This window comes from Petromyzon marinus, chromosome 75, assembly GCF_048934315.1.
Source record: "Petromyzon marinus isolate PM22_M1 ecotype Great Lakes invasive population chromosome 75, UKy_Petmar_22M1.pri1.0, whole genome shotgun sequence".
Lineage (NCBI taxonomy): Eukaryota > Metazoa > Chordata > Hyperoartia > Petromyzontiformes > Petromyzontidae > Petromyzon > Petromyzon marinus.
The window spans coordinates 2,793,741-2,865,829 of NC_133741.1; the positions used below are offsets into that span (position 1 = coordinate 2,793,741).

The following is a 72,089-nucleotide window of genomic DNA, read 5'->3' on the forward strand; positions in this document are numbered from 1 at the left end:
AACCCATAGACTCACACAGTGACTCATAGACTCACACAGAGACCCATAGACTCACACAGAGACTCAGGCTCACACAGCTAAACCCATAGACTCACACAGAGACCCATAGACTCACACAGAGACTGACAGACTCGCACAGATAAACCCATAGACTCACACAGTGACTCATAGACTCACACAAAGACCCATAGACTCACACAGTGACTCATAGACTCACACAGAGACTTATAGACTCACACAGTGACTCATAGATTCGCACAGAGACTCATAGGCTCACACAGAGACCCATAGACTCACACAGAGACACATAGACTCGCACATATAAATCCATAGACTCACACCGTGATTCATAGACTCACACAGAGACCCATAGACTCGCACAGATAAACCCATAGACTCACACAGATATACCCATAGACTCACACAGTGACTCATAGACTCACACAGATAAACCCATATACTCACACAGAGACTCATAGACTCGCACAGATAATCCCATAGACTCACACAGTGACACATAGACTCACACAGATAAACCCATATACTCACACAGAGATCCATAGACTCACACCGTGACTCATAGACTCACACAGAGACTCATAGACTCGCACAGATAAATCGATAGACTCACACAGTGACACATAGACTCACACAGTGACTCATAGACTCACACATAGACTCATAAACTCACACAGATAAACCCATAGACTCACACAGATAAACCCATAGACTCACACAGTGACTCATAGACTCACACGGAGACCCATAGACTCACACAGAGACCCATAGACTCACACAGAGCCTCATAAACTCACACAGATAAACCCATAAACTCACACAGTGACTCATAGACTCGCACCGATAAACCCATAGACTCACACAGTGACTCATAGACTCGCACAGATAAACCCATAGACTCACACAGTGACTCATAGACTCGCACAGATAAACCCATAGACTCACAGAGTGATTCATAGACTCACACAGAGACTCATAGACTCGCAGCGATAAACCCATAGACTTACACAGTGACCCATATACTCACACAGATACCCGTAGACTCACACAGATACTCGTAGACTCACACAGAGACTCATAGACTCACACAGTGAACCACAAACTCACACAGATACCTATAGACTCACACAGAGACCCATAGACTCACACAGAGACTCATAGACTCACACAGAGACTCATAGACTCGCACAGATAAACCCATACTCACACAGTGACTCATAGACTCACACAGAGACCCATAGACTCACACAGTGACTCATAGACTCACACAGAGACTCATAGACTCACACAGAGACTCATAGACTCACACAGTGACTCATAGACTCGCACAGAGACTCATAGACTCACACAGAGACCCATAGACTCACACAGAGACTCATAGGCTCACACAGAGACCCATAGACTCGCACAGATAAACCCATAGACTCATCACAGTGACTCATAGACTCACAGAGACCTATAGACTCACACAGTGACTCATAGACTCACACAGAGACTCATAGACTCGCACAGATACTCCCATAGACTCGCACAGTGACTCATAGACTCACACAGAGACTCATAGACTCGCACAGATAAATCCATAGACTCACACAGATAAACCCATAGACTCACACAGTGACTCATAGACTCACACGGAGACTCATAGACTCACACAGAGACCCATAGACTCACACAGAGCCTCATAAACTCACACAGATAAACCCATAAACTCACACAGTGACTCATAGACTCACACAGATAAACCCATAGACTCACACAGTGACTCATAGACTCGCACCGATAAACCCATAGACTCACACAGTGACTCATAGACTCGCACAGATAAACCCATAGACTCACACAGTGACTCATAGACTCGCACAGATAATCCCATAGACTCACAGAGTGACTCATAGACTCGCACTGATAAACCCATAGACTCACACAGTGACTCATAGACTCGCACCGATAAACCCATAGACTCACACAGTGACTCATAGACTCGCACAGATAAACCCATAGACTCACACAGTGACTCATAGACTCGCACAGATAAACCCATAGACTCACAGAGTGATTCATAGACTCACACAGAGACTCATAGACTCGCAGCGATAAACCCATAGACTTACACAGTGACTCATAAACTCACACAGTGACCCATAGACTCACACAGAGACCCATAGACTCACACAGATACCCGTAGACTCACACAGATACTCGTAGACTCACACAGAGACTCATAGACTCACACAGTGAACCACAAACTCACACAGATACCCATAGACTCACACAGAGACCCATAGACTCAAACAGAGACTCATAGACTCACACAGAGACTCATAGACTCGCACAGATAAGCCCATACTCACACAGTGACTCATAGACTCACACAGAGACCCATAGACTCACACAGTGACTCATAGACTCACACAGAGACTCATATACTCGCACAGATAAACCCATAGACTCACACAGTGACTCATAGACTCGCACACATAAACCCATAGACTCACACAGTGACTCATAGACTCGCACAGATAAACCCATAGACTCACACAGAGACTCATAGGCTCACACAGAGACTCATAGGCTCACACAGAGACCAATAGACTCACACAGAGACTCATAGAATCACACAGAGACTCATTGACTCACACAGAGACCCATAGACTTAGACAGTGACTCATAGACTCACAAAGAGACCCATAGACTCACACAGAGACTCATAGACTCACACAGAGACTCATTGACTCACACAGAGACCCATAAACTCACACAGTGACTCATAGACTCACATAGAGACTCATATATTCGCACAGATAAACCCATAGACTCACACAGTGACTCATAGACTCACACAGAGACCCATAGACTCACACAGAGACTCAGGCTCACACAGCTAAACCCATAGACTCACACAGAGACCCATAGACTCACACAGAGACTGACAGACTCGCACAGATAAACCCATAGACTCACACAGTGACTCATAGACTCACACAAAGACCCATAGACTCACACAGTGACTCATAGACTCACACAGAGACTTATAGACTCACACAGTGACTCATAGATTCGCACAGAGACTCATAGGCTCACACAGAGACCCATAGACTCACACAGAGACTCATAGACTCGCACATATAAATCCATAGACTCACACCGTGATTCATAGACTCACACAGAGACCCATAGACTCGCACAGATAAACCCATAGACTCACACAGATATACCCATAGACTCACACAGTGACTCATAGACTCACACAGATAAACCCATATACTCACACAGAGACTCATAGACTCGCACAGATAAACCCATAGACTCACACAGTGACACATAGACTCACACAGATAAACCCATATACTCACACAGAGATCCATAGACTCACAACGTGACTCATAGACTCACACAGAGACTCATAGACTCGCACAGATAAATCGATAGACTCACACAGTGACACATAGACTCACACAGTGACTCATAGACTCACACATAGACTCATAAACTCACACAGATAAACCCATAGACTCACACAGATAAACCCATAGACTCACACAGTGACTCATAGACTCACACGGAGACCCATAGACTCACACAGAGACCCATAGACTCACACAGAGCCTCATAAACTCACACAGATAAACCCATAAACTCACACAGTGACTCATAGACTCACACAGATAAACCCATAGACTCACACAGTGACTCATAGACTCGCACCGATAAACCCATAGACTCACACAGTGACTCATAGACTCGCACAGATAAACCCATAGACTCACACAGTGACTCATAGACTCGCACAGATAATCCCATAGACTCACAGAGTGACTCATAGACTCGCACTGATAAACCCATAGACTCACACAGTGACTCATAGACTCGCACCGATAAACCCATAGACTCACACAGTGACTCATAGACTCGCACAGATAAACCCATAGACTCACACAGTGACTCATAGACTCGCACAGATAAACCCATAGACTCACAGAGTGATTCATAGACTCACACAGAGACTCATAGACTCGCAGCGATAAACCCATAGACTTACACAGTGACTCATAAACTCACACAGTGACCCATAGACTCACACAGAGACCCATATACTCACACAGATACCCGTAGACTCACACAGATACTCGTAGACTCACACAGAGACTCATAGACTCACACAGTGAACCACAAACTCACACAGATACCCATAGACTCACACAGAGACCCATAGACTCACACAGAGACTCATAGACTCACACAGAGACTCATAGACTCGCACAGATAAACCCATACTCACACAGTGACTCATAGACTCACACAGAGACCCATAGACTCACACAGTGACTCATAGACTCACACAGAGACTCATATACTCGCACAGATAAACCCATAGACTCACACAGTGACTCATAGACTCGCACAGATAAACCCATAGACTCACACAGTGACTCATAGACTCGCACAGATAAACCCATAGACTCACACAGAGACTCATAGGCTCACACAGAGACCAATAGACTCACACAGAGACTCATAGAATCACACAGAGACTCATTGACTCACACAGAGACCCATAGACTTAGACAGTGACTCATAGACTCACAAAGAGACCCATAGACTCACACAGAGGCTCATAGACTCACACAGAGACTCATTGACTCACATAGAGACTCATATATTCGCACAGATAAACCCATAGACTCACACAGTGACTCATAGACTCACACAGAGACCCATAGACTCACACAGAGACTCAGGCTCACACAGCTAAACCCATAGACTCACACAGAGACCCATAGACTCACACAGAGACTGACAGACTCGCACAGATAAACCCATAGACTCACACAGTGACTCATAGACTCACACAAATACCCATAGACTCACACAGTGACTCATAGACTCACACAGAGACTTATAGACTCACACAGTGACTCATAGATTCGCACAGAGACTCATAGGCTCACACAGAGACCCATAGACTCACACAGAGCCTCATAGACTCGCACATATAAACCCATAGACTCACACCGTGATTCATAGACTCACACAGAGACCCATAGACTCGCACAGATAAACCCATAGACTCACACAGAGACTCAGACTCACACAGATATACCCATAGACTCACACAGTGACTCATAGACTCACACAGATAAACCCATATACTCACACAGAGACTCATAGACTCGCACAGATAAACCCATAGACTCACACAGTGACACATAGACTCACACAGATAAACCCATATACTCACACAGAGATCCATAGACTCACACCGTGACTCATAGACTCACACAGAGACTCATAGACTCGCACAGATAAATCGATAGACTTACACAGTGACACATAGACTCACACAGTGACTCGTAGACTCACACATAGACTCATAAACTCACACAGATAAACCCATAGACTCACAGATAAACCCATAGACTCACACAGTGACTCATAGACTCACACAGAGACTCATAGACTCACACAGATAAACCCATAGACTCACACAGTGACTCATAGACTCACACAGAGACCCATAGACTCGCACAGATAAACCCATAGACTCACACAGAGACTCAGACTCACACAGATAAACCCATAGACTCACACAGTGACTCATAGACTCACACAGATAAACCCATAGACTCACACAGTGACACATAGACTCACACGATAAACCCATATACTCACACAGAGACCCATAGACTCACACCGTGACTCATAGACTCACACAGAGACTCATAGACTCGCAGCGATAAACCCATAGACTTACACAGTGACTCATAAACTCACACAGTGACCCATAGACTCACACAGAGACCCATATACTCACACAGATACCCGTAGACTCACACAGATACTCGTAGACTCACACAGAGACTCATAGACTCACACAGTGAACCACAAACTCACACAGATACCCATAGACTCACACAGAGACCCATAGACTCACACAGAGACTCATAGACTCACACAGAGACTCATAGACTCGCACAGATAAACCCATACTCACACAGTGACTCATAGACTCACACAGAGACCCATAGACTCACACAGTGACTCATAGACTCACACAGAGACTCATATACTCGCACAGATAAACCCATAGACTCACACAGTGACTCATAGACTCGCACAGATAAACCCATAGACTCACACAGTGACTCATAGACTCGCACAGATAAACCCATAGACTCACACAGAGACTCATAGGCTCACACAGAGACCAATAGACTCACACAGAGACTCATAGAATCACACAGAGACTCATTGACTCACACAGAGACCCATAGACTTAGACAGTGACTCATAGACTCACAAAGAGACCCATAGACTCACACAGAGACTCATAGACTCACACAGAGACTCATTGACTCACACAGAGACCCATAAACTCACACAGTGACTCATAGACTCACATAGAGACTCATATATTCGCACAGATAAACCCATAGACTCACACAGTGACTCATAGACTCACACAGAGACCCATAGACTCACACAGAGACTCAGGCTCACACAGCTAAACCCATAGACTCACACAGAGACCCATAGACTCACACAGAGACTGACAGACTCGCACAGATAAACCCATAGACTCACACAGTGACACATAGACTCACACAGATAAACCCATATACTCACACAGAGATCCATAGACTCACACCGTGACTCATAGACTCACACAGAGACTCATAGACTCGCACAGATAAATCGATAGACTCACACAGTGACACATAGACTCACACAGTGACTCGTAGACTCACACATAGACTCATAAACTCACACAGATAAACCCATAGACTCACAGATAAACCCATAGACTCACACAGTGACTCATAGACTCACACAGAGACTCATAGACTCACACAGATAAACCCATAGACTCACACAGTGACTCATAGACTCACACAGAGACCCATAGACTCGCACAGATAAACCCATAGACTCACACAGAGACTCAGACTCACACAGATAAACCCATAGACTCACACAGTGACTCATAGACTCACACAGATAAACCCATAGACTCACACAGTGACACATAGACTCACACGATAAACCCATATACTCACACAGAGACCCATAGACTCACACCGTGACTCATAGACTCACACAGAGACTCATAGACTCGCACAGATAAATCGATAGACTCACACAGTGACTCATAGACTCACACAGTGACTCATAGACTCACACATAGACTCATAAACTCACACAGATAAACCCATAGACTCACACAGATAAACCCATAGACTCACACAGTGACTCATAGACTCACACAGAGACTCATAGACTCACACAGATAAACCCATATATTCACACAGTGACTCATAGACTCACACAGAGACTCATAGACTCGCACAGATAAACCCATAGACTCACACAGTGACACATAGACTCACACAGATAAACCCATATATTCACACAGAGACTCATAGACTCACACAGATGAACCCATATACTCACACAGAGACTCATAGACTCACACAGATAAACCCATAGACTCACACAGAGACTCATAGACTCACACAGATAAACCCATATACTCACACAGAGACTCATAGACTCACACAGATAAACCCATATACTCACACAGAGACTCATAGACTCACACAGATAAATCCATATATTCACACAGAGACTCATAGACTCACACAGATAAACCCATATATTCACACAGAGACTCATAGACTCACACAGATAAACCCATAGACTCACACAGAGACCCATAGACTCACACAGATAAACCCATATACTCACACAGAGTCTCATAGACTCACACAGATAAACCCATATATTCACACAGAGACTCATAGACTCACACAGATAAACCCATAGACTCACACAGTGACTCATAGACCCAGGCCAGGGCCAGTGTCCGGTCCGTCGTAGCTAAGGGGTATTTCCCTGTGTGTTGGTCTTAATAAATGTGTTGCCTCGAAGAAGTGCTTCTGCTAGTCACTTCAACTCACTATACTTGTGTACTAATACTGTAGAAATACTTAAGTGAGGGAACGTACAAATATTTACCTGAGGTAACGTACCAATACAGGTTGCTTCAAAAAAATGTTAACACTTCGGAGAATTTGCAAAAATCTCACGAGAAATGTGCCTCCAGGCTCTGGAGACCACCTCGAGAAGTTTCCAGGCCACGTGTTGACAATGGTAGCCAACAAGTGGAGACTCCTTAACTTTTTTACTCTTTTAACATGCATTCATCACGTTACGGTGTATCGTCCGTTCTTTTTCCACATTAAAAAAAAAACCGATCGTCCCATGTAAGTGTCAACATTTTTTTGACACGCCCTGTACTTACGTGAAGGGGAGGTTCCCATGCGAGAATGACGTCACGAGAGATGGCGGACGAAAATGTGGTGACGTCACAGAAGGATGCGTGGTGATCGGAGCGCTTCTTGGCGGGAATTCGTGGCGCTCCCTTGACTTCGGCTGGCGGACTCTTTGCATTTGCATTGCCTCTTTACTTCTCGCCTTTTGGCATTCTCTGGTCCTAACACTGGTGCAAAGACAATGCAATATACAGATAGTCCCCGAGCTACGATGGTTCGACTTTACGATATTTCGATCTTACGATGGCGATAGCGATAACGACAAAATTGAAATAAAATATTTTACATTTCGCGCATCAGGCACACGCAGCAGCGTACGAGGTACGATACCGTGCGTTGGGACGCTCCCGGTATGTACGCGTCTCCCGCCCTGTGTGGTGATGCCTCACTGTCACCAGCGGTCGACGGAGTTAAGTTGTCTCGGTGTTATCGCGTGTACTGTACCTTGTTTTTTACTTTACATTTGACTGTGCAATACAGTATTGTAATTAATAAATACATACGGTATATAGTTGTATACAGTACGGTACTGCAAATCGCTCTGTTTTTCTAAATGATCACCATTCTTTAAGACTCCTGGGTAGGCTAGGGCATCTTCGACTTACGATATTTTTAACTTACGATGGGGTCGTCGTAACGCATTTGCCACAAGTATGTGTAGTTAATGCAAACTTTATGCCTTGCAAAAGGTTTATGTTTGAACATCTTAACGCAACTGTTTTATTGCCAGAAAGGGTAAGACCTACTCTTGCTGTTTCATTGCCTGTTAGCTATTGGCCCTATTATGGTCACACCACACTGTGGTACAATATTGATGGGTTGAGTTTCTTTATTTTCCATAGCCCTGCTCACTCAACCGATTGCCCACCCACTCTGGCTGTTGCCCCGCTCTCTCCACTCCAACCCGTTCGCCGCATATCTTTGGCCATAGGCATTAGGAGGCTTAACCAAGGGGAACAGTGACCACTACCTGAACTTGCGAAACCGGGATGGATGTATCTGGTCACGCTCACTTTCACAATTCTGCAACTTCCTCTAATGAAGGATGCATAGTCGCTCTACATTTATTGTGTGTGTGCCGTGTACAGGCAGAGGTAGTGTAGTGGTTAGTGCGCTGTGCTACGAACCCGGGGATCCAAGTTTGATTCTCGCTCACGGCCTTCCCTAGGTCGACTCAGCCTCAAATGAGTACCTGATGCGGTGTGTAAACGTCGCAACTGGGGAGATAAAGTCAGCACAGCATGGTGCTTGCCACCCACCCCTTCATGTGCCATGCCGGCCTTCATAGGTGCTCGCTAACAGCACATGTCCCAACAGTCTTAAGGCTATATGGGGGATATTTGTATTTGTACAGGCAGACCTCGCCGGACTGCAGGGGTTTTTAGTCCTGGAAAATGCTACGTTGGACCTTACTAGTGTAGTGGGTTCACGGGACACGGAGATGGTGGATTAGAGGCAGCACTGTTTATTCAAGCTTAACAAGGGTTACACTGGAAGGGGTAACGGCCCCTTCACCCGTATACACGCTGGGACACCCCCTAGGCTGTCTAGCCTAACTCCTGTGCTCCCAGTTCCTCCGCTACAGGCGCTAGAGGAGGCTACCTGACCTGGCCCTAGTCATGGCACAGGTCACGGCACCCCACCAACCAGACCGACCCTTAAAAGGGCTCCGGCTCTGAGGCTCTGGGGCCGCACCACCGGCTTACCCTGCCGGCCCTCAAAAGGACAGCGGTCAGGGAGGTCCCAGGGTCTATCTAGCCGGCCTTCCTTATTCACTGGTTCTTCATTCTTGGCCCCAACACACTCCCCCAAGCTAACTGGCTCCCCGCCTTTTATACCCATACACCACTGAGGGGTGGGGCTGTAGCGGACGTGGTTGTAGCCACCATGGTGTGACTGTGTGTTCCCTTCCCGCAACACCCCTACACTAGTAAAATTGGGTAGCGTTTTTTCGTCCGAAATTATCATCCCCTCTACTCTTTGTTTAACTAATTCTATAAGATTTCCGCCCTTGTTATTGTACTAAAGTATTTTGAGTCGATCTCCATTTCTTGTGTGTGTGCCCCTTGTGATGGGATTTTGCAGGATGAACCTTGAGATTTATAAGGGTACCAGTTGACCAATAGGGTCGGAATTGACTTAAAGTTTTCGTGACTTTCCCGAAAGACCCAGGAATAATAAGGTCGGAACTGGTCTGTAATAAGGTAGGTACTGATAAGGGGTTGACAGGTATGAACACTCTAGATTTGAAGTTTTCGTGACTGCAGGGATCCATACTCTTTGGTTCTTTCGGTAAAGTCACGTAGGTATGGTGATTTAATTTAATTTATTATACCTACGTGACTTTACTGAAAGAACCAAAGAGTAGGTATGAACACCTCTCTGTGTTCCTCCCTTGCCCCCCCAAGCCGCCAGTTGCCAGAACATGTACAGTGAGGGAAAAAAGTATTTGATCCCCTGCTGATTTTGTACGTTTGCCCACTGACAAAGAAATGATCAGTCTATAATTTTAATGGTAGGTTTATTTGAACAGTGAGAGACAGAATAACAACAAAAACTCCAGAAAAAACGCATGTCAAATTTTTTATTAATTGATTGGCATTTTAATGAGGGAAATAAGTATTTGACCCCTCTGCAAAACATGACTCAGTACTTGGTGGCAAAACCCTTGTTGGCAATCACAGAGGTCAGACATTTCTTGTAGTTGTCCACCAGGTTTGCACACATCTCAGGAGGGATTTTGTCCCACTCTTTGCAGATTTTCTCCTAGTCATTAAGGTTTCGAGGCTGACGTTTGGCAACTTGAACCTTCAGCTCCCTGCACAGATTTTCTATGGGATTAAGGTCTGGAGACTGGCTAGGCCACTCCAGGACCTTAATGTGCTTCTTCTTGAGCCACTCCTTTGTTGCCTTGGCTGTGTGTTTTGGGTCATTGTCATGCTGGAATACCCATCCAAGACCCAGTTTCAATGCCCTGGCTGCGGGAAGGAGGTTCTCACCCAAGATTTGACGGTACATGGCTCCGTCCATCGTCCCTTTGATGCGGTGAAGTTGTACTGTCCCCTTAGCAGAAAAGCACCCCCAAAGCATAATGTTTCCACCTCCATGTTTGATAGTGGGGATGGTGTTCTTGGGGTCATAGGCAGAATTCCTCCTCCTCCTCCTCCTCCAAACACGGCGAGTTGAGTTGATCCCAAAGAGCTTCAATTTGGTCTCATCTGACCACAACACTTTCACCCAGTTGTCCTCTGAATCATTCAGATGTTCATTGGCAAACTTCAGACGGGCATGTATATGTGCTTTCTTGAGCAGGGGGACCTTGCAGGTGCTGCAGGATTTCAGTCCTTCACGGCGTAGTGTGTTACCAATTGTTTTCTTGGTGACTATGGTCCCAGCTGCCTTGAGATCATTGACAAGGTCCTCCCGTGTAGTTCTGGGCTGATTCCTCACCGTTCTCATGATCATTGCAACTCCACGAGGTGAGATCTTGCATGGAGCCCCAGGCCGAGAGAGATTGACAGTTCTTTTGTGTTTCTTCCATTTGCGAATAATTGCACCAACTGTTGTCACCAAGCTGCTTGGCAATGGTCTTGTAGCCCATTCCAGCCTTGTGTAGGTCTACAATCTTGTCCCTGAAATCCTTGGAGAGCTCTTTGGTCTTGGCCATGGTGGAGATTTTGGAATCTGATTGATTGATTGCTTCTGTGGACAGGTGTCTTTTATACAGGTAACAAGCTGAGATTAGGAGCACTCCCTTTAAGAGTGTGCTCCTAATCCCAGCTCGTTACCTGTGTAGAGGTGTGACGGGAGGGGGGGCACGCGGTTGTAGGGCAGTGGTTACAACCACGTCCGCTACGGACCACCCTGGGGGGCTGTGGGGGGTGCTGGGATCCCTGCCAAGCCCCACCCCTGAGCAAGGAACTGTATAAAAGGTCGGACCCGGGGTGCTGGAGGAGAGTTCGACTCAGGCAAGATGAAGAGCCAATGAAGAGAGAAGACCGACTAGCTAGGCCCTGGAGCTCCCTTGATCCGCTGTCCTTTTGAGGGCCGGGCAAGGCAAGCCAGGGTGCGACACCAGAGCCGCGAGGGCCGATGTCCTTCTGAGGGCCGGACTCGTGTGGCTGGTGATCGGGACCTGCGCCGAAGCTGGGCCAGGTCAGAGAGTTCGGGAGATAGGGCCAGGTGTGAGGGAACCAGGGAGCTAGCATGGGTAAGCCCGGGGATCGTTCCCTCTGTAGATACGGGTGAAGAGGCCATTACCTCCTCAAGTATTAGATTCAATACTGTAAGAGAAGTGGTTTAATAAATACGTGTTGCCTCTAAAGAACAGTCCCCGACGTCAATAAGGCCACTACACCTGTATAAAAGACACCTGGGAGCCAGAAATCTTTCTGATTGAGAGGGGGTCAAATACTTAATTCCCTCACTAAAATGCAAATCAATTTATAACATTTTTGATATTCGTTTTTCTGGATTTTTGTTGTTATTCTGTCTCTCACTGTTCAAATAAACCTACCATTAAAATGATAGACTGATCATTTCTTTGTAAGTGGGCAAACGTACAAAATCACCAGGGGATCAAATACTTTTTTTCCCTCACTGTACAAGAGTTGCGGCAAGCTCGCAGCGCTTGCCAACCCTTGCTGACACAGCCCGACCCCACCGTTAGAGGTATGCCAAACCCTCACGAGCTGTTGGCAGTGCGGCTCAGTACCGGTTGATGAAAATCTTTAGACGGCGTCGACACTGCTTAAAAAATAACTCGCCATTTATATTTTTGCCGTGGACAAAGGAAATCTGGAGAGTGGGAAAACTCACTACTCCGAGGGCGCGGGCCATCATTGAACTTCTTCACAGACCTAGTTTCTGTGAAAAGGTCACGAGTGTGTGTGGGTGTTATAGAGATGGCACGTTCTAGTGCGTAATACATGACTGTGCTCACTAATACCAGAATCGCCTACCTTAATAACCACTGTTCTGTCAGGAGTGTCTGAGATGGCTAGGTATCGTGTATGTAAAGCGACTTACCATCTGGACAGGGATAAGTATTTTGGGGAGGGTATTGAAATGTAGGTCCCCCATTAGCTGATAATTCGGCTATGCTGCCTATGGAGGTTTGTTTGAAGCTTCAAGGGTTTCTACATTTGTAACATGATGGGTTGCATATTTAGGAGGTCGATGAAGTGTAGACAAAACTATCCGTGCAGTGTTAGTTGGTCGAACTAAAATCGATATCTGCTCGATTGGTCCACAATCCACCGGATCCAATAGTCTTCTTTCGAATGATTCATTAAAATAAATTATTATTCCCGACCCCCTTTGGTATTCCCGACCCGCTTGGTATTTCTATCCCACGTGTTGGTGACTCTTGCAGGACGTAGAACGTAGTCTCTTCACGATGAACAACAGCAGCCGGTCCCGCTCGGGGACCCGGCTTATATGCTCCGTGGCAGGGCTGGCTCCACCCTTAGCCACGACCGCCTCTAAAATTGTAACCAGGAACATTAAATTCGGAGTCTCCAATGTGTTTGTTAGGCCAATGTTTCGCAGACGCCGAATACTACCACTGGATTTCCTGATAGAAATGGCTTATGACCTCTATTGTCTTGAGCAAACTACAAATACTCAATTGGCCAAAATGTAATCCTTTACAGCAAATTTGCCATGTGTGTAAAGGAGGAAAGCATGGATATCTACGCATCTACTTAATCATCTATTTTTTAAATTGACTCAGCTCTGTTTTACATTCGTAAATACATCACATCAGTCGTTTGTCCAATGTACAAGAGGCTTGGTAAAGCAGCTCCACTTTCAGGACCCAGAATAAAATGGTTACCGAAAGTCAATCCACACCAAAATAATCCACAACACGCGGTAAACGATTAACTTTGCACTTTCGAAATTTTAACAAGTTACAGTCGACCATTGATTATCCGGTGGCTTCGGGGAGAAGGGGGCGCCGGATTTTTTAAAACGCTGGATAATATAATCACTCGTCGTTATTTAAAATAGCTTATTTTTGCACATTATTGTATAACATGTGTTTAGGTGTAGTGTGTACGTTTTTTTTAGTGTTTTAAATGTATATACAGTACTACTAGAAGTAAGTACCCGGCGTTGCCCGGGCGAAAAAGACAGACACACATCGACTTACACACAGACATCGACCCACACACATAGAAACAAATCGACTTACACGCACACACACATATGGACTCACACAAACAGACATCGACTTTAGACACACATGGAGTTACACACACATATGGACTCACACACACACATACATAAACTCACAGACACATTGACCTACACACACACACATATGGACTTACAAAGACAGACATATCGACTAAGACACACACAGGGACTTACACACACATGGACCCATGCACACACATCGACTTACAGACACACACATAGACTCACACACATGGACTGTCACACATACACACATTGCCATACACACATCGACTGACACACATAGACTCACACACAAACATACATGGACTCACACACGCACATAGAGCCACACACACATGGATTGACACACACATGGACGCACACACACACACACATGTACGTACAGACACACACACATGGACTCATACATGGACAAAAGCACCCAGAAAGAAATGTACTTACACGGACTGACATGGAGCGACGCACACACAGCGACTAACACACACGCACACCGACTGACACAAACACAGACATATCGACTCACACACACAAACACATTGACTCTGACTCACAGACTCACACACACACATTGACTCTGACACACAGACTCACACACACACATTGACTAACACACACAGACACATCGACTTACACACACACATCGCCGCAGACATGCACATGGACCCACACGCACACATGGATTTAGACGCAGGAATTGTTATTGTGAAAAGAAGTAACTTAATTTAAAAAGAGTAGTTATCTACACATGCACACCACGCACACATTGACTAACACACACACACACGGACTTATGCACACACACATTGACGGTATGCACTATCACTACAGCAGTGCATACTGATTGTGGTGTAACCTGCTATCACAAAGGCAGTGCACACGGACTGTGGTGGTACCTGCTTTAACTACAGCAGTGCATACTGACTGTGGTGGTTTGTGGTATCACTACAGCAGTGCCTCGTGACTGTGGTGTAACCTGCTATCACAAAGGCAGTGCATACTGACAGTGGTGGTAGGTGGTATCACAAGAGCAGTGTATACTGACTGTGGTGGTACGTGCTTTCACTACAGCAGTGCATACTGACTGTGGTGGTACATGGTTTAACAACAGCAGTGCATACTGAATGTGCTGGTACCTGGTATGATTACAGCAGTGCATATTGTGGTGGTACCTGCTATGATGACAGTGCATATTGACTGTGGTGGTAGCTGGTATGATTACAGCAGTGCATACAGTGTTGGTACCTGCTTTAGCTACTGCAGTGCATACGGTCTCTGGTACATGCTTTCACTACAGCAGTGCATAGTGACTGTGGTGGTCCCTGCTATGATTACAGCAGTGCATAGTGTGGTGGTACCTGCTATGAGACTTTTATATACAGTGAGGGAAAAAAAGTATTTGATCCCCTGCTGATTTTGTACGTTTGTCCACTGACAAAGAAATGATCAGTCTATAATTTTAATGGTAGGTTTATTTGAACAGTGAGAGACAGAATAACAACAAAAAAAATCCAGAAAAACGCATGTCAAAAATGTTATAAATTGATTTGCATTTTAATGAGGGAAATAAGTATTTGACCCCCTCAATCAGAAAGCTTTCTGGCTCCCAAGGTGTCTTTTATACAGGTAACGAGCTGAGATTAGGAGCACACTCTTAAAGGGAGTGCTAATATCAGCTTGTTACCTGTATAAAAGACACCTGTCCACAGAAGCAATCAATCAATCAGATTCCAAACTCTCCACCATGGCCAAGACCAAAGAGCTTTCCAAGGATGTCAGGGACAAGATTGTAGACCTACACAAGGCTGGAATGGGCTACAAGACCATTGCCAAGCAGCTTGGTGAGAAGGTGACAACAGTTGGTGCGATTATTCGAAAATGTAAGAAACACAAAAGAACTGTGAATCTCCCTCAGCCTGGGACCCAATGCAAGATCTCACCTCGTGGAGTTGCAATGATCATGAGAACGGTGAGGAATCAGCCCAGAACTACACAGGAGGATCTTGTCAATGATCTCAAGGCAGCTGGGACCATAGTCACCAAGAAAACAATTGGTAACACTACTCCGTGAAGGACTAAAATCGTGCAGCGCCCGCAAGGTCCCCCTGCTCAAGAAAGCACATATACATGCCCGTCTGAAGTTTGCCAATGAACATCTGAATGATTCAGAGGACAACTGGGTGAAAGTGTTGTGGTCAGATGAGACCAAAATAGAGCTCTTTGGCATCAACTCAACTCGCCGTGTTTGGAGAAGGAGGAATGCTGTCTATGACCCCAAGAACACTATCCCCACCGTCAAACATGGAGGTGGAAACATGTTTTGGGGGTGTTTTTCTGCTAATGGTACAGGACAACTTCACTGCATCAAAGGGACGATGGACGGGGCCATGTACCGTCAAATCTTGGGTGAGAACCTCCTTCCCTCAGCCAGGGCATTGAAAATGGGTCGTGGATGGGTATTCCAGCATGACAATGACCCAAACCACACGGCCAAGGCAACAAAGGAGTGGCTAAAGAAGAAGTATATTAAGGTGCTGGAGTGGCCTAGCGAGTCTCCAGACCTTAATCTCATAGAAAATCTGTGGAGGGAGCTGAAGGTTCGAGTTGTCAAACGTCAGCCTCGAAACCTTAATGACTTGGAGAAGATCTGCAAAGAGTGGTACAAAATCCCTCCTGAGATGTGTGCAAACCTGGTGGCCAACTACAAGAAACGTCTGACCTCTGTGATTGCCACCAAGGGTTTTGCCACCAAGTACTAAGTCATGTTTTGCAGAGGGGTCAAATACTTATTTCCCTCATTAAAATGCAAATAAATTTATAACATTTTTGACATGCGTTTTTCTGGATTTTTTTGTTGTTATTCTGTCTCTCACTGTTCAAATAAACCTACCATTAAAATTATAGACTGATCATTTCTTTGTAAGTGGGCAAACGTACAAAATCAGCAGGGGATCAAATACTTTTTTTCCCTCACTGTATATGAAGATGAAACATTTCAGACTTCTCCACAAATCTGGCTGTTGCCTGATGAAGCTAGTTGTTATTACTTGTGAAACGTACTCAGATTGTAAATGTTCTGGCTTGGCTCTCCAACATACCGGTGTGCTGTACTAGTGACGAATTGGCATGTTCTGTTTACGTCACAACCCTTACTAGTTGGCTGTGTCGGGTGGTGGTGGGTTTTAACGACACAACATTTATTTATGCGATCTAACCCAAAAAAATACCTCTATTACGGATGTATATTTTCTGCTTTTATTACTGTAATTAGTCATGAAAAATGTATATACGTGCAGTATTTTTACTTGTTAAGTTTTTTAGGTAGTGTATAATGTACCGTATTTATCTTGATTTGAAGCTTTCGTGACTGCAGGAATCCATACTCTTTGGTTCTTTCGGTAAAGTCACGTAGGAAGAAATACATTTTTTTTAAAAATCACGCCTTTTTAATCACAACACAAGCACTCTTCATCAGGTGGAACAACCACATCTCTCTCTCCCCCTTGCCTCCCCCTTTCTTACCTATATAACCTCTTGCCACGGCAGCTCTCTCGCCTACTTCAGCATTTTCTTGCTGTGGTTGTTCCACCTGATGACGATTGCTCGTGTTGCGATCGAAACGTCGTGATTTGTTTTATTTTATTTTATTTCTACCGACGTGACTTTACCAAAATAACCAAAGGGTAATGTACCGTACTTAATATTGAAGACTGAATTTAAGCATAGCTACTTTTTTGTCACGCACACGGTGCCGATCGCCAGACTGGTTCCAGCCTTTGGAGCTGTTTTTCCAGATTCGACCAACCGGCCCGGGACCGCCCGATAATGTTGGAAGCCGAATAATCGCGGATCAACTCTACATTATACCTACACGGCGATCGAAACCCCAAAATAAACAAATCGTGTACCGTCATGAAAACCTACGTACTAAATAAAATAACCCGTGTTCCCGAGTGACAGACCATGGGTGTGTGTCGGGTGCGATAAAACTATTTCGTTTTAGTTTGATCCCACCAGGTATCTCTTTTTTTCGGAAGCGACCTGGCTATCACACATTACAGCTCAACGAGGTGACTCAATTTAACACGTGGACATGTATAGCAGCCAAATTACTCTAAACGCGTCTTTCTACATGTGGAGGGGAAAACCGGTGCACCCGGAGAAAAATCCACGCCACCACAAGAAGAGAGACACGCAAACTCCAAATATACAGCAGCAGCAGGCATCGTCAGGGTCAGGATCAAAACCACGACCTCCTGCATACAAGGCGAGTGAGTTAACATCTCCTAGTCACCGTGGTGCCCCCTGTGGAAGCCAACGGACAGAGGCAGTCCTCGCTGTGTTTCCGTGCTGGGACCTCCGGTGCAGCAGTTGGTGTCTATGTGAGCCGGCGTGGTGCGAGAGTCACCCATCGCCCACTGGGCCTGCTCAACCTCCATCTCCTTACCGTTCCCTCCATCCATCCCTCCCTCTCACCACTGCTCCCTCGCCCCAACCTTCGAGGTGATGCACTTTAAACACTAAATATTGTCAACATTCTAGACGGGCACAACAAATGCACGTTTTAGTAAATGTAATTGTTCCGTTACAAAAATTATCCGACACCGTGTGTTAAAGATGCCGCGGTGTTGAGTTGTTTACTACCTTGCGTGGTATACAGGAGGTCGTTGGTTCGACTCCGACTCTGACACCTGCTGTATATTTGGAGTTTGCGTGTGTCTCTCTCCCCGTGGTCGTGTGGATTTTTTTCTCCGAGTCCTCCCGTTTCTCCCTCCACATTTAGAATCAGTGGGCGTTTAGAGTATTTGGTTGCTGCTAACAAATTTCCATGCAATAAGCACTTCATTGAGCCATCATTTGTGGTCAGGTCGCTTCTGAAAAATAGCTACGTAGCTCAGTGGGCCTTACCTTGTAAAATAAAATAAAAAGTTTTTAGTTTAAGTAAATTACTCCCGACATTTATCCTTTATTTGCCATTTCAAAGTGCCTTAATCGACTATTTTAAAAACGGCCAATCCCATCTGTTAAATGCGGCTGATAAGCTGGGGTTTTATTCTGTACACAAAAACGAAGCAAGCGGCACTGGCTGTACACAGGACCACAAAAGCGTAGTGATGTCCCTCTGCTCACTCCACCTACACTCCATGTAGGTGGAGTAGAAGATGTTGGGTAGTGATGCACCCATCAGCCTGCACGAGTCAATGTGTGGGGGCTGACGCCCACCTCCCCGCTCCCCGTGAGCGGGCGGGGTACGACGTCCACCCCCTCCACTCCTCTCTCCTCCTCGGCCACTTTTCGCCGGGCCTCCGCCGATCGGGTGATCGCCCCCCCCCCCCGCACCAGCGCCCTCTCTGAGGGACATGGCTAAGTGGCTGGCTCACCACCGCCCGGAGTTTTCCCACACACTCCCACGTACACCACCACCAATGCGGAGGCGGCTGCGTGCACGCGTGTGCCCGTGCAGGCGCCCGTTGCCCACCAAGGCTAGCGCTAAAAATAGCCGTATAAATATGCACGCGCCCCTCCCCCCTCCTAGTGGCTAAGCCCTAATCCGCGTGCCCGCAATGCTAATGTAAACTGAAAAGAAACGGCGGCTGTATGAATATGCACACCTACCCTCCGGTGGATCGGCCTTAATCCGCCGTGCAAACAGATGCTAATGCTAACGGGAAAGGGACGGCTGGGACAGCGCTGTATGAATATGCACCCCTACCATACCACTACTGATGCTAAACGAAAATAAGATGACCTGCGGCAGGACCCTTGGGTGCAGGTCTCGCCGTTAAGGCTATTTCTACTATGTGAACGCGCCGCGTAAAGCGAGCTGTGCAAACACGCATGCGAGCGCAAGCACGCGTAAACGATGATGCTCGTATAGATGGTAATCCACGCGCACCTCACACACCAACCCCGCGCTGACACCCTGCAGCTCCGCGCTCGCTCTCTAACGCACCCCGCACGCAGTCGCTCCACTCAAAAATCACAGACACCACGCCGAAGTTCACCAACGCACACAGAAATCGCACCGCACCGATCTTCTGAACTGAAGTTTATTAATGGCGCGTCTATTGAAAACCCTGTGCGGCCCGGAATAAATATTCTGCGAGCAGTGCCGAGCCCCATCCCTATTCAATCCCTGGGTGTACCCTCGCTCTACTTCTCACCTCGCAGACGCACTCACGGTGTCGCACGGACGCTGTGGGAGTCGGAGGGACGAGGCTACGAGAGGTCTCTGCCTGGGGTCGAGTCGTAGCAGCACTCGCTAGCGTCTCTCGGACGCCGCGAGCGGCTGGGAGTCGGACCGGGCAGCTGAACGGCTGGAGGGAAAACTGCTCAACGTTTTTCCGCTCCCTCCTTTTATGCCCTCGGAATCCAAAGATCCAGGGTCACGTGGTGTTATCCTGCGCGGCCAATCGGGCGCCTACCTTTAGATTTTAAACCGATGCCCCGCCCCTACCTGGAGCGTTGCATCCCATTACGCCTCGATCCATTGTCTACGCCCTCGTCCTCCCACCCCGTCCCGCGGAATATGCAGCTGCAGTCGGTCCAGGAATTTCCCTCCCACCTCCTCTTATGCGCTGCTCGTGGAGTGTTTGCCCTCGAGGCCCTACCCCTCCGTGCTGTGAGCGTCTCATTGCGGTTAGGCCGGTGAGCTTCGTCGCGCCCATACAGTTTTAAGGCAATTCACGGGGGCCGCAATGCAGTTTGGCATGGGGCGGGGGGGTGGGGGAGGGGGGGTGGTCGGCCAATCTCCTGGCACTGGGAAACCGTGGGACATCCCTGCTAGGGGCCCCTTGGGTCAAAACCCATGGTACCAGGTGACCCCCCTCCCCCCCACCCCCCCACGAGACCCTACGTGGGTGCGTGTGTGTGTTTGGTGGGGGCGTGCGTGCGTTCGTGGGGAGGGGTGCGAGGGGATGGCGGCGCCGGCGGAGTTGCTCCGTTGCTGTGGCACCACAGCTGCATTCATTTTCCCTGCACGGTGTTCCAATCCCACAGCCTACCGCCTTTCCTTGCGTAGAGACGTTGCGAAAACTTCCCGGGGCTAAATGTCAGAATTCACCACTCATTTCCGCTACTCAAGCAACACACAGGCGGAGTTAATGGTTGATAGGGTGGATCATAGAAGTCTCTCCTTCACATAGCAGTGCTAGGGTGCATCAACGGGAACGCGCCTCTCTGTAATTCCGTTTGCTCTATCCTGTTCATTGTCTTTCTCTGTTTGTGTCTATGTCCGTGTCCGTGTGTCTACTCTATCCATGTCAGTGTCCGCATCCGTGTCTCTGTTCGTGTCTGACCGTGTCTGCTGTCCATCTGTGTCTGCATGCGACACTCCGTGTCTCTGTTGTCTGTGTGTCTCTCCTCTGCCCGTCTTTCCCTCTCCAATCTCTGCCTGCTCTGTCCGTGTTCGCACAGCTCACAAGAGCAGCAGCCCAGAGACCCGACGAAGCTTCCGCAGCAGGCGCAGCGAACGTCGGACAGATCGCCGCGGAAACACTACGCGGCAGCGGCACAACCCAAACACGCAGAGTCGCAGAGCCACAACGCATTTTAATATGATCCGTGTGTATACATTCAACGATGACCGAGATGAGGAGACCAAGACAATCCGGTCTCAGCAGCACTCCCAATTTGAGCCCAGGGCCAAGGCATTCTGGGGCTGAGCAGTGCCCCGACACAGTACTAGTCACTAGTTGATTAGTACTAGTCACTAGTTAAATATGGATGGGGTAGGACTAGTACTAGTTAAATATGGATGGGGTAGGACTAGTACTAGTCACTAGTTAAATATGGATGGGGTAGGACTAGTACTAGTCACTACTTAATTATGGATGGGGTAGGATTAGTAGTCACTAGGTTATTATGGATGGGGTAGGACTAGTACTAGTCACTAGGTGACTATGGATGGGGTAGGACTAGTAGTAGTCACGAGGTTAATTATGGATAGGGTAGGACTAGTACTAGTCACTAGTTAAATATGGATGGGGTAGGATTAGTACTAGTCACTAGTTAAATATGGATGGGTAGGACTAGTACTAGTCACGAGGTTAATTATGGATAGGGTAGGACTAGTACTAGTCACTAGTTAAACATGGATGGGGTAGGATTAGTACTAGTCACGAGGGTAATTATGGATAGGGTAGGATTAGTACTAGTCACTAGTTAAATATGGATGGGGTAGGATTAGTACTAGTCACGCGGTTAATTATGGATAGGGTAGGACTAGTACTACGAGGTTAATTATGGATAGGGTAGGACTAGTACTAGTCAGTAGTTAAATATGGATGGGGTAGGACTAGTAGTAGTGACTAGGTGATTATGGATGGGGTAGGACTAGTACTAGTCATGAGGTGATTATGGATTGGATAGGACTAGTACTAGTCAATACGGGAATATGGATGGGGTAGGATTAGTACTAGTTACTAATTAAATATGGATAGGATAGGAATAGTACTAGTCACTAGGTGATTATGGATTGGATAGGACTAGTACTAGTCACTAGGTGAATATGGATGGGGTAGGACTAGAACTAGTAACTAGGTGATTATGGATTCGATAGGACTAGTTAAATATGGATGGGGTAGGACTAGTACTAGTCACTAGTTAAATATGGATAGGGTAGGATTAGTACTAGTCACTAGTTAAATATGAATGGGGTAGGACTAGTAGTAGTCACTAGGTGATTATGGATGGGGTAGGACTAGTAGTAGTCACGAGTTAAATATGGATTGGGTAGGATTAGTAGTAGTCACTAGGTGATTATGGATGGGGTAGGACTAGTAGTAGTTACCAGTTAAATATGGATGGGGTAGGATTAGTACTAGTCACTAGTTAAATATGGATGGGGAAGGACTAGTACTAGTCACTAGTTAAATATGGATGGGGTAGGACTAGTACTAGTCACGAGGTGATTATGGATTGGATAGGACTAGTACTAGTCACTAGTTAAATATGGATGGGGTAGGACTAGTACTAGTCGCTAGTTAAATATGGATAGGGTAGGATTAGTACTAGTCACTAGTTAAATATGGATGGAGTAGGATTAGTACTAGTCACTAGTTAAATATGGGTGGGGTAGGACTACTACTAGTCACTAGGTGATTATGAATGGGGTAGGACTAGTAGTAGTCACTAGTTAAATATGAATGGGATAGGATTACTAGTCACGAGGTTAATTATGGATAGGGTAGGATGAGTCCTAGTCACTAGTTAAATATGGATGGGGTATGACTAGTCGTAGTCACGAGGTGATTATGGATTGGATAGGACTAGTCATAGTCACTAGGTGAATATGGATGGGGTAGGACTAGTAACTAGGTGATTATGGATTGGATAGGACTAGTACTAGTCACTAGTTAAATATGGATAAGGTAGGACTAGTACTAGTCACTAGTTAAATATGGATAGGGTAGGATTAGTACTAGTCACTAATTAAATATGGATGGGGTAGGACTAGTAGTAGCCACTAGGTGACTATGGATGGGGTAGGACTAGTACTAGTAACGAGTTAAATATGGATAGGGTAGGACTAGTACTAGTCACTAGTTAAATATGGATGGGGTAGGACTAGTAGTAGTCACTAGGTGATTATGGATGGGGTAGGACTAGTAGTAGTTACGAGTTAAATATGGATGGGGTAGGATTAGTACTAGTCACTAGTTAAATATGGATGGGGTAGGACTAGTACTAGTCACGAGGTGATTATGGATTGGATAGGACAGGTACTAGTCACTAGTTAAATATGGATGGGGTAGGACTAGTACTAGTCACTAGTTAAATATGGATAGGGTAGTATTAGTACTAGTCACTAGTTAAATATGGATGGAGTAGGATTAGTACTAGTCACTAGTTAAATATGGGTGGGGTAGGACTACTACTAGTCACTAGGTGATTATGAATGGGTAGGACTAGTAGTAGTCACTAGTTAAATATGGATGGGATAGGATTACTAGTCACGCGGTTAATTATGGATAGGGTAGGACGAGTCCTAGTCACTAGTTAAATATGGATGGGGTAGGACTAGTAGTAGTCACGAGGTGATTATGGATTGGATAGGACTAGTACTAGTCACTAGGTGAATATGGATGGGGTAGGACTAGAACTAGTAACTAGATGATTATGGATTCGATAGGACTAGTACTAGTCACTAGTTAAATATGGATGGGGTAGGACTAGTACTAGTCACTAGTTAAATATGGATAGGGTAGGATTAGTAGTAGTCACTAGGTGACTATGGATGGGGTAGGACTAGTACTAGTCACGAGTTAAATATGGATGGGGTAGGATTAGTACTAGTCACGATGTTAATTATGGATAGGGTAGGACTAGTACTAGTCACAAGTTAAATATGGATGGGGTAGGATTAGTACTAGTCACGAGGTTAATTATGGATAGGGTAGGACTAGTACTAGTCACTAGTTAAATATGGGTGGGGTGGGACTAGTACTAGTCACGAGGTGATTATGGATTAGATAGGACTAGTACTAGTCACTAGGTGAATATGGATGGGGTAGGATTAGTACTAGTCACGATGTTAATTATGGATAGGGTAGGATTAGTACTAGTCACTAGTTAAATATGGATGGGGTAGGACTAGTACTAGTCACTAGTTAAATATGGATAGGGTAGGATTAGTACTAGTCACTAGTTAAATATGGATGGAGTAGGATTAGTACTAGTCACTAGTTAAATATGGGTGGGGTAGGACTAGTACTAGTCACTAGGTGATTATGAATGGGGTAGGACTAGTAGTAGTCACTAGTTAAATATGGATGGGATAGGATTAGTACTAGTCACGAGGTTAATTATGGATAGGGTAGGACTAGTCCTAGTCACTAGTTAAATATGGATGGGGTAGGACTAGTAGTAGTCACGAGGTGATTATGGATTGGATAGGATTAGTACTAGTCACGAGGTTAATTATGGATAGGGTAGGACTAGTACTAGTCACTAGTTAAATATGGATGGGGTAGGACTAGTAGTAGTCACGAGGTGATTATGGATTGGATAGGACTAGTACTAGTCACTAGGTGAATATGGATGGGGTAGGACTAGTACTAGTCACTAGGTGATTATGGATTCGATAGGACTAATACTAGTCACTAGTTAGATATGGATAGGGTAGGACTAGTACTAGTCACTCGTTAAATATGGATGGGGTAGGACTAGTAGTAGTCACTAGGTGACTATGGATGGGGTAGGACTAGTACTAGTCACGAGTTAAATATGGATGGGGCAGGATTAGTACTAGTCACGAGGTTAATTATGGATAGGGTAGGACTAGTACTAGTCAAGTTAAATATGGATGGGGTAGGATGAGTACTAGTCACTAGTTAAATATGGATGGGGTAGGATTAGTACTAGTTACGAGGTTAATTATGGATAGGGTAGGACTAGTACTAGTCACTAGTTAAATATGGATGGGGTAGGATTAGTACTAGTCACTAGTTAAATATGGATGGGGTAGGATTAGTACTAGTCACGAGGTTAATTATGGATAGGGTAGGACTAGTAGTAGTCACTAGGTGACTATGGATGGGGTAGTGCTAGTAGTAGTCACTAGGTGACTATGGATGAGGTAGGACTAGTACTAGTCACTAGGTGATTATGGATGGGGTAGGACTAGTACTAGTCACTAGGTAAATATGGATGGGGTAGGACTAGTACTAGTCACTAGGTGATTATGGATGGCGTAGGACTAGTACTAGTCATGAGGTGATTATGGATTGGATAGGACTAGTACTAGTCAAGTTAAATATGGATGGGGTAGAATGAGTACTAGTCACTAGTTAAATATGGATGGGGTAGGATTAGTAATAGTCACTAGTTAAATATGGATGGGGTAGGACTAGTACTAGTCACTAGTTAAATATGGATAGGGTAGGATTAGTACTAGTCACTAGTTAAATATGGATGGAGTAGGATGAGTACTAGTCACTAGTTAAATATGGATGGGGTAGGATTAGTACTAGTTACGAGGTTAATTATGGATAGGGTAGGACTAGTACTAGTCACTAGTTAAATATGGATGGGGTAGTACTAGTAGTAGTCACTAGGTGACTATGGATGGGGTAGTACTAGTAGTAGTCACTAGGTGACTATGGATGAGGTAGGACTAGTACTAGTCACTAGGTGATTATGGATGGGGTAGGACTAGTACTAGTCAATAGGTGAATATGGATGGGGTAGGATTAGTACTAGTTAAATATGGATAGGGTAGGATTAGTACTAGTCACTAGGTGATTATGGATTGGATAGGACTAGTACTAGTCACTAGGTGAATATGGATGGGGTAGGACTAGTAGTAGGCACTAGGTGATTATGGATTGGATAGGACTTGTACTAGTCACTAGTAAAATATGGATGGGGTAGTACTAGTACTAGGTAATTATTGATGGGGTAGGATTATTAAGTCACTGGGTGAATATGGATGAGGTAGGACTAGTACTCGTCACTAGGTGACTATGGATGGGGTAGAACTAGTACTCGTCACTAGGTGAATATGGATGGGGTAGGGTTAGTTCTAGCCACTACGTGATTATAGATGGGGTAGGTCTCATACTAGTCACGAGGAAAATAGGGATCAGGCGGGCCTAGGAATGGTCGTATAGTCACTCACTTAATGCATTGCAGTACGGGCAGTCCTTGGCTTACGAACCTAATTCGTTCCTGAGACCCGTTCGTAATTCAAACGGTTCGTAAGTCGGAACACAACAACGCACTGCATTGGAATGCCCATATGGCCAGTGTTATAAAAACGTGTTATGGATCAACAAAAAGGGAAACATCGTTAAACTCGTTAACATCTCGCGGAGGATCGCTCCTCTGAACAAAATAGTTCCGTGGTTCTGTTTTAAAGTGCGAGTTTGCGTTTCAAATAAATGTTTTTTGCTATTTTTTTTGCATGGAACCTGGGTTCATATGTACGGGTGTTCATAAGTCGGGCGTTCGTAAGTCGATGACTGCGTGTACTTGTATTTTATTTCACCAGGTAAAGCCCCACTGAGCTTGCTGTATCGCTCTTTTTTTCAGAAGCAACCTGGCCATCACAGATGATAGCTCGACGAAGTGGTGGCTTATCATCGTGTGGAAATGTATAGCAACAGTCAAAACAGTCTAAAAACGCATGTTGATTCGAAACGTGCAGGGAAAAACTGGAGGACCCAGAGAAAAAAATCCACGCGATCACGGGGCTAGAGACACGCAACCTCCCAACTCCAGTGGGACTGTCGATTATCCGCGGTAATGACGGGGAGGATTGCCGCGGATTATTTGAAAAATATCTTATTTGAAATGAAGCACAACTGAAGATTTCCATTGTTACTCTTTGGATTTAGAACGATTGCTAACAATCGACCGATCAATGCGCGTGCCAAGTAGTAACACTTTCCTGCTCACGCGCAGAAGACTCGGCGCACTATAGTGGACAAAAGAGCCACCCCCATCAAAATCAATCAAACTCCGCCCCACTGTTGTAAATATAGGCAATTACTGTGTTATACTGTAGAGGCAATCACATATTTGTTCGGTTTCAGCATGTCACTTGCAATAAACATTTCCAAGATTCACAATGTACAACAGTTTTTTTTATATTATTACATTGGGCTTAAGGAAAAACAATCCATGAGTTATTAACGTATGTCAAAATCTCAGGCGCGACGTTAATCCACAAATTGGATAAAAACCGCACACGGATAATTGAGAGTCTACTGTATACAGGCGTCAGGGTTCAGGTTCGAACCCAGCATACCTCCTGTATTATAAACCCTCTGTGAGGCATGTGGCCCATCTGGGGTGCGCAATGAGCTACACTGTGGCAAAATACCGGTGCCTTGAGTGCAAGACCCCTGCCTCCAATCTTGTTGGGCCTCAAACTCCTCTCAAACCGCGTCCGTCGAAAAAAGGTGACGGGAGAGAAGCTTATGCCGAATGTTTGGGATGGACACACGAAACCAAGGAAAATATCCCCCCATATAGCCCTAACAGGCTGTTGAGGCAAGTGCTGTTAGCGAGCACCTATGAAGGCCGGAACGGCACGTGAGGGGGTAGGTGGCAAGCACCACGCCCGACCACCTCCATCTCCCCAGTGGCGATGTTTACACACCGCACCAGGTACTCATTTGAGGCGACCTAGGGGAGGCCCAGGACCGGTTCAGATAATTGTCACTGGTGTTGGGCATGAACGGGAACCGAACTTTCGGGCGGCGGGTTCGTAGTGCAGTGCGCTAACCACTACACAACTACACACGTACACAGGGAAAAATGTAAACACTCTCCGGGTGTGGCGACTACGAGTCACCACCCCGGGAAACAGAACCGCGTGGTGAGTGGTGTGACGTCTACTTAGAAGGCCCCGATTTCACAAACGCAAAATGAGACATCGTCATCACAGCAGCGGCGATGATGATGTTGCACCAGCTCCCCGCTCTACTCCTGATGCAATTCCTGTGGCGCTGAGCGGTTCTTAAAAGGTACGCGGAGAATCGGGGGACAGGCCATGCATCTGGCTCCTCGACCACACCCTCAATGCGCTATTTACAGCTGCTGCTGCTCCACGTAAACGTGGGTAGCCAAGTGCCAGTTTAAGTGGCTCGCTGTGAGGGTGACTGGAACGTATAGTTTAACGTGTAGTAGTAGTAGCAGCAGGGCGTTCCTGAACAATATTATCCAGAGGTTTTTTTTGGGTTAGATCGCATAAAATATAAACGCGTTGTTCAACCCGCCACCACCACCCAACACACAGCCCAATTAGTAATGGGCTTGTCACGTAAACAAAACGTGGCCATATTCTTAGTTCTTTCGGTAAAGTCACGTTGAAGGGAAACAACAAAATAATAAAATATATATAAAACAATAAAAATTCTCACGACGTTTCGACCATAACACAAACGGTCGTCTTCAGGTGTGTTATGGTCAAAACGTCCTGAGAATTTTTATTGTTTTATATATATATTATTTTGTTGTTTCCCTTCAACGTGACTTTACCGAAAGAACTAAGATTATGAATTACTGCAGTCACGAAAGCTTTAAATCAAAACGTGGCCAATTCGTGACCAGTTCAGCACTAACTGGTTGTGTGTTTAAGACGTAGGTTTCACGACCAATATCATCCATAAGAGGTTTTTTGGGTTAGATCACGTAAATATATAAACGTGTGGAGAAGTCTAACTGTTTCGTTCCTTATATAGAGGTGTTAGATGTGCCCAACACCAGTGACAATTATCTGAACCGGCTGTCGCCTGATTTTGTAATTACTGGCGAAACGTCGTACTCAGATTGTAAATGTTGTGGCTTGGCTCTCCAACACACCGGTGTGCTGTACTGGTGACAAAGTGGCACGTTCTGTTTACGTGAAAACCCTTACTAGTTGGCCGTGTTGGGTGGTGGCGGGTTTTAACGACACTTTTATATATTTACGCGATCTAACCAAAAAAACCTCTATTATTAACTGGTTGTGTGCTGGAGAGTAAACCCACAACGTTTACAATTCGTGTACCGTGAAGTTTCACCAGTAATTACGACCAGCCTCATCAGGCGACAGCCAGACTGACATCCCCCCCTCTATTTAAGACCAAAACAGGAGGAGGATTTCTCCACAATTCTGGCCGTCACCTGATGAGGTCAGTTGCAATTACCGGCGAAACGTCTCGTTAACTGGAATTGTAAATGTTGCAGTGGGTTTACTCTCCAACACACAACCGGTTAGTGATTAACTAGGTAATTTATTGGCACGTTTTGTTGACGTGACAAACCCCTTACTAATTGTAAATGTTGTAGTGGGTTTACTCTCCAGCACACACAAACTGGTTAGTGCTGAGCTAAGTAACTAATTGGCACTTCGTGTTTACGTGACAAACCCCTTACTAATTGTAAATGTTGTAGTGGGTTTACTCTCCAGCACACACAAACTGGTTAGTGCTGAACTAAGTAACTAATTGGCACTTCGTGTTTACGTGACAAACCCCTTACTAATTGTAAATGTTGTAGTGGGTTTACTCTCCAGCACACACAAACTGGTTAGTGCTGAGCTAAGTAACTAATTGGCACTTCGTGTTTACGTGACAAACCCCTTACTAATTGTAAATGTTGTAGTGGGTTTACTCTCCAGCACACACAAACTGGTTAGTGCTGAACTAAGTAACTAATTGGCACTTCGTGTTTACGTGACAAACCCCTTACTAATGGGGCTGTGGTGTCGGGATGGTGGTGGCGGCGGCGGGTTTAACGACATTTATATTTATGCGACTGAACCAGCAAAACAAAATTTCGGTTGTGGGTACCTACAGTGGCGGTGGCTGCTGCTATTACCTGGGGGGTGCTAAGAGGCTCCAATGTAACAACGCACACAAACCCCCCCTCCCCCCCCCCAATGTCACTCCACTGCTGGATGAGGGCCCCCCACCCACCCCAACAACACAATTTGGACTGTGGTGGGGGGGGGGGTTATCTGACCATACTTCACCGTGCCGGTTGTCACAGCTTGGTGAAGGCGGCGAATGCCGGTTTGGTGAGAGCTTGAGGAAGGCGAGGGGGTGAGCACGGTCCTAGAAGGTGCGTCCAGAGACGGGGTCTACTCAGGGTCCACAGGGGACTCGTGGTGCCACGGGGAACACGTCGTCCACTCGGGGTCCACGGGGGGAACTCGTGGTCCAAGGGGGAACTTGTGGTCCACTCGGGGTCCACGGGGTCCATTCAGGGTCCGCGTAGCCCATGGGCGGGGACTCGGAGTCCATTCGGGGTCCAGGGGGAACTCGTGGTCCAAGGGGGAACTCGTGGTCCACCCGGGCTCCATGGAGGGGACTCCAGGTCCACAGGGTGACTCAGGGTTCACGGGGATGTGGGTGCCACTGTCACTGTTAAAGTCTGCGTCTCTGTTCATATTTGTGTCTGGGGTTCAGGCCCCAGCCCCCCCCCCCGCCACCCCGCTAGGGCGCGATGGCGAACGGCTGCGGCGGGGCCAGGGCCCCCCGCCGGAGGCTCTCGAGCAGCCACCGCGGGCGAACAAACACCACCGCGGGGCTCCCCACCAGCACCTGGGGGGGCGGGGCAGGGGACACCACCTCGTCACGCTCACCACCTCGTCACACCACTCGCCACCACCATGTCACGCCATTCACCTACACCACCACACGCACCTCGTTACACCACGCACCACCACTCGCCACCACCTCGTCAAGCCACTCACCACCACCTCGTCACACCGCTCGCCACCACCATGTCACGCCATTCACCTACACCACCACACGCACCTCGTTACACCACGCACCACCACTCACTACCACCTCGTCAAGCCACTCACCACCACCTCGTCACACCGCTCGCCACCACCATGTCACGCCATTCACCACCACCACCACACGCACCTCGTTACACCACGCACCACCACTCACTACCACCTCGTGAAGCCACTCACCACCACCTCGTCACACCGCTCGCCACCACCATGTCACGCCATTCACCACCACCACCACACGCACCACCACTCACTACCACCTCGTCAAGCCACTCACCACCACCTCGTCACAACACTCCCCACCACCACCACCACCGTGTAACGCCACAACTCACCATCTTGTCACGACACTCAGCACCACATCATCACAACTCACCACCACTACGTCACACCAATTACCACCACCTCGTAACAACACTCACCACTCGCGTCACGTCCAGCACTCACATCACACTCACTACCGACGTCACTCTTTCCACTCACGTCAAACTCACCACATACTTAACACCCTCACCCTCTCACACCCTCACTCCGTCACACCCTCACCAGGTCCGTCACACCCTCTCCCCGTCACACCCTCACCCTCTCAGCCTCTCAAACCCTCACCCCGTCACACCTTCACCCCGTCAAACCCTCACCACGTCACACCCTCACTCCGTCACACCCTCACCCCGTCACACCCCAACCCTCTCAGCCTCTCACACCCTCAACCTCTCACACCCTCACCCCGTCACACCCTCACCCTGTCGCACCCTCACCCCGTCACACCCCAACCCTCTCAGCCTCTCACACCCTCACTCCGTCACACCCTTACCCCGTTACGCCTTCACCCCGTCACGTCCTCATCCTCTCACAACCTCACCCCATCACAACGTCAGACCCTCACCCTCTTACACCCTCACCTCGTCACACCATTTCACACCCTCACGCCGTCACAGCCTCACCTCGTCGAAGCTCTCATCCCAGCCGTGATTGGCGATGACGAAGTCGACTTCACTTGCATCGTCAGCAACGACGCTCCTGACACACGGCGCACACCGCACCCCGTCACGTCACCCCTGCTCTTTACCCCGTGTCGTCACCCCGTGTCGTCACCCCGTGTCGTCACCCCGTGTCGTCACCCCGTGTCGTCACCCCGTGTCGTCACCCCGTGTCGTCACCCCGTGTCGTCACCCCGTGTCGTCACCCCGTGTCGTCACCCCGTGTCGTCACCCCGTGTCGTCACCCCGTGTTGTCACCCTGTCACGTGACCCCGTCGCGTCACCTCATCACCCCATCACGTCACCCCGTGTCGTCACCCCGTGTCGTCACCCCGTCACGTCACCCATTCTTTTCACACCTTCCCGTCACGTTACCCCATCGCGTCACCTCATCACCCCATCACGTCACCTCGTCACCCCTTCACATCACCCCTGACATCACCTCTTCACCCTGTCACGCCACCTCGTCACGTCACCTCATCACGTCACCCCTTCACGTCACCCCTTCACGTCACCCCGTCACATCACCCCTTCACGTCACCCCTTCACGTCACCCCGTCACGTCAACCCTTCACGTCACCCCGTCACGTTACCCCTTCATGTCACCCCGTCACGTCACCCCGTCACGTCACCCCATGCCCCCCGGTACCCGTTCCAGGCCACGATGAGTCGCTGCAGGGAGCGGCGCTCGTGAGCGGAGAGCGAGGCGTGCAGGAGAATCCTCTTCCCTGAGAGCAGATCTAGAACAATGGATGAATATGATGGGTGAGTGACCACAGTGTGTGAGTAAGTAATAACTGTGTCTGTGTAGGTGAGTGATCACTGTGCTTGAGTGTGTGATCACAGTGTGTCTGTGCGAGTGGTCTGTGTGAGTGATCTGTGTGAGTGGTCAGTGTCAGTGAGTGAGTGGCCTGTGTGAGTGTTTGAGTGGTCAGTATGATTGAGTGGTCAGTGTGAGTGATCTGTGTGAGTGTGAGTGATCTGTGTGAGTGAGTGGTCAGTGCGAGTGATCCGTGTGAGTGTTCGCGAGTGAGTGGTCAGTGTGAGCGAGTGAATGGTCAGTGTGAGCGAGCGGTCAGTCTCAGTAGTGGTCTGTGAGCAAGTGGTATGTGTGAGTAGCGGTCTCTGAACGATTGGTCATTGAGTGTGAATGAGTAGTCTGTGGGAGAGTGAGAGCGTTCGTGAGTGAGTGGTCAGTGAGTATGAGTGGTCAGTGTGAGTGAGTGGTTAGTGAGTGGTCTGTGTGAGTGTTCGTGAGTGGTCGGTGTGAGCGAGAGGTCAGGTGAGTGGTCAGTGTGAGTGGTCAGTGTGAGTGAGTGGTCAGTGTTAGTGAGTGAATGGTCAGTGTGAGCGAGTGATCAGTGAGTGGTCTGTGTGAGTGTTCGTGAGTGATCGGTGCGCGCGAGAGGTCAGTGTGAGAGGTCAGTGTGAGAGGTCAGTGTGAGTGGTCAGTGTGAGTGAGTGGTCAGTGTGACTGAGTGAATGGTCAGTGTGAGCGAGTCATCAGTGAGTGGTCTGTGTGAGTGTTCGTGAGTGATCGGTGCGCGCGAGAGGTCAGTGTGAGAGGTCAGTGTGAGTGGTCAGTGTGAGTGAGTGGTCAGTGTGACTGAGTGAATGGTCAGTGTGAGCGAGTCATCAGTGAGTGGTCTGTGTGAGTGTTCGTGAGTGATCGGTGCGCGCGAGAGGTCAGTGTGAGTGGTCAGTGTGAGTGGTCAGTGTGAGTGAGTGGTCAGTGTGAGTGAGTGGTCAGTGTGATTGAGTGAATGGTCAGTGTTAGCGAGTGGTCAGCGAGTGGTCTGTGTGAGTGTTCGTGAGTGGTCGGTGTGAGTGGCCAGTGAGTAGTCAGTGCTGACACTCACCGGGCAGCTCAGGGGGGCCAGGGGCTGCCTCCTCCTCCTCCTCCCCCTCTCCACCTGCCCTGCCCCCCACCTGCGTTTCCTCCACTGCCTCCTCTTCCTCTGTGGTCCCATCGTAGGGGTCTCCTAATGCACCAGGCGGGCTGGGCGGGCTGCGGTAACAGGCACAGTGGTAGGGGTAGTGCTTGGGGTAGTGTTAGGGGAGGTGGTAAGGATAGCGATAGGGCTAGGGGTAGTGGTATGGGTAGTGTTCAGAGTACTGGCAGGAGTAGTGTTAGCCGAGTGGTAGGGGTTAGTGGCCAGAGTAGTTAAGTGGTATTAGTCAGGGGTAGTGGTAGTGTTACGGCTAGTAGATGAGAAAATGGTCGGAGTAGTAAATGGTGTTAGTCAGGGGTAGTGGTAAGGATAGCGGTTGGGGTCGTAGAGGTTTGGTGCCGAGTCTCTCACCAGTCAGAGTCGCGGTCCCCAATGCTCATCGCCTCCTCTTCGGTCTCCTCCACCTCCTCCTCCGTTACCTCCTCCTCCGTTACTTCCTCTACCTCCTCCTTCACTTTATCTTTCACATTCCCCTCCTCCTCCTCCTTCTTCACCTTCACCTCCTCCTCCTTCACCTCCTCCTCCTTCACCTCCTCCTTCACCTCCTCCTTCACCTCCTCCTCCTCCTTCACCTCATTCACTGAACAAAGGGGATGAAACTGCACTCGCAGTGCTACAATCCAGTCCTCCCGATAAGACTTCACTGAAACCAGCAGAATCGATACCATCACCATCATCATCACATGCAGGAATAAATCTACATTGGGCCCTGTTAATCCATAAAACCCTTGTTGGCAAACTTGCACTAAATTTAACTACATTTGACCTTTGTTTATCCGGTTTTCCAAAATTATCCGGCGGTCCCGGGCCGATCCGGCGAAACCAGCAAAACCGCTCCAAAGGCTCTAACCAGTCCGGTGATCGGCAACGTGTATGTGACAAAATAAAAGTAGCTATGCCTGATTTCGGTGTTAAATATTATATACAGTACATTATACACTACATACAACTTAAACAATGAAAATACTGCACTTATACACATTTTTCATGACTAAAAAAACTATGGTCGGTCATAAAAACAGAAACAATACACAGTGCGATCAGGCGAAAAGTGAGTGTGTAATTTGGCATTCGCCGGATCACCGGGTCTATCGGCTGCACCAGTCCGGCAATCGTCAAACACAAGTTGATGAAACAAGAGCGGCGTAGTATTACGTACATCACGCCATGATTCAGTCTTCGAGATTGGAGTGGTAGGTACGGTCCAGTAAAAAAAGGCCAACTTTTTACAGAAGGGTATTTATTTTTGTCTACTTCTATGTTTGTTTGTTTGTGACAATTTGAACAAAGAAATAATATTTTAAAACACGCAAAAAAAACATACCACGTAATACAAGAATGTGCAAATAAAAGCTTTTTAAATATTGATGATGTAGCGATTATCCGGCGTTTTTGAAAATCCGGCGCTCCCCCCCCCCCAAACAGCTGTAATTCAATATCCCCACTGTCAACCCCATGAAACCTAAGGCGTCCATCTAATTGCCTTTTAAATAATCCCCAGAACAATAATTGGAACAAGGAGGACAAAAGCCTTTGCAGCACCACCCAAACGTTTTGGAAACAACCTTTATACATCGTAAATGTTCCTTTAAAAAAATGTGTATACAGACAGTCCCCGAGTTACGATGGTCCGACTTACGATATTTGCGATTCGACAAAATTGTTAAATATTTTAAATGTAGCCATCAACAACCTAACATCGTTCAAGTATGCAGACGACGGACAGAATCTTGGCGAGTACAGTACAATATACGTTACGATACGTTCAATGCATGTATAAGTAGCTTTAGCGATTTCATTTTAGGGTTACTACGATACGTTCAATGCATGTTAAAAGTTTTTATAGCAGATAGGATTGTTTCCTGAAAATGTTTTTCTATTAAATTGCAGTTCATATAGGTAGGCTAAGAGTTTACCTTGATTTTACTTTGCATTTTACTGTTCAATACAGTATTGTAATTAATAAATACATACAGTATATAGTTTATACAGTACGGTACTGTAAATTGCTCTGTTTTGCTAAATTATCACCATTCTTTAAGACTCCTGGGTACGCTAGGCCATCTTGGACTTACGATATTTTCGACTTACGATGGGGTCGTCGTAACGCATCTCCATCGTAAGTAGAGGACTACCTGTATATATCCCCAAGCTGGATACAGCAGTTACATTTACAAATGTGATCTGTGACTTTGAACCTTACCTATACATGGAAAGTTCAATGTTAACATGCCATTGTATTGAGAGACTACTATTGCTGCTCCTGCTGTGTTGTGTTGCTGTGGTCTGAGACTGCTTTGTCGTTCTTTTCGCTGCCTTGCCCAAGCTTGATTAATTTGACTTGCTACATAAATGTATTTGCTTAACACGCTGTCGTAGTAGTAGTTTTTTTTGGGTTAGATGGCGTGAACATAAATGTGTCGTTAAACCCGCCACCACCCGTCACAGCCAATTAGTAAGGGGTTTGTCACGTAAACAAAACGTGCCAAATACAGTCGATCATCGATTATCCGGCGCGCGATAATGCGGCTTCCAACATTATTTGGCGGTCCCGGGTCGATCCGGCCAAACCGCTCCAAAGGCTGTAAACCAGGACCAGCTATCGGCACCATGTGCATGTGACAATATAAAGTATCTCTGCTTGATTTCAGTGTCAAACATTTACGGTACATTATACACTACAGTACGTACAACAATATAAACAATGAAAATACTGCACAATATACATCTTGCATGACTAATCACTACGGTCATAAAAAAAACATAAAATATACACAGCTCGATCCAGCCAAATTGTGCAGTGTAATTCGGCATTCGCCGCAGCACCGGTCTAAAGGCTGCATCAGTCCGGCTACTGTCAAACACAAGTTGTTGAAACAATATGCGTACGTAGTACATAAATCACGCCATGATGCAATTCCTCGAGATTGGAGTGGTAAGTACGGTACAGCAAATACGGCAGCTTTTCCAAGTAGGATATACATTTCTGTTCATATTCTCGGTTCTTTCGGTAAAGTCACGTAGATAGAAAACAAAAATCTAAATTAAACGCAAAAAAAACCCCACGACGTTTCCATTGCAACGCAATCGGTCTTATAAGGGCTCCAGAGTGAGTGGGCGCGGGGAAAGGGCTGCGCGAGAGACGGGGGGGGAGAGAGAGGGTGTGGGGCAGAGATAGGAATGGGGATAACAGAGCTGAAGGGAATGGGGATACACAACTCCAGAGTGAGTGGGCAGGGGAATGGGCTGCGCGAGCAATGGGGGGGGGGGGAAGAAATGGGGATAAAAGAGCTGTGAGAGACAGGGGGAGAGAGAGGGGGTGGGGCAGAGATGGGGGGGGGGGGTAGAGATGGGAGGAGGGAGGAATTGTACCTCGGTACACCCATCAGAAAATGGGGGGGGAAAGAATGGGCAGAGGACAGGGGGAGAGATAGGGGGGATGGGTAGAGATAGGGGGGAGGGGTAGAGATGGGAAGGGGGGAATTGCACCTCGCTACAACCATCCACACTGCTGACGGTCGAGGTTTGACAAGGAAACATAAATTCAAATCATGACCCAAAGTGGTTGATGACATCTTTCCAATGCCGAGTTTAAAACCGTCGTCTCGGCTGAAATTGTTTTTTGGGTCTGTATATATGGATGGCTTCGTGAACGAACCTCTAGTTGATAGCCAGTCAGCTTGCAAAGTACCATCGTTTTAGAGAAAACAATTTCACGTGAGCCAGCCGCATTAAAGTAATGGTCAGCTACGGCAGAAGTGTTGGTCCTGCCGTGTTTCAGATTTGCCTTGTGTTCACGAACACGATCCGAGGCATGACGTTTGGTTTCCCCAATGTAACTGCTCCCGCAGGTACAGCTTAGTTTGTAGACGCCGGGATGTTGCATGTCAGGGATCTTGTCCTTCACAGATGGGATCAGGTCACGAATTTTGTGTACTGTGTTAAATCGGACGTGGGTCATGTGTTTGTTCAAGATTTTGTAAATCCTTTTGGTTATCCCTGCTATGTAAGGTAAGGTGACGGTTTTGATTGGATCTTCAGATGGCTCCTTCCTCACGGTTGGGTTGATGGCTTTGCGGATTGTGTAGTCAGAATAATCATTCGTCTTGAGAGCCTGGTGTACGTGTTTGAGTTCACTGGTCAGGTGTTCATGGTCGGAGATACATTGAGCTCTATGGTGTAGCGTTTTCAAGAGGAAATTCTTCTGGGATGGATGGTGGTGGGAATCAGGTTTTGGGTAGGCGTCAGTATGGGTTACTTTCCTGTAGACAGAGTGGCTCATTGAGCCATCTGGTCTCCTTTTGATTAAAACATCCAAGAAGGGTAGCATGCCATCCTTTTCTACCTCCATGGTGAATTCGATTGCTGGGTGAATGGAATTTATGTGGTTGAGGAATTGTTTCAGAGCTGGTCGGCCATGTGGCCAGATGACAAACGTGTCATCCACGTACCTCTTCCACAAGGACGAGCGTAGAGTGGATGCCTGGATGGCGTCAGTCTCAAATTTTTCCATGAAAATGTTGGCCACAACCGGAGATAAGGGAGAACCCATTGGAGTGCCCTCAGTTTGTTTGTAGAATGTTCCATTCCAAGTGAAGTATGTATTGGTGAGGCAGTGTCTCACCAGGGCTGGTACATCAGCATTCAGTCATTGTTGAACCAAATCTTCAATTATTGCAATGGTATCGGGCACAGGAACCTTGGTGAACGGAGAAACTACATCGAAACTAACAAGCAAATCACCTGGTGACAGTGAGATGTCTTTAATTGACGCTACCAGGTGAGCTGAGTTAAGAACAGAAGAGGTGGCCTTACCAATGCATGGCTGCAAGGTCTCAGACAAATCTCGGGCCAGTTTGTAGGTGGGTGAGCCACTGGTGGTGACGATGGGACGAAGGGGTGTGCCTTCTTTATGGATTTTTGGTAAGCAATATAGTCTGGGTGGTCTAGCAGCAGAAGGTTTTAGTGAAAACCTTTTAGTCTGTTCAATTAATGAAGCTGAATCAGTGATGATACTGTTCAGTTGGTTGGATCTCTTTTAATCTTTGTGTAGCTACCATCGTTAAGTAGGTCCTGAATTTTTGTTCGTTTATGCAACTGTCACATAGTAAACAAATTTAAAACACTACAAAAAAACACAGACCACACAACACCCCAAAAAAATCAGCTAATGATCAAATAATGATGATGAGCGATTATCGGGCATTTTTTGAATATCCGGCGCCACCTCCCCCCCACCCCCGAAGTAGCCAGATTATAATCGATGATCGACTCTAGATACTGGTGAGGCTGATTGTTATAATTACCGGCAAAACTTCATGGTACAATAGAACCCCTACCTCTTAACTGACGGTAATTGTTATCCAAGAAACTGGTCGTTAAGTGAGTATAGGAAAATACAAGTTAAAGGCTTAATTCATTCCGATAGCATTGAAAGTTACCCTTTTTCACCCAAAAAACGTACTTTATAATATTTGAACAATGGATATGAATAGGTAAAAATACTAACAAAATTATAAACGCGTAATATTAAAAGAAATGTGGTTAATCAATGCATTAATATTTACTGTACCTACAACAGCCCATTGTTAACGTGGGAATGGTCGGTAAGCGAACACATTGGGCTCTATAGAGGCACTACACTAATATACACTACACTATACACTACTATACACTACACATTGAGCTCTATGGAGGCCCGTCGTTAAGCCATTAGTCGGTAACAGGGGTGGTCTTTAAGAGATGTTCTACAGTACTCTAATTGTGAATGTTGTGGGTTTACTCTCCAACACACACTGGATAGTGCTGAACTAAGTAACTAATTGGCACACTTTGTTTACATGACAAACCTTACTAATTGTAAATGTTGTGGGTTTACTCTCCAACACACACCGGTTAGTGCTGAACTAAGTAACTAATTGTCACGGTTTTTTTTTACGTTTTTTTACGTGACAAACCCTGATTGGCTGTGGTGGCGGGTTTACCGACACATTTACACAATCCAACCCCAAAAAAATCTTATGGATAGCTTTATTTATATTTAGTGACTTGCTTACCGTTTTTCTCTATTTTGCACTCCTATCGTATGTTTGTGTGCACTGTGTTTTGCCATTGTAACTTGACTGAGCCCGTGCCCCATACTGGACATCTGTTAAAAAAGATCTTCACAGCTCATCGGATTCCTCCTGCAGTCTAAATAAGGACCGATTCTGATACAATTGTAGTGACATCGCTGGATGTCAACAGGCTGTGGGTGCAGGACCGGCCCTACTACGGACCGGGACCAACGACTTTAGCCCGGGTCCACGTGTTGGGAGACTCGTTGAATGCAGAACGCAGACGGTACTGCAGGGTGTGTGGGTGTGTGGGTGCCGACCGAAGGATGAGGTTGTGCGAGGCCATGGCACTCTGGTTGACCCGGGAGGTCACGTGACCGGTCAAGTTGACAAAGGGGCACCCAAGAGGGGGCTATGGGGGGGGTCATATGATTGGGACCCAGATCCTTCCCGAGGATTCTGGAAGGTGGACGTGGCCAAGGGCGGAGCCGGCCACGCCACAGCAAATATAAGCTGGGTCCCAAGGAGGGACCAGGGTTGTTGTTCATCCTGGAAGAAACCCTTCTTCTACGATCTCCGTTCAACGAGTCTCCAACACGTGGACCCGGGCCAAAGTCGTTGGTCCTGGTCCGTAGTAGCAGTTACATAGTAACTAGTGAAGTTACTAGTGAAGTTACTAGTGTAGTAACTAGTGTAGTAACTAGTGAAGTTACTAGTGTAGTAACTAGTGAAGTTACTAGTGTAGTAACCAGTGAAGTTACTAGTGAAGTTACTAGTGTAGTAACTAGTGAAGTTACTAGTGTAGTGTAGTAACTAGTGTAGTTAGCCTGGTAGTAACTAGTGTAGTAACTAGTGTAGTAACTAGTGAAGTTACTAGTGTAGTAACTAGTGTAGTAACTAGTGAAGTTACTAGTGAAGTTACTAGTGTAGTAACTAGTGAGGTTACTAGTGAAGTTACTAGTGTAGTAACTAGTGAAGTTACCAGTGTAGTAACTAGTGTAGTAACTAGTGAAGTTACTAGTGAAGTTACTAGTGTAGTAACTAGTGTAGTAACTAGTGAAGTTACTAGTGAAGTAACTAGTGTAGTTAGCCTGGCAGTAACCAGTGTAGTTGGCCTGGTGGTAACTAGTTAAGTTACTAGTGTAGTGTAGTAACTAGTGCAGTTAGCCTGGTAGTAACTAGTGTAGTAACTAGTGAAGTTACTAGTGTAGTAACTAGTGTAATTAGCCTGGTAGTAACTAGTGTAGTTAGCCTGGTAGTAACTAGTTAAGTTACTAGTGTAGTAACTAGTGTAGTGTAGTAACTAGTGCAGTTAGCCTGGTAGTAACTAGTGTAGTAACTAGTGAAGTTACTAGTGTAGTAACTAGTGTAGTAACTAGTGAAGTTACTAGTGAAGTAACTAGTGTAGTTAGCCTGGCAGTAACCAGTGTAGTTGGCCTGGTGGTAACTAGTTAAGTTACTAGTGTAACTAGTGTAGTAACTAGTGTAGTGTAGTAACTAGTGCAGTTAGCCTGGTAGTAACTAGTGTAGTAACTAGTGACGTTACTAGTGTAGTAACTAGTGTAATTAGCCTGGTAGTAACTAGTGTAGTTAGCCTGGTAGTAACTAGTGTAGTTACTAGTGTAGTAACTAGTGTAGTAACTAGTGTAGTGTAGTAACTAGTGCAGTTAGCCTGGTAGTAACTAGTGTAGTAACTAGTGAAGTTACTAGTGTAGTAACTAGTGTACTTAGCCTGGTAGTAACTAGTGTAGTAACTAGTGAAGTTACTAGTGAAGTAACTAGTGTAGTAACTAGTGTAGTAACTAGTGTAGTTACCCTGGTGGTAACCAGTGTAGTAACTAGTGTATTAACTAGTGTAGTTAGCCTGGTAGTAACTAGTGTAGTAGCTAGTGAGTAACTAGTGTAGTGTAGTAACTAGTGTAGTAACTAGTGTAGTAACTAGTGTATTAACTAGTGTAGTTAGCCTGGTAGTAACTAGTGTAGTAGCTAGTGAGTAACTAGTGTAGTGTAGTAACTAGTGTAGTAACTATTGTAGTAACTAGTGTATTAACTAGTGTAGTTAGCCTGGTAGTAACTAGTGTAGTAGCTAGTGAAGTTACTAGTGAAGTAACTAGTGTAGTAACTAGTGTAGTTACCCTGGTAGTAACTAGTGTAGTAACTAGTGTATTAACTAGTGTAGTTAGCCTGGTAGTAACTAGTGTAGTAGCTAGTGAGTAACTAGTGTAGTGTAGTAACTAGTGTAGTAACTAGTGTAGTAACTAGTGTATTAACTAGTGTAGTTAGCCTGGTAGTAACTAGTGTAGTAGCTAGTGAGTAACTCGTGTAGTGTAGTAACTAGTACAGTTAGCCTGGTAGTAACTAGTGTAGTAACTAGTGAAGTTACTAGTGTAGTAACTAGTGTAGTTAGCCTGGTAGTAACTAGTGTAGTAACTAGTGTAGTAACTAGTGAAGTTACTAGTGAAGTTACTAGTGTAGTAACTAGTGTAGTAGCTAGTGAGTAACTAGTGTAGTGTAGTAACTAGTGTAGTAACTAGTGTATTAACTAGTGTAGTTAGCCTGGTAGTAACTAGTGTAGTAGCTAGTGAGTAACTAGTGTAGTGTAGTAACTAGTGTAGTAACTAGTGTAGTAACTAGTGTAGTTAGCCTGGTAGTAACTAGTGTAGTAGCTAGTGAGTAACTCGTGTAGTGTAGTAACTAGTGTAGTTAGCCTGGTAGTAACTAGTGTAGTAACTAGTGTAGTTAGCCTGGTGGTCACCTCCTCAGGTTGTTATTCTGTTAAGGGGAAGTTACCCCGTGTTGGAACTGAATAAATGTGTTGCCTCCAAGCCTACGTCTGCGACTCAGTTGAACCCACTACACAATCATCACCACCATCATCACCATCAACAATTGCCGTTCACCATTCAGTGACGGTGATGTCACCACGGCGCTTGTGCCAGACTAGGTGCACTTTGGGGTCACGTTTAGAATTGGGAAAAGTTCGCTGCTGGCAGGGGGGGGTCAGAGGACAGACGGGTACCATGGGTTGACCAACTGAGATGATTGGCAGATGCACCACCTGTGCCTGCTAGTGTGCCAACTTGCTGTGTTTTAGCCACCCGGCACTCTGCTCGTTGCTGTGAGCATCGCTCCTCTGCCCTCCACTGTTGCTGGAGGGCGACTGCCTCCAACTGCGCAGTAGCCTCAACATACACTTAGCCTGGAACTGCCCAATAGCATTCTTCACGAACCTCCTCCAGAGGACGATCTTGCCACTGCTGGTACCGGTCATTGGCAAGTCCACTCAGCTTCACATGCTCCTGTACTGCATCACTCCATCCTTTTTCCAGCCCGCACTGTGCCCCCTCTATCTGGCCAAACAGAAGCTGTTTGGGGCATGCGGTGGCTGGGCATGTGGGCTACAAGACCCAGCCAATGCAGAATTGCCCTGCCAGAGGTGCCTTCTGATGGGAATGTGTCCAGACCCCTGAAGGATCTGAGCTCCTCACACAATCCAGTCTGCAAGATGCCACTCCACATGGGGAGAGGTGTGTGTGTGTGTGACTACTTCCTAAAGTATTTGAGGTAACCGCAGCCCCAGGCAGGATCAACCCCCCATCTTGCACCATGATGTCTTGCGAGAAGGGAGAGGCAAGGGGGACGGGGGGGGAGTGAGTGGACTGGGGAAGAGGAGTGAAAAGAGAGAGTTGATGGGGGGGGGGGGGGGGGAGTAGTTCTGGAACTGCTGGGTAGTCATCTCTCAGATCCTTGCGAGCGCCATCACACGAGGGCAGGCGTCAAACATGACCGGACACACTCGGGGCGGGTGGGAGATGCAGCTACCTGCGGTGCGATGCGGAGATGATGGAGTTGAGACTCCAGCGGCAGGCAGAGATGTCCTCTGGTGCACAGACATACGAGACAAATCACACACAGCAGGAGCAGTGAGACACCCCCTGCTGCAGACAGACACAGAGACAATTGTAATGTATATGAACGCCTTCAACCGCCTTCTCTGGTCCCACACACATATCACTATTCTGTTCTGAAGAGCCACCTTTTTTTTTGATTGGCAATTTCCTGCCCCGAGTTCAAGATGGTCCACCCCTCATAGTGAACAGAAACCAGCCCAACGGACCCCGTCCTGTATTCCAGAGGTCCAGGGCAGTAACTGTCCAGCTCCTGGCAGAGGGAAGCGGCAGCCTCTCCTCCTCTGCAGTGAGTGTTCAAACACACATGGCCTCACCACAGTAGGTTTCCCGTCGTTATTTCAGGAGGGAACACCAAGGGTTATGGGTTCAGGTCGCCTGGCTCCTCTAGAATGGGTGTTTGGGTCAGAAGATGTCACAGAAGCCTGTTCCACCCTCCCCCCCGGGGACCTCCGGTACAATCTTTACTATATCTTTCTGTTTTTTTTTAATGGTAAATGAGTTGAAGGCTGAGGAAGGGGCGGTCATCAATAAGCTCCCTCGTACCCATCCCAGAGTTCCCTGCAGCTACCATGAGGGGAACAGACGATTTGCTCAGCCACCACGGCCCGTTGCCGTTGGCAACCGCCGGGGGGATGTGCGAGGGGGTTGCTTTCTCCAGCCCAAACAGACACACGTTCACCCACTCACAATCACACCCAAAGACAAAGATCCCCCCGTGTTGCCTTAACAGACTGTTGGGGCAAGTGCTGTTAGCGAGCACCTAAGAAGGCTGGAATGGCACACGAGGGGGTGGGTGACCAGCACCACGTCTGGCCTCCTTTGTCTCCCCCAGCAGTGATGTTTACTTTCACACTGCACCAGGTACTAATTTGAGGCTGAGTCGACCTAGGGGAGGCCCAGGAACGATTCAGATAATCGTCATTGGTGTTGGCCGTGAGCAGGAATCGAACTCGGGTCGCCGGGTTTGTGGCGCGGCGATCTAACCGTGACACTACCGCTCATCGCACACAGCAAGAGACGAAGATCTATTGTTTAGCCTGAACAGACTGTTGGGGCAAGTGCTGCTAGCGAGCGCGTATAAAGGCCTGCACGACACACGAGGGGGTGGGTGGCCAACACCACGCCCGGCCGGCTTCGTTTCCCCAGCGGTGATGTTTACACACCACACCAGGTACTCATTTGAGGCAGAGTCGACCATTTGAGGCTGAGCAGCAGAGATCCGCCTGCACCACAGACACACAGATATATATATAAAATCACACACACACAAGGCAGCAGCAGCCGAGGCAGTTGTAACGACACATCATGCTATAACAGCACTGCCAGTTTATCCAGGATGTTTGTGTTGCGCGTCGTCGCTTTAAGATATTCTCTGCTCATATTTTCTTTGTTGCCGTTGCACCCAACTCAAGAACCGCATGGCTCACAGGGCCATACCTAATAAATGAAACTTGAACTTGTAAAGCCTGAAAACCATCCTCCCCTGAGCAGTTCACTTGGGAGCTCACCTCTGCCCGGTGTTCTACCGGGTCTCCGACTCTTTGCACTTGCTCAGCTATCCACCTCACAGGGGGCGGGGGGGCTACACTACAGCTCCCGCACACAGTCACACACCCCACCCACGCACACAGCCATGTCCACCCGCACTCACCGTTGACGGGGCTCTGTTCGGGCGGCGTGAGGGACGTGCCTCCTCATCCTCGCTGCTCGATCCGTCGCCGTACATCAGGTACCTGATGCATACAAACAAAAAAAGACCCCCCCCCCAATTCTGAGAAAACTGGGAGAGCAAATGCTGTTTAGTAGCGAGCAGCAGCACCCTATTGAAGGCCAGCACTGTGGCACAAGGGGGAGTGGGTGGGTCAGTACCGCGCCCGGCCACCTTTGTCTCCCCAGTGTCGTTATTTGCACACCACACTAAGTACTCATTTGAGGCCGAGTCGACCTAGGCGAGGCCCAAGACCAATTCAGATAATCGCCATCACCGGTGTTGGCCATGAGAGAACTCAACCACGTGCAACAGCCACCATCAAGTGGCGGTGTGTTCGCCATAGCGGTTGTATCAGGCTAGGTGCGCTTTGAGGAACGTGCTCGCCCCTAGCAAATTCACGGGGGCACAGTCTTGAACCCTCACCGATTTCGCTTAGACATCCGGAGGATGGTGGGGGGGTGATGATGTCAACCTCCAGCTGCTAGCGATGATGAATGAAGGCAAGAAAGGTACATGGCGGAGTGTCAAGGCTCACGACAGTGAGGACACCATCGGAGATGGACCAGGCAGAAAATGATCAGCAGCAGGTCACACCAGAAAACCCATTAGGCGCTGGCGAAGCTAAACTTCTCAAACTAAAACATTTGAATTTTTATTTCACCACTGTGTACGTAACGACTCCGACACATTGGGCGATTTGAAAAGGGTGTGAGAAGCTTTATTATTGCCTGCAGGGTGCGTTCACTCCAACTTCCACCATCTAAAGCACACCAAGCCACCTTCGCCCCCTTCCATCTTATCTCTCTCGTTCTTTCTCTTCAACTTCTCTCCATCCAATCACTTCGCTATTGCCGTCCCTCGTCAGACCCCTTAACATCTCCCATTTGCTCCATGCACCTTCCAACGTCTCACCATCTGCATCAGGAGGTGCGTCAGACGTCAATTTGTCTCCCTCCACCAACGGCGAGTGAGCTTCTTCTTGGGTGCGCTCCTTCAGCCAATTGGGAGCCATGTTGCTCGTCGGCTCTGTGGTCCACAACATGCTCATGCATGTGTGTCTGACCGCCTCTCCATTCGTGCGGGTAAGTCCTCTTTATAAGTGGGTAAGGCCCCACTGAGCTGCTGTACATAGCTCTTTTTCAGAAGCGACCTGGCTATCACAGATGATAGGTCAACGAAGTGGGCTTATCATGGTGTGGAAATTTATTGGAGCCAAAAACTCTGAACTCACGTTTATTCTAAATGTGGAGGGAAAAAACCAAAAGGATCCAGAAAAAAAAATCACACGATCAAGGACAGACACCGTAAACTCCAAATATACAGCAGGCGTCAGGGCTTTCTGTCTCCCCGTGTCACCCCCTGCCTTTCCCTGTGTCTCCCTCCAAGATTCCTCTTATCCCCAAAGCACCCCGTGTATCCTCTTCTTACCCCGTGTCTCCCCTTGTGTCTCCCCTTCTCCCCTTGTGTCTCCCTGTGTCTCCCTGCGTCTCCCTGTGTCTGCCAGCGTCTGCCTCTTGTCTCCCCCCATGTCTCCCAGTTTTTCCCCGTGTCTCCCCGTGTCTCCCCGTGTTTCCCCGTGTCTCGCCATGTCTCGCCATGTCTCCCTGTCTCCCTGTCCCCACTTCTCTCCCCTTCTCACCCGTGTCTCCTTGCGTCTCCCCGTGTCTCCCCTTCTCTCCTTGTGTCTCCCTGTGTCTCCCTGTGTCTGCATGCGTCTCCTCTCGTCTCCCCCCGTGTCTCCCCGTGTCTCCCCGTGTCTCCATGTCTCCCTGTCTCCCTGTCTCCACTTGTCTCCCCTTCTCACCCGTGTCTCCCCGTGTCCCCCCGTGTCTCACCGGCGCTCTGCGAGTCTCCGCCCCTGAGCGGCGCTGTCCTCCAGCCACTCTCTCCGCACCACGAGAGCCCCGGCAGCCTGCGCCTGAAGGCTCTTGGGTGTGCGGGCAAACGCACAGCTGAGACGTGGGGAGACACGGGGAGGCGTGGAGAAAAACACGGGATGAGACACAGGGAGACACGGGGAGACAAGTTGAGATGCGGGGAAACGCGGGGTGACACGGGTAGACAAGTTGAGATGCGGGGAAACAAGTTGAGATGCGGGGTAACAAGGTGCGAGACACGGGGAGAGACGTGGAGAGAGACGCAGGGAGAGACGCGAGGAGAGATGCGGGGAGAGGTGCGGGAAGAGACGGGGTGACACGGGGCGACAAGTTGAGACGTGGGGAGACACGGGGATACGCGAGGAGACACAGGGAGACAAGTTGAGACGCGGGGAGACACGGGAAGACGCTGGGAGAGAAGGTGAAGCAAGGTGCAAGACACCGGGTCACATGGAGAGAGACACAGGAAGAGATGCGGGGAGAGGCGCGGGAAGAGACCGGGTGACACAGACGTGGAGATGAGGGAAAAACAGATCGAGGGGGAGGAACGCAGGGGGGTGAGTGTGGTTCCCCAATGGCCCCTAACCCCCCACGCCCCCATGCCTTCAGTGGACCTCGAGTTCTCACAGCACCCCACCCTGTACCCCATCCAGGGTTGGGTTCCCCATGACCACCCCCCCCCACCGTGCTACTCTCTCACCCCCCCAGTGCCCTCTTCTCGCCCCCCCCCGTATCTCACACGAGGTGGGTGCAGGCCGGCCCCCAGTCAGGCCGGTAGCGAGCGCCCAGCCCCAGGGCCAGGTCGCGCAGCGTGGAGCGCAGGGGGTTGGTGAAGCCACTGAGCGAGACCACCACCCCGCACAGCGCAGGCTGACCAGGAGACGCGGGGGGAGGCGCAGCTGCGGGGGGAGGGGGCCTAACCCCACGAGCGCTGCCTGTTGGGGTGGGGGGGGGGTCACGTGGCGGGGGGCGGAGGGGCGGTTAGCGCAATGGGCAGCCTCGCAGTCACCACCACCATCGTCGTCATCATCATCATCACCACCGTCGCCACCATCATCACCACCTCTACCATCATCACCACCACTACGATCGTCACCACCCTCTTCACTCCACTGTCAGCATCACCGTCATCACCGTCACCACCACCATCATCATCATCATCTCCACCATCGTCGTCACCACTATCGTCACCACCATAACCACCATAACCACAATCACCAACACCACAACAATTACCGTCACAACCACAACCACCAACACCACCACTGTCATCATCACGACCACGATCACCACCATCTCCACCATCACCACCATTACGACCACCACCATCACCAGCATCGTCAACACCGTCACCACCATCACAACCATCAAAACGCCATAACCACCAACAATAGCCACCGTTCACCACTAAGTGGCAGTGACGTTACCACGGCATAGACAAGGGAGGGCCGAGAAGACCTGCAGCTTCGTATGGAGCGATAGACCAGGCATCTTCCACACAGCAACATTAAACAGAAGATACAAATTTTGATTTGATCGTGACTGCAGGGATTCATATTCTTGGTTCTTTCAGTAAAGTCACGTAGAAGGGAAACAATAAAATAATGAAAATATAAAACAATAAAATTATAACGCCATTTCGACTGCAACACAAGCAATCATCATCAGGTGTGAAAACCACAGCAAGAAAATTTGAAAAAAGTGGCGATTATTTTGGACTCGTCCATCTGAATAACTGCCAAATCGCTCTCCGTGGTGCTAACGTTAAAAAAACTGCCACTTTTTTCAAATTTTCTTGCTGTGGTTTTCACACCAGATGATGATTGCTTGTGTTGCACTCGAAACGTCGTGATAATTTTATTGTTTTATATTTTTATTATTTTATTGTTTCCCTTCTACGTGGTGACTTTACCGAAAGAACCAAGAATACAGAAGATACCAGATATATGCCTCTTGCTTCGAATCTGGCCTGGATATGTGAATACATCCACGCTCTCCACATGGGCAGCGGAGGGGATGGAGTGTTTGATGACTCAAAATACCCAGGCAGGTGCATGGCTGTGTAGTGGGGTATGTGGTTGGATAGTGGGGCGTGAGGCTGGGTTGTGGAGCGTGTGGCTGGGTAGTGGGGCATGCGGTTGGGTAGTGGGGTGTGAGGCTGGGTTGTGGAGCGTGAGGCTGGATAGTGGAGCGTGTGGATGGGTAGTGGAATGTGTGGCTGGATAGTGGGGTGTGAGGCTGGGTTGTGGAATGTGTGGCTGGATAGTGGAGCGTGTGGCTGGGTTGCGGAGCGTGTGGATGGGTAGTGGAATCTGTGGCTGGGTAGTGGAGTGTGTGGCTGGGTAGTGGAGTGTGTGGCTGGGTAGTGCAGCGTGTGGCTGGGTAGTGGAGTGTGTGGCTGGATAGTGGAGCGTGTGGCTGGATAGTGGAGCGTGTGGCTGGATAGTGGAGTGTGTGGCTGGGTAGTGCAGCGTGTGGCTGGATAGTGGAGCGTGTGGCTGGGTTGCGGAGCATGAGGCTGGATAGTGGAGCGTGTGGCTGGGTTGTGGAGCTTGTGGCTGGATAGTGGAGTGTGTGGCTGGGTTGTGGAGTGTGTGGCTGGATAGTGGAGTGTGTGGCTGGGTAGTGGAGTGTGTGGCTGGATAGTGGAGTGTGTGGCTGGATAGTGGAGTGTGTGGCTGGGTAGTGGAGTGTGTGGCTGGATAGTGGAGTGTGTGGCTGGGTAGTGCAGCGTGTGGCTGGGTAGTGGAGTGTGTGGTTGGGTAGTGCAGCATGTGGCTGGATAGTGGAGTGTGTGGCTGGGTAGTGCAGCATGTGGCTGGATAGTGGAGTGTGTGGCTGGGTAGTGCAGCATGTGGCTGGATAGTGGAGTGTGTGGCTGGGTAGTGCAGCGTGTGACTGGATATTGGAGCGTGTGGCTGGATAGAGGTTTGTGGAGCCCCATGTGGTTTGAGTCCTACAAGGACGCCATATTCTTTGTCCATCTGCTATAGCAGAGGTGTAGGGATTTTAAAAAGGAACTACATAGTTACTATATTACCTGGTAAAGCCTACGATAAAATCAATAGGCCAGGTATTTTGGTTATTTTGTGTGTTTGGGGTCCCTGACTGTTCACAATCATTAAAGACCTATATGATGGTGGGCAGGCACACACTCACTCACCTCGCACTCTCTTTCACATTCACTACCTCTCACTCTCACACTCGTCATCTCTCAAGCTCACTCATTCACGCTCACTCTCTCACTGCTCGCACCCACCGGCTCTGCTCCCCCCGTGGTTGTTGTTATGGTTGTTGTTGTTGTTGCTGCTCCGCGCGAGCGAGCTCTGTGCAGGTGATGCAGCTGCTCCTTCTCTCCGGCCTCCACCACCTCCGAGAAGGAAACAGAGAGCTCCATCCCTCACTCCATCACACACACTCAACACACATGCTCACCAGACACACTCATACTTACACACTCACCACACTCTCACACTTACTCACACCACACAAACACACTATACACTTTTCTTCTTTGGTTCTTTCGGTAAAGTCACGTAGAATGATAATAAAATAATAAATTGATAAAATAAAATAACACAATAATATTCTCACGACGTTTCGGCCACAACACAAGCGGCCTTCAGCGCTGTCCTACCAGACAGTCTCGCCCCCTTCACCTGATGAAGGCCGCTTGTGTTGTGGCCGAAACGTCGTGAGAATATTATTGTGTTATTTTATTTGATAAATTTATTATTTTATTATCATTCTACGTGACTTTACCGAAATAACCAAAGAAGATGAATCATTGCAGTCACGAAAGCTTTAAATCGAAAATTACACTATACACTGTCAGTGTCCCAACCGCCAAGCAGCAGAACCTCCAATTTTCCTGGATTTGAGGCGATTCAATTTAGTTCAAACCGCACACAAAAAAGAACATCCCCCATGTAACCTTAACAGACTGTTGGGGCAAGCGCTGTTAACGAGCACCTATGAAGGCCGGCACGGTACACGAGGGGGTGGGAGGCCAGCCACATGCCTGGTCACCTTCGTCTTCCCGGTGGCTATGTTTACCAGGTACATATTTGAGGCCGAGTCGACCTAGGGGAGGCACACGACTGGTTAAGATAATCGTCACTGGTGTTGGCCACGAGCGGGAATCAAACTCGGGTTGCCGGGTTCATAGTACAGCGTGCTAACCGCAACACTACCGCTCCCCTCTATGCAGCTTGGGATACACACGTGTGCGCATGACCTTCACTGCGATTGTGTATGCAATTGCGTGTCATTGGCACAATGATGGAAACTTGATGGTGGTCATGCGAAGAGATGGCATACCGTGCCAACCCATACGGTTTACCCGTATTCTTGTACAGGGAAATAAAGAGTTTTCAGGTCCATACAGCCTACAGCCATTTCAATACGGGCAAAAAAGATGTGTCCGTTTGTGTTTCTCCCCTGTGATGCGACTCTGTAGGATGAACGTTGAGATTTATAAGGGTACGGGGTGACCAATAAGGTCTAAATTGGTCTGTAATATGGTAGGCACTGATAAGGGATTGACAAGTATTACATGGCATCGGAGATCGGAGGGGCACTGTGACTCAGAATACTAAACTAAAAATTAAACTGCAGTAAACTGTCGATAATCCACGCTTATGACGGGGAGGACGTCCGCGGAGAATTCCACATCGCGGGTAATCTAAAATATAAATTTTCCGCGGATCTCTATGCCAAACGGCACTAATGTAGGTATACATTATGTTAAGTACGAAAAAATATTTGTTAATTAAAAATAAAATTATCGGATAAATCACTCAAAATGAAGCACAACCAACGATTACGTTTGTTACTCTCTCGATTTAGAACGAATACTAACGATCGACCGATCGATGATGCGCGTGCTCAATGATAACACTTTCTTGTTCCCGCCCAGCAGAAGACTCGGCCCACTAAGTGGATGATAGCAGAGCCACGCCAATCAACATCATTCAAAGTCCGCCCCACTGTTGTAAAGATACGTAACTACCGTACTGTATTGTAGAGGCGATCACGTTGATTTAGGCTTAACCGGAGCAACATATTTGTTCGGTTTAAGCACGTGACTTGTAGTAAACATTTACAAGAATAACAATGTATAACTGTTTTTAGACCATTCATTTGGGCTGAAGGAAAATCCATGATTTATTAATTCTTGTTAAAATCTCAGGTGCGCCGTTAATCTGCAAATCGGATAAACCGCACGCAGATAATTGAGAGTCTACTATATGTTTTATTTTAGCAGTGGGTAAGGCCCCACTGAGCTATGTAGCTCTTTTTTCAGAAGCAGCGACCTGGTTATCAGTAATGATAGCCCAACAAAGTCGTGGCTTATCACCACCGCGTGGTAATTCATAGCAGGAGCCAAATCACTCTAAAATGCACGGTAACATTGATTCTAAATGTGGAGGGGATAAAAAGTGGAAGACCTGGAGAAAAATTCGCACGACCACCGAGGGGAGAGAGAGCGAGAGAGAGACTGCCAACTCCAAAGATACAGCAGCAGGCAGTCTCAGGGTCCGGAATCGAACCCACGACCTTCTGTATACCAGTCGAGGTAGTTAACATCTCCTAGCCACCGGGTAGTCAGGGTCGGGATCGAAACCACGACCTCTATATATTATGTAAGGTAGTGAACATTTCCTTGCCACCATGGCGCCAGGGTCCTGGATCGAACCCACAATCCTGTATACCAGGCGAGGTAGTTAACATCCCCATCTCTGAGCAGCGCGACCCGGAGAGACGAACCTCGTGAAGGGTCCATGAGGAGGCCCCCCCCTCCTCCTCCTCCACCTTGTCCCCCTCCTCCCCCTCCTCCTCCCCCTCCTCCCCCCCCTCCCCCCGCTCCTCCACCTCCCCCCCACTCGCCCTGCGGCCGCCTCTTCCGTGGTTGGGAGGTCACGGGCAAGTCAAATTTCCTCTTGAGGCAAGCAGCCTGAGAGCAGAGAGACACAGGACAGAGACAGAGAGATACTGAAACAAAGAGACACTGAGACAGAAAGACACTGAGACAGAGAGACACTGAGACAGACACAGGACCCCGAGAATGAGAGACACTGAGACAGAGAGACACTGAGACGCAGAGACACTGAGGCAGAGAGGCACTGAGACACAGAGACACTGAGGCAGAGACACGGGACACTGAGACAGAAAGAGTCTGAGACAGAGAGACATGGGACACCGAGACAGAGCCACACGGGACACGGAGAAAGAGCCACACGGGACAGTGAGAAAGAGAGATACGGGAAGTGAGGAGACCTGGGGCTTGATGGTGGAGCTGGGTGAGGAGGGAGACCCAGGTAGATCGCCCAGCGCCGCCCTGGCATAGCTCAGAGCTATGAACACAGAAACAGTCAACAATCAATACCAATACCTGCCATTCGCCACTAAGTAACCGTGACGTCACCACGGCGCCTGTGCCAGGCCAGGTGCAACGTGAAGTGTCGACGGCTCGCTAACAGGAGGTCTCGGGACAGACCCAGGTGCCATGGGTTGGCTCACTGAGATGACTGGTAGATTACCAGCTGTACCCCCTACTGTGCCAACTTGCTGCATTTTAGCCACCCGGCGCTCCGCTAGTTGTTGTGAGTGTCGCTCCTCTGCCCACAGTTGTTATTGATGGACAACTGCCTCCAACTGCCCAGTAGCGTCCTTCACGAGCATCCTCCATAGAGGCTGATCATACCGCTGGTCCCAGTGATCGGCAAATCCACTCAGCTCCACATCCATAAGTCCATCTCTTCTCCAGCCCATGTCGTGCCCGTTTAGCCCCCTCTATGCGGCCTAACAAAAGCTGCTTGGGCATTCGGTGGCTGGGCATGCGGGCTACATGACCTAGCCAATGCAGCCTTGCATGCTAGAGGAGCTGACATAAATGTGCAGATCTTTCAAGGATTTGTGAGTTCCTCACACAATCCAGCCTGGTTAGATCCAGGATGGATCGTAGGCAGGCCAGTCTGAATGTTTCTAACCGGCGCAGATGTTCCATTAGAGGCTGAGTTGACCTAGGGGAGGCCCATGACAGGTTTAGCTAATCGTCACTGGTGTTGGCCGTGAGTGGGAATCAAAACTTGGGTCGCTGGGTTCGTAGCGCGGCACGCTAACCGCTACACTACCGCTCCCCACACACCAATACTCGCTATTCGTCACTAAGTGACAGTGACGTCACCATGGCGCCTGTGCCAGGCTCGGTGAACTTTGAGGCCATGTAAAGCGTGGAATGGTCGCCTGCTAAAAAGGAGGTCATGGGCCAGACCCAGGTGTTATTTCGTTGACAGACCGAGATGGCTGACAGATTCACCTCCGACCTCCATTGTTGCTGTTAGGGCAACTGCCTCCAACTGCCCATTATCAGCTTCAAGGTGCACCTAGGCTGGCACTGCCCAGCAGCGTCCTCAACACGCTTTCACCATAGAGGCCGGTCATCGGCAAGACCAATCAGCTCTACATCCTCCTGTACCGCACATCAGCCAATCGCTTGTCTAGCTTGTGCCGCGCCCGTTTAGCCTCCTCTATTCGGCCAAACAGAGGATGCTCGGGCATGCATGCGGTGGCTGGGCATGTGGGTTTCGTGACCCAACCAATGCAGCCTCGCGCTGCCAGAGGAGCCCACTGATGATGGGGACTGTGTCCAGATCTCTCAAAGATCTGCGAGCTCCTCACACTGTAAACCAGTCTTCGTTAAACCCAGGATGTATCCGTATTACATTGGGGGGAGGGGTCCCCATTTCACAAGCGTAACTGTGGCCCGAGAACAGCGGGCAGCTTTGTCTGGAGTGACAGAACCATGCCAGCTTCCAGACACAGCAGCGTCACGCAGCCGATGGAAAAGAAAAAAAACCCGCCTCTACCAAACCGCGACTGGTTGTAAGCACTCTGCCCAGTAACTCCTCCGCTCTTATCCAAAAATGGGAGAGATGAGGAGGGAGGGGCTCGAGTGTGTGAGGAGTCATTGTGTCTGCCAGGGCCACAATAACCACGACACAGACGTGAAGAATGCGATGAGGAAGACTCCCAGACCCAAACTCCATGTCTCTAACACTTTTGTTAAAACGAAACTACATTATTTTGCCAGGTGAGTGCCCCACTGAGCTATGTAGCTCTTATTTAGAAGCGACCCAGCTACCACAAACGATGGGTCAACAAATTGGCTATCATCATGTGGAAATTAATAGCCGCAGCCAAATACTCTGTGCGTGCGACGTTGATTCTAAACGCGGAGAGGGAAAATCCGGAGGACCCAGAGAAAAATCCAAGCGACCACCACAGGGAGAGAGAGACACCGCAACCTCCAAATACAGCTATACCCTGGTTTACGTTCTAGGACGCGTTCCTGAAAACCACAATGTAAATTGGAAGTACTTAAATCGAAGCATTTTTGGTGGATCGTAACGTGGTGCAGAAACTACTACTACTAGTAGTAGTACTACTACTAGAGATGGGATGGCGGTATTCTATTCATAAATATGAATGGAGCACCACGTGAAAGAGACCGTAGCCAGTCAAGGATGCTAACACGCTTGGGGTGCCATCTGGCGCACGAATGTTTGTGCTCTGGATAGTGCCCTAAATAAAAAAAAAAACAAATATTAAAACGCAATTTTTTTACTTGCACAGTAAAGTAATTGTATTTTTCATTTTCTATACAGCCCAGACAATATGACAAATCGCAAACCTTAAACACCCAGTCATTCATAAAAGTTGAAGGCAGTATAGTACTATAGTAATAGAGCAAGTGCAGAATCACTGAACCGGAAGTTATAGCTTGAAATTATTTAGCGCGCGGCCCTTGAAAGTGCGGGGCCCGTAGCATATGCTACTTTTGCTACTAGGATAATCCGGCACTGGCTCTGGAACGTAAACAATTTGGGGTCTTGATGGTAAAGTTAATAAATCTCGTTGAGTAGGTTATAGCGAGGCATGTGGAACGTATAACGGGACTGAGTTATGGACAAGTTGAGTACGGTACTCCCTCGTGAATCACGAACTTGCTACATATTTCCGATTTTAGCTATCCGCGAATCGTATCTGGAACTTTACATGACTAACTGCATCGAGAGAAAGATGAAGCGATGACGAGAGGTAAAGTAATGAGAAATAAAGCGATGAGAGATAAAGCAATGTCATTGTGATAACTTTTATGTATTTGAGAGCTTATTTACATCCTTAATTGAAGAAATGTATTAAAAAAAGACATCATTAACCACAAAATGTGCTCTTCCACGAGCATGTCCGGAACCGTCTTCCCTCGCTAATAATAACAGACTATACCGTATGCATACGTCACAGCAAAAGTATGCAAAAGCGGAAAGGTGTAAATCGGGGTGTTTCCACGTAACAGACATTGGGGGGGGATGTCGGGATCGAAACGACGACTCTCCCTGCGTACCAGGCGAGGGATATAACATCTCGACATCACGATCCCGACGCGGCCATTGTAAGCCCGGTGGTGTGGCGGGTGAAGGGGAGAAGGGGAGAAGGGGGGGGGGGAGGTGTGGCGCTGACTCTGACCGTGAGGGGCGGGGGGTGTGGGGGGGGTGAGCAGGAGGGGGTGCCGCTGGCGGGAAGAGAAGAGTCCACCCGGGGCGAGGCAGCCGCCGCCGCTGCTGCTGCCCGGCACGTCGTCACGGAGACGGAACCCGCCCAGCCGCTGCTCCTGCTACTGTCCACACCCAGGTGGGGGTAGGGAGGCAGACGCATGGAGGAGGGGGGGTGGAGGAGGAGGCGGAGGGGCGAGGTGAGCAATCCGTGAGAGACAATTTTTCCCACCAAGTGCATCGAGCATGAGCTGACAGTGGAAATCCTGGGAGGGCGATGGAATGGGGAGACGGAATTTGTCTGTCTCGCCAATGAATGCGCAAGCCTTGATAAAGAGAGTCTGTATGTGTCTGTGTGTCTGTGTGTGTCTGTGTGTGTCTGTGTGTGTGTGTGTGTCTGTGTGTGTGTCTGTGTGTTTGTGTGTGTGTATCTGTGTGTGTGTGTCTGTGTGTGTGTGGGGAGCGTTAGTGTAGCGGTTAGCGCGCTGTGCTATGAACCTGGCGACACGGGTTCGATTCCCGCTCACGGCCAACACCAGTGACGATTATCTAAACCGGTCCCGGGCCTCCCCTAGGTCGACTCAGCCTCAAATTACTACTTGGTACGGTGTGTAAACATTGTCACTAGGGAGACAAAGGCGGTCGGGCGTGGTGCTGGCCACCCACCCCCCCGTGTACCGTTCCGGCCTTCATAGGTGCTACTCGCTAACAGCACTTGCCCCAACAGTCTGTTAAGGCTATACGGGGATCTTTGTCTTTCATGTGTGTCTGTGCGCTGAACAATGATTGGTCTACAGGCTGTCCCGCATGAGTCTGTTGATTATGGATGGGGTAGGACTAGTTCTAGTCATTAGGTGATTATGGATAGGGTAGGACTAGTAATAGTCACTAGGTGATTATGGATAGATTCGGACTAGTAATAATCAATAAGTGATTATAGATGGGGCGAGGTACTCGCCGGCCACACATCCCCACGTGCTATGTGTATCGACCTTCATAGGTGCTACTCGCTAACAGCACTTGCCTCAACAAGTCTGTTAAGGCTATACACGGCAGGGGGAGATCTTTATCTGTCTGTTCCACCCCTCATTGAATCCCCTCCCTTTAATTTTCCCCACGAAATAAAATCTGTGCCCCAACCCGCTCTTCCCCCTTCACCAACGTTCACTTAAACACACGGCCAAGTGAGGTAACGCTCGGGGTACGATGACCCACACACACCACCGCCACCCCCCCCGCCCACCACCCCCAGCATCGTCGTCTTTGTCGTCAGGATCGGCGATGTGCGAGAAGGAGTGCGAGACGCAGCATCATAACATTTATATATCTACTGCTGGATGAATCCGATAAGATATGAAGCTCTTTTTTTTTACAGATGGTCCAATACAATACGCACAAACACGATAATAGTGTACAAGAAAGGTCTTTAAAATCACCCAACACACATACAAATACAAACGAAACCATCCGCCATCCTGCCAGGCAAAGCCCAATGAGCCATTAACTTATTTTTCAGAAGCCACCTGGCTATCACAAATGATCGGTCAACCGAAGTGGGCCCCATCATTTGGAAAATTTATGGCAGCAAAATAATCTTTAAAAATTTTCAATGCACGTTGATTCTAAATGTGGAGAGGAAAAAAAAAAACGGAGGACCCAGAGGAAAAAAAAAATCACTCGGCCACCACGGGCCAAGAGAGAGTGAAAGATGCAAACTATATACAGCAGCAGGTGTCAGGGTCCGGGATCGAACCCACGACCTCCTGTGTACCATGTGAGGGGAAATGGGTGTCACCGAGGGGATGGGGGTTTCCGAAGGGATGGGGGTCACCGAGGAGAGATGGGGGTTCACGGGAGAGGCGCCGGGCTGCACCTGCTTGGCTTGTGGAGCGTCGTCTGTGGAGGAATCCTCAGGGACCGAGTTGAAGCGGATGAACGCGAGGCCATACGCCAGGGACTGACGTGGAGGTGGGGGGGGACACGGAGACACAGACACGGGGAAACGGAGACACAGACACGGGGTCATTCACCAGCAGTGTAGACCGCACACAGCCAGGGTGGGAGCAGACATCTCCCTCGCCCAGGGCACAACACAATTTTCGCAGCTAGGTGGTGGTTCTCATGGGCAGCTGCGGCTTCGGGTCTTCTGTGGCACCACGCTCAACTCCGGGTCTCTGGTGGCACCACGCTCAACTCCGGGTCTTCTGTAGCACCACGTTCAACTCCGCGTCTTCTGTAGCACCACGCTCAACTCCGGGTCTTCTGTAGCACCACGCCCAACTCCGGGTCTTCTGAGGCACCACGCCCAACTCCGGGTCTTCTGTAGCACCACGGTCAACTCCGGGTCTTCTGTAGCACCACGGTCAACTCCGGGTCTTCTGTAGCACCACGCTCAACTCCGGGTCTTCTGTGGCACCACGCTTCACTCCGGGTCTTCTGTAGCACCACGCTTCACTCCGGGTCTTCTGTAGCACCACGCTCAACTCCGGGTCTTCTGTGGCACCACGCCCAACTCCGGGTCTTCTGTAGCACCACGGTCAACTCCGGGTCTTCTGTAGCACCACGCTTCACTCCGGGTCTTCTGTAGCACCACGCTCAACTCCGGGTCTTCTGTGGCACCAAGCTCAACTCTGGGTCTTCTGTAGCACCACGCTCAACTCCAGGTCTTCTGTGGCACCACGCCCAACTCCGGGTCTTCTGTGGCACCACACTCAACTCCGGGTCTTCTGTGGCACCACGCTCAACTCCGGGTCTTCTGTAGCACCACGGTCAACTCCGGGTCTTCTGTAGCACCACGCTCAACTCCGGGTCTTCTGTAGCACCACGCTTCACTCCGGGTCTTCTGTGGCACCACGCTAAACTCCGGGTCTTCTGTAGCACCACGCTTCACTCCGGGTCTTCTGTAGCACCACGCTCAACTCCGGGTCTTCTGTAGAACCACGCTCAACTCCGGGTCTTCTGTAGCACCACACTTCACTCCGGGTCTTCTGTAGCACCACGCTCAACTCCGGGTCTTCTGTAGCACCACGCTCAACTCCGGGTCTTCTGTAGCACCACGCTCAACTCCGGGTCTTCTGTGGCACCACGCTCAACTCCGGGTCTTCTGTAGCACCACGCTCAACTCCGGGTCTTCTGTAGCACCACGCTCAACTCCGGGTCTTCTGTAGCACCACGCTCAACTCCGGGTCTTCTGTAGCACCACGCTCAACTCCGGGTCTTCTGTGGCACCACGCTTCACTCCGGGTCTTCTGTAGCACCACGCTTCACTCCGGGTCTTCTGTAGCACCACGCTTCACTCCGGGTCTTCTGTGGCACCACGCTCAACTCCGGGTCTTCTGTGGCACCACACCCAACTCCGGGTCTTCTGTAGCACCACGCTCAACTCCGGGTCTTCTGTAGCACCACGCTTCACTCCGGGTCTTCTGTGGCACCACGCCCAACTCCGGGTCTTCTGTGGCACCACGCTCAACTCCGGGTCTTCTGTAGCACCACGGTCAACTCCGGGTCTTCTGTAGCACCACGCTCAACTCCGGGTCTTCTGTAGCACCACGCTTCACTCCGGGTCTTCTGTGGCACCACGCTAAACTCCGGGTCTTCTGTGGCACCACGCTTCACTCCGGGTCTTCTGTAGCACCACGCTCAACTCCGGGTCTTCTGTAGAACCACGCTCAACTCCGGGTCTTCTGTAGCACCACACTTCACTCCGGGTCTTCTGTAGCACCACGCTCAACTCCGGGTCTTCTGTAGCACCACGCTCAACTCCGGGTCTTCTGTAGCACCACGCTCAACTCCGGGTCTTCTGTAGCACCACGCTCAACTCCGGGTCTTCTGTAGCACCACGCTCAACTCCGGGTCTTCTGTAGCACCACGCTCAACTCCGGATCTTCTGTAGCACCACGCTTCACTCCGGGTCTTCTGTAGCACCACGCTTCCCTCCGGGTCTTCTGTAGCACCACGCTTCACTCCGGGTCTTCTGTAGCACCACGCTCAACTCCGGGTCTTCTGTAGCACCACGCCCAACTCCGGGTCTTCTGTAGCACCACGCTCAACTCCGGGTCTTCTGTAGCACCACGCTCAACTCCGGGTCTTCTGTGGCACCATGCTTAACTCCGGGTCTTCTGTAGAACCACGCTCAACTCCGGGTCTTCTGTAGCACCACGCTCAACTCCGGGTCTTCTGTGGCACCACGCTCAACTCCGGGTCTTCTGTAGAACCACGCTCAACTCCGGGTCTTCTGTAGCACCACACTTCACTCCGGGTCTTCTGTAGCACCACGCTCAACTCCGGGTCTTCTGTAGCACCACGCTCAACTCCGGGTCTTCTGTAGCACCACGCTCAACTCCGGGTCTTCTGTAGCACCACGCTCAACTCCGGGTCTTCTGTAGCACCACGCTCAACTCCGGGTCTTCTGTAGCACCACGCTCAACTCCGGGTCTTCTGTAGCACCACGCTCAACTCCGGGTCTTCTGTAGCACCACGCTCAACTCCGGGTCTTCTGTAGCACCACGCTTCACTCCGGGTCTTCTGTAGCACCAAGCTCAACTCCGGGTCTTCTGTAGCACCACGCTCAACTCCGGGTCTTCTGTAGCACCACGCTTCACTCCGGGTCTTCTGTAGCACCAAGCTCAACTCCGGGTCTTCTGTAGCACCAAGCTCAACTCCGGGTCTTCTGTAGCACCATAGAGGCCCAAACATCCGTGCTCATGATGGGGAGGATAGTCGCGGAGAATTCAACATCGCGGGTAATTCAAAAATATCCATTTTTCGCGGATCTCTATGCCACTAATGTAGGTATAAATTACGTACCTGTCAACCCCTTATCAGTGCCTACCTTATTACAGATCAATTCAGAGCTTATTCGTCACCCCGTGCACTTATAAATATCAATGTTCATCCTACAAAGTCTCATCACAAGGGACAAACAAATAGACAAACAATTATTTTTGCCCATATTGAAACGGCTGTACGCCGTATGCAATGGCGGAGCCAGGATTTTCAGGTGTGTGGCGATGGCTCAGCCATCGATCGAGGGTGAAATTCGAACCGCGTTGTGATCCGCATCGCTCTCGCTGAAGGTGTTTGCCTTCAGGGAAGTCCTGTACTGTATACGCAACTGCGCACAATTCTGAGTCACTTATAACTGCTTTGCCCTTACTTATTGCCAATTATGGACACAAACTATTGTGCTATCATCTCAGATTCCCTGGCACGTAATAATATGCTACACAGTAGCAGTGGGGGGGGTCGCAAAATGCCGATTTATTACTAATAAACTCCAATGATCCGATTGAAATAAGGGATTTCGATCGGATCATTGGGGGGGCACGTGCCACCCCACTCCCCCACTGGCTCCACCAGTGGCCGTATGGACCTCAAACACTAAATTTCCTTGTACAAGAATACGGGTAAATCGTATGGGTTGATAGGTATATCATCTCATCGCATGACCACCATCAAGTCCCCATCAACGTGCCGATGACACACAATTGCACACACAACCGCAGTGCAGGTCGTCAGCGCGGGTAATCGAGAGTCAACTGGGTATTACGGACGTCTTTTGCGCGTTTGCTTGCATGCGAGCGAGCGTGTGAGCATACGTGCGTGCATGCGCGTACATGTCCGTCCGTCCCCCCCTCCCGTCCCGGCTCACCGAGTTGTAGGGCTGCCGGCAGACTACGCGCGCCCGGTCCCAGCGCTGCTCGCGAACCGAGCGGCACAACAGCTCGGGGCCGAACATTCGGACGCGGCTCCTCTGCAGCGAAGAGCGGCTCTCAGCGGGGGACATGAAGCACGAGGCGGAGAGCAGCGCCTATACAGCGGAGATGACGCGCGCACACAGTCAGGGACGAGACACACGGGGGTGATGGTGGTGGGGGGGGGTGATAGACACAGGGTTAGACAGAGAGACAGACGCAGAGACACAGAGATAGACGCAGAGACACAGAGACAGACACACGGAGAGACACAGAGATTGAGACACACAGAGACAAAGACAGACAAGGACAGACACAGATACACAGAGATATACAGGCAGAGATAGACACACACAGAGACACTAGACACAAACAGAGTGACGCACAAATAGATAGACACACAGAGACAACAAAAACAGCTGCCTTTCGCCACTAAGTGGCTGTGACGTCACCATGACGCTTGTGCCAGGCTAGGTGCACTTTGAGGCCATGTGAAGTGTCGAAGCCTCTCTGGTGGCAGAAGGTCACGGGACAGACCCAGCAGGTGCCATAGGTTGAATGACTAAGATGAATGCCAACTGCCCAGTAGTGTCCTTCACGAGCCTCTTTCATAAAGGCCGATAATGATTACTGCTGGTACCAGTCTTCGGCAAGTCCACTCAGCTCCACATCCTCCCGTACCGCATCAGTTGATCTCTTCTCCACCCCGTGTCGTGCCCGTTTAGCCCCCACTATCCGGACAAACAGAAGCTGCTTGGACATGCAGTAGCTGGGCATGCGGGCTACGTGACCCAGCCAACACAGCCTTGCCTGCTGGAGGAGCTTACCGATGGGCCTGAGTCCAGATCTTTCAAGAATTAGTCAGCTCCTCACACAATCCAGGATGGATCACAGTGTAGAGGTGTTAACTGCTCACTGTTCGGTAACCTGCATTGCCACTAGGTATCAAAGGGGCAGTGCAGCGTTACCTCTGTGTACATAACGGTTTAGGGTCAGACGAGGTGAAGTGGATCGTAGCCACAGTTTGGTAAGAACCAATCAGACAGTCCCACGTGGGAATGTGTGATTGGTTACATCTGGCCACAAACGGGTATAAGAAGGGTGACCGCTGCAGAGCGCGAGGAGTTCTCTCCCTACACGAAGACCGGGCTGAAGATAGCCAGGACCCTGGACCCAGCCTTCCAGCCCTTCTGAGGGCTAAGGCTCGGCGTATCCAGTGGTCAAGACCCGCCGGGCCAGCGGTGGGTCAGATAGCCTCCCCTAGGTCCCAGCCGGAGGACTCTAGGATAGCGGTAGACGTGTGAGTAAGTCCCACCAAGATAGGAGGCTGTACCTCCTTAGGTTAGGAAGAGACCTGTGTGTAGGTCATGCTAAGTCCGGAGGCTGTACCTTCTTAGGGTATCGGGTGAGGGGACCGTATACCCCTCTGTGTGTTAAGGACTGTGTAAGAGAAGTATTACAATAAACAGAGTGTGCCTCATAAGAAGTTTATTCGTCATTATAAACACTACAACAGGTAGGTCAGCCTGAATGTTTCTAACCATCGGAGATGTTCCATTAGAGGGTTCCACGTTTCGCAAGCGAATAGAAGGGAGGGCATTACCGTGGCCGAGAAGACATGAAGCTTCGTGTAGAGTAACAGACCAGGTAGTTTCCAACTAGAATTACGCAGCCAATGATAAAATGTAGCTTAACTGATTCGCAGTGAGACCTGTGCTGTCGATTTGGAGCTGGTTATAAGCACACTGCCCAGATATGAAAACCTATCTACTCTCTCCACAAAAGCTCCATCACCAATGGGGAGTTGAGGCAGTGGAGTTTTTGATGACACAAAATACATGGGCAGGTGCTTAAGTTTTGGACGGGCTGATGGTAAGTCTCCACCTCTTAGTGGCACACTCAAGGTTCAACATCACCACCTCCACTCCTTCTTCGAGTGAGCAGCAATCACCAGACCATCACCATACATAACATGGTTGACCAATAGGAAGCCATTCATCGACGGCACCCGGGCATCCATCAACCTCCCATTGTATCTGGACCAGATGGAGATTCCTTCGTACAACCATAGAAGGCTTCTCGAACTACATGGTCGAAAAATATGTCAATCATGTAGGTGCCAGAGGACATACCTGTCACACCCCAAAGTTATCATGGAATGCCTCTGACTCCCGGTCACGCATCTTTACCTGGGCCTGCCCACCATCATGAAGATCCTTAATGATTAACAAGGACAAGATCCCCCGCATAGCCCTAACAGACTCTTGGGTCAGGTGCTGTTAGCGAGCATCTATGAAGGGCAGCACGACACACACGGGAGTGGGTGGTCAGCACCACGCCCGGCCAACTTTGTCTCCTCCGTGGCGATGTTTACACACCACACCAGGTACTCATTTGTGGCTGAGGTAACCTAGTGGAGGCCCAGGACCGGTTCAGATAATTGTCACTTGTGTTGACCGTGAGCGGGAATCAAAGTTGGCATGCCGGGTTCGGAGCACATTGCGCTAGCTGCTACACTACCACTCCCCACTTAATGACTAACTCACACACTTACCCAATCACTCACTTTCACTCATTTACTCTCACCTGGAAGTCCGAGTCATTGGAGGAGGAGTTGCCCACGAGGATTTCCACGAAGGCCGATCCCTCATTCCCAACATCGACGCTGAGAATCTTCTCAGCCTTCTCAAACTGGACACGGGGACACACAGCCAGACATGGGAGATACAAGGAGTCATATGTAGACAGAAACACACGAGGACGCACACAGAGACACGTGGGGACACAGACCACGAGGTCTGCCAATAGAATCCACAGTGGCACCATGGTGGCTAGGAGATGTTTAAGATGTTTCTTGTTCATGTTTTTGTTTGTTGCGGTTGCACCCGATTCAAGAGCCGAATGGCTCACAGGGCTATACCAAATAAATGAAACTGAAACTGTTAACTACCTCATCTGGTATACAGGAGATCGTGGGTTCAATCCCAACCCTGATGCCTGCTGTATATTTGGAATTTGTGTGACTCTCTCTCTCTCCCCGTTGTTGTGTGGATTTTTCTCTGGGTCCTCCAGCTTTTCCCTCCATATTTAGAATCAACGTCACACGTTCAGACAATTTGGCTGCTTTTATAAATATCCAGTTAATGATGATCATAATAGTCACTTCGTTGAGCTATCATTTGTGATATCTGGTTTGCTTCTGAAAAAGACCTACAGTGAGGGAAAAAAGTAATTGATCCCCTGCTGATTTTGTACGTTTGACCACTGACAAAGAAATAATCAGTCTATAATTTTAATGGTAGGTTTATTTGAACAGTGAGAGACAGAATAACAATAAAAAAATCCAGAAAAACGCATGTCAAAAATGTTATATACTGATTTGCATTTTAATGAGGGAAATAAGTATTTGACCCCTCTGCAAAACATGACTCAGTACTTGGTGGCAAAACCCTTGTTGGCAATCACAGAGGTCAGACGTTTCTTGTAGTTGGCCACCAGGTTTGCACGCATCTCAGGAGGGATTTTGTCCCACTCCTCTTTGCAGATCTTCTCTAAGTCATTAAGGCTTCGAGGCTGACGTTTGACAACTCGAACCTTCAGCTCCCTCCACAGATTTTCTATGGGATTAAGGTCTGGAGACTGGCTAGGCCACTCCAGTACCTTAATGTGCTTCTTCTTGAGCCACTCCTTTTTTGCCTTGGCCGTGTGTTTTGGGTCATTGTCATGCTGGAATACCCATCCACTACCCATTTTCAATGCCCTGGCTGAGGGAAGGAGGTTCTCACCCAAGATTTGACGGTACATGGCCCTGTCCATCGTCCCTTTGATGCAGTGAAGTTGTCCTGTCCCCTTAGCAGAAAACACCCCCAAAGCATAATGTTTCCACCTCCATGTTTGACGGTGGGGATGGTGTTCTTGGGGTCATAGGCAGCATTCCTCCTCCTCCAAACACGGCAAGTTGAGTTGATGCCAAAGAGCTCTATTTTGGTCTCATCTGACCACAACACTTTCACCCAGTTGTCCTCTGAATCATTCAGATGTTCATTGGCAAACTTCAGACAGGCATGTATATGTGCTCTCTTGAGCAGGGGGACCTTGCGGGCACTTCAGGATTTCAGTCCTTTACGGCGTAGTGTGTTACCAATTGTTTTCTTGGTGACTATGGTCCCAGCTGCCTTGAGATCATTCACAAGATCCTCCCGTGTAGTTCTGGGCTGATTCCTCACCGTTCGCATGATCATTGCAACTCCACGAGGTGAGATCTTGCATGGAGCCCCAGGCCAAGAGAGATTGACAGTTCTTTTGTGTTTCTTCCATTTGCGAATAATCGCACCAACTGTTGTCACCTTCTCACCAAGCTGCTTGGCAATGGTCTTGTAGCCCATTCCAGCCTTGTGTAGGTCTACAATCTTGTCCCTGACATCCTTGGAGAGCTCTTTGGTCTTGGCCATGGTGGAGAGTTTGGAATCTGATTGATTGATTGCTTCTGTGGACAGGTGTCTTTTATACAGGTAACAGGCTGAGATTAGGAGCACTCCCTTTAAGAGTGTGCTCCTAATCTCAGCTCGTTACCTGCATAAAAGACACCTGGGAGCCAGAAAGCTTTCTGATTGAGAGGGGGTTAAATACTTAATTCCCTCATTAAAATGGGTCGTGGATGGGTATTCCAGCATGACAATGACCCAAAACACATGGCCAAGGCAACAAAGGAGTGGCTCAAGAAGAAGCACATTAAGGTCCTGGGGTGGCCTAGCCAGTCTCCAGACCTTAATCACATAGAAAATCTGTGGAGGGAGCTGAAGGTTCGAGTTGCCAAACGTCAGCCTCGAAACCTTAATGACCTGAGATGTGTGCAAACCTGGTGGCCAACTACAAGAAACGTCTGACCTCTGTGATTGCCAACAAGAGTTTTTCCACCAAGTACTAAGTCATGTTTTGCAGAGGGGTCAAATACTTATTTCCCTCATTAAAATGCAGATCAATTTATAACATTTTTGACATGCGTTTTTCTGGATTTTCTTGTTGTTATTCTGTCTTTCACTTTTCAAATAAACCTACCATTAAAATTATAGACTGATTATTTCTTTGTCAGTGGGCAAACGTAGAAAATCAGCAAGGGATAAAATATTTTTTTCCCTCACTGTATATAGCTCAGTGGGACCTTATCCACTGGTAAAAATAAATAAATAAAAAGTCGTAATTAATGGAAGAATCAGCAATTCCAGGCCGGGACGAGAGCCGGGCTCCGCTCATCTCTGCTCCTAACTCCGGGATGAGCCAGCTGAGGGAATTCCATATTCCCCCTACAGGAGCACAGACTCTCTCCATCGGGCAGCGCAGGTGCCGGGTTTATCCGCCCGGTGGTGGCGGCGGTGTTGATGGTGGTGATGGTGGCGATGTTGGTAATGATTAGGATGATGACGGTGGTGGTGATGGTTCGTGATGTTGGTGATGGTGGTGATGGCGGTGATGGCGGCAGTGATGGTGGCGATGATGGGGAGCGGTAGTGTAGCGATTAACGCGCTGCGCTACGAACCCGACGACCTGAGTTCGATTCCCGCTCATGCCAACACCAGTGACGATTATCTTAACCGGTTCTGGCCCTCCTCTCCTCGGTCGACTCAGCCTCGAATGAGTACCTGGTGCGGTGTGTAATAAATTTCACTCGGGGGACAAAGGCAGCCGGGCGTGGTGCTGACCACCCACCCCCTCCCTTGTGTGCAATGGGGGTGACAGTTGTGATGGTGGTGGTGATGGTGGTGATGGTGATTGCAGTGGCGGTGGTGGTGACGGTGGTGGTAAAGGTGGTAATGGTGATTGCAGCGGTGATTGCAGTGGCAGTGGTGGTGGCGGTGGTGGTGACGGTGGTGATGGCAGCGGCGGTGGTGATGACTGTGATGACTGTGATGGTTATGGCTGTGATGGTAGTGATGGCTGTGATGGTAGTCATGGTGATGACTGTGATGGCTGTGATGGTGATGGCTGTGATGATAGTGATGGTGCTGTGGGTGGCACCTGGAGGATGAAGGAGGCCTCCTTCTCCCCGGGGAGGCAGCGCCACTTGCGGTGAGCATCGCCACTGAGAAGATTGTCCACACGGTGCAACTGGGGGTAACCACAACACCCACCATAACCACCACGACCACACCCACTACAACCACCACAAATAGAACCACCACCACCATAACCATCACAACATCCACCACCATCACTACAACCACGACCAATAGAACCACCACCACAACAACCACCGTAGCCACCACTATAGCCACCATCACCAACACAATCAAGACCACAACACCCACCACCATAAATAGAACCACCAACACAACAACCATAACCACCACTACAGCCACTATCACCACAACACCCATCACCACAAGCACCACAAATAGAACCACCACCGTAACCACCACCACTATAAGCACCACAACAACCACTATCAGCACCACAACAATAACCACTTGAACCAACACTACAACCACTACCAATAGAACCACCACTATAACCACTACTATAACCACCACTACACAGCCACTATCACCACCACCACTATCACCATGACAATCACCACAACTATAATCAAAGATAACCACTTTGAAGTGAAGCACAACTGACGATTTCGATTGTTACTATTACTGCGTGTGCGCAGTGATAATAACATTTTCCTGCTCCCGTGCAGAAGACTCGGCCCACTATAGTGGATAGCAGAGCCACGCCAAACCAAATCAATCAAACTCTGCACACTGTTGTAAAGATATTGCAACTACTGTACTGTAGGGGCGATCACGCCGATTTCGGATTAACCGGACAATATATTTTTTCGGTTTAAGCACGTGACTTGTAATAAACATTTCCAAGAATAATAATGTATAACTAAAATTTTGATTTAAAGCTTTCGTTACTGCAGTAATTCATATTCTTAGCTCTTTCGGTAAAGTCACGTTGAAGGGAAACAATAAAATAATAAAATATATATAAAACAATAAAAATTCTCACGACGTTTCGACCATAACACAAACGGTCATCATCAGGTGTAAAACCAACGGCAAGAAACATTTGAAAGAAGTGGCGGTTTGCATTTATTTATAAACGGTGTTTGTGGTTATTTATTAATTTTTTAAAAAACGTTAGCACCACGGGCAGCGATTTGGCAGTTTGTTTAGAAGGACGAGTCCATCTATGTTCTGAAAAGATGAGGGGGGAGACGAAATAATTAATGTATGCTGTCTGAAAGCCACCGTAAGCGTGAACAATAAATTAAGACCTGAAATGGTTTATCAAATCCTTCCAATGATTGCTAAGCCAGAATCCATCTTCTCGGTTGAAATTGTCTCTGTGCTTGTATATGTGGATAGCCTCATGAACGAATCTCTCATGGTAGCCCTATGGCTTGCAAAGAACCTCTGTCTTGGAGAAGTCAATGTCATGTGAGCCTACTGAATTATAACAATGATCTGCCAAGGCCGAGGTGTTGGTCCTACCGTGTTTAAGGTCTGCTTTGTGTTCACGAATGCGGTCCGAGAGATGGCGTTTGGTTTCTCCAATGTAACTACTACCACAGAGGCAACTTAGTTTACAGACACCAGGGTACTGGTGCGTTGTACTTATGTCGCACCATACGAAGCTAACCGTGCTAATCGGGCGTGCGGGAGGGGGAAGAACACCACACTAAACACAAAAATCTGTTTGAAAGAATGACTGTCAATCTCCATGATTTAAAATTGCAAAGCCTCCAGTGGCTTCCTAATATCGGAAGAGCGTTCCAGACGGCCGAAGAAGCGCATCTGAAAGCACCGCGCGATGCGATAACCGTATTTGTTCGATGGCGAGCAGCCAAAAGCCTCTGCTGTGGGGATGACTGGAGTTCACATGATTGTTTATTCCCCTTGACGAGATCAGCGAGGTAATTGTGGTTCATTTGTAGCATGCACTTTGTGTGTGCAATGAGTGCAGCCTCATGTGTTCATTCGGCAACCGGAAGCATTGCCCGTCACGACACGTGCCAATTAATTTTGTGAATAGTGATATTCGTCATGAATCGTGACACTGTTCCGTGAATCGTGATATTGTTCCGTGAATCGGGATAGTGGTCCATTATTCGTGATATTGGCCCATGAATCGTGATATTGATCACAAAAAACCTATGGGGCCAGGCCTGCCTCGCCTGCTTTCCCTGCACGCTGGTCCTCACACCTCCCCAGGCAAGGGAACCAGGGAGAGACCATGGTAGGCCCAAGTCACTCTGAATCATCGTGACCACCGGCCATGGTCTATCCACTGCAGGATGAAGACCAACACACAGCATTTTCGGGTTTGTGTTTGTCGCACGATGCATGCGTTCCTCTACCTGCATGTGTAATTCCAAGCACGCATATCTCCATGCTTTTATCATCGTGGTCTATCCACTGCTGGATGAAGATAAATGTGATGCATCTACCCTGCGTGTGCTCTCTAATCCACGTGTTCCTCCTCTCTGTCAGTGTGATCATCGTCATCATGGTCTTTCCACTGCTGAAGGAAGACACTGTGTAAAAAAATATATCGTTCCTGGGTACTGAGTGTTA

The 72,089-nt window shown here is 48.5% G+C and overlaps 1 protein-coding gene across 1 annotated transcript; it reads right to left on the bottom strand.

Annotated features, from left to right (window-relative positions):
- Positions 1-22,090: 22,090 nt before the first annotated feature.
- On the bottom strand, positions 22,091-54,113 carry LOC116957496 (DNA repair protein XRCC1-like). The gene is made up of 11 exons (XM_076056266.1): positions 54,042-54,113; positions 51,532-51,642; positions 49,012-49,207; positions 48,231-48,347; positions 46,336-46,417; positions 44,596-44,653; positions 35,069-35,297; positions 34,625-34,773; positions 33,415-33,505; positions 32,730-32,805; positions 22,091-31,585 (listed from the first exon to the last, which is right to left on the bottom strand). The coding sequence occupies exons 1-11, from the start codon at positions 54,055-54,057 to the stop codon at positions 31,478-31,480; spliced, it is 1,233 nt and encodes a 410-aa protein (XP_075912381.1). The 5' UTR covers positions 54,058-54,113; the 3' UTR covers positions 22,091-31,477.
- Positions 54,114-72,089: the final 17,976 nt, after the last annotated feature.

What these genes read in the sequence shown, in the direction of transcription:
- LOC116957496 (XM_076056266.1), bottom strand. An exon ending in CCACGGGGGGAGCAGAGCCG is followed by an intron (nt 49,208 to 51,531) that starts GTGGGTGCGAGC and finishes CCACCCCAACAG; the next exon opens with GCAGCGCTCGTGGGGTTAGG. An exon ending in GGGGACCGCGACTCTGACTG is followed by an intron (nt 34,774 to 35,068) that starts GTGAGAGACTCG and finishes CTGTTACCGCAG; the next exon opens with CCCGCCCAGCCCGCCTGGTG.